Source organism: Haliotis rubra, unplaced genomic scaffold (assembly GCF_003918875.1).
Source record: "Haliotis rubra isolate DU_JTF1 unplaced genomic scaffold, ASM391887v1 Scf1649, whole genome shotgun sequence".
NCBI lineage: Eukaryota > Metazoa > Mollusca > Gastropoda > Lepetellida > Haliotidae > Haliotis > Haliotis rubra.
Genome location: NW_025765613.1, coordinates 36,993 through 109,081, shown reverse-complemented (window position 1 = coordinate 109,081; position 72,089 = coordinate 36,993). Strand labels below are relative to the sequence as shown.

Genomic DNA, 72,089 nt, shown 5'->3' with positions numbered 1-72,089 from the left:
GCAATCTGGTGAGATGTAACAGACAAACGACCTAGTTACCTTCTCATGCATTGCATGATCATAATCACGGACCCATGGTGCCTCAAGGTTACAGTTGCCGGGTACAGACCACAACTGTTTCCAGAACCTTTCATTGGCATCCATGGGAGGCCGTTTGTCATGTTCACCATCACCTTTTGTTTTCAGTTGCCTGTAGAAGTGTTTTTTCATTATTTCTAAAAAGTTTATTTTGTTTGATGAATTTATTTTTCTTTTCCCATTTTTTCTTTCTTTCAGTCCAAACCTTTATTTTTGCCTTAAGGGAATCGACAATTTGGAGAAGTATCTTTTCTTTTGTTGTCTTGTATTGTAATTTTAATTTTCTCCAAATTGCCTTTTGCCGTTTTGACATTGGACTCCCTGATGATCTTAACTTCAGGCACAGTTCTATCCAGGAAACGTATTTTCTAGTTTCAGTTAGTTTTACTTGAAACCGGTTTTTCTTTGGTGTATTGTTCTTAGTGTTAGATGTTTTTTTTCTTTGGAAACTATGTGAATTTCCTCCAAGGTTCGAGCAGCAGCGTAGACACAACAATTAACTTCATGTAATGAACAGTCCTTTGAAAGTTTCATAGAAATAATATCATTTAATAAATTGATTTCATTTTTGGGAAAAGATTCATTTGTTTGTTTAATTGGCCTCCGATTTTCTAAAGGTATGCCAGATATTTCATCATAAATAGAATGAAACAAAATATACACAGGGTTTTCGGAAAGATCTGCAACTGAAGAAGAGGAAGAGTGAGGGTCCGAAATTTCGGGGCCAATTACCTCTTTGTCGGAGGAGTTTCCATCAGCAAGAGGAAAGAGGTTGACACGGACGTCCATTCGAAGTTTTGGGTCTGCTGCCACTTGAGCATTCTGTTCATGCAAAGGTTCCTGACGGGCACCAGTTGTGGGTTGAACTGGCTCACGGGGCAAGAGATTTTTTAAGCCGCCGGAATTGGTCGCGGAGATTTTGCTCCGTCAGGTAAGCATACATGGGCATGGCATTGTCCCAATGCAGCTTCAGCGACTTGCCATTGATTCGTGGATTTTCAGGCCATCCTGTCGCTCTCGCACACTCAAGTAGTGTGGTTTTAAGGTGGTTTGACCAAGATATTCTTGGTCGGGTTCTGTGCCTTCCCCTGGGGCAAGTCCCATCTCCAGTATGGTTGGTGTCACTACCGGAGGAAGGCTGACTGGGCTGCGGAAGTGAATTTAAACTTTCCTTTTGGCTGTCTGTAACCCAGTGAAAAACCAGCTTCGGGGGGTCAGCCCTAACTGGGTGATGCACGTTTGGTTCAGGGAATATAATTCCCCTATCTAGGCCCACCACGGAGAGGCGTACATCATCAGGCCCTCAATATTATAATGATCAGTATTATAATTGTTAATATTATAATTGTTAATATTACAATGGTCAATATTATTATTATTATTATTATAATTATTATTATTATTATTTTTATTATTATAATGGTTATATGGTCAATATTAATATTATTATTATAATGGTCAATATTATAATGGTAAATATTGTAATGATTAGTATTATCATGATAAATATTATAATGATCAGTATTATAATTGTTAATATTATAATTGTTAATATTACAATGGTCAATATTATTATTATTATTATTATTATTTTTATTATTTTTATTATAATGGTTTTATGGTCAATATTAATATTATTATTATAATGGTCAATATTATAATGGTTAATATTATAATGGTCAATATTATAATGGTCAATATTATAATGGTTAATATTTTAATGGTCAATATTATAATGGTTAATATTATAATGGTCAGTATTATAATGGTTAATATTATAATGGTTAATATTATAATGGTCAATATTATAATGGTCAATATCATAATGGTTAATATTACAGTGGTTAATATTATAATGGCCAATAATATAATGGTAAATATTATAATGGTAAATATTATAATGGTCAGTATTATAATGGTCAATATTATAATGGTTAATATTATAATGGTTAATAATGTAATGGTCAATATTATAATGATTAATATTATGATGGTCAATATTTAATGGTCAATATCATAATGGTTAATATTATAATGGTCAATATTATAATGGTCAATATTGTAATGATTAGTATTATCATGATTAATATTATAATGGTCAGTATTATAATTGTTAATATTGTAATTGTTAATATTATAATGGTCAATATTATTATTATTATTATTATTATTATTATTATTATTATTATTATGGTGACATGGTCAATATTATTATTATTATTATTATTATAATGGTCAATATTATAATGGTTAATATTATAATGGTCAATATTATAATGGTAAATATTGTAATGATTAGTATTATCATTATAAATATTATAATGATCAGTATTATAATTGTTAATATTATAATTGTTAATATTACAATGGTCAATATTATTATTATTATTATTATAATTATTATTATTATTATTATTATTATTTTTATTTTTATAATGGTTATATGGTCAATATTAATATTATTATTATAATGGTCAATATTATAATGGTTAATATTATGATGGCCAATATTATAATGGTAAATATTGTAATGATTAGTATTATCATGATAAATATTATAATGATCAGTATTATAATTGTCAATATTATAATTGTTAATATTACAATGGTCTATATTATTATTATTATTATTATTATTTTTATTATTTTTATTATTTTTATTATAATGGTTTTATGGTCAATATTAATATTATTATTATAATGGTCAATATTATAATGGTTAATATTATAATGGTCAATATTATAATGGTCAATATTATAATGGTTAATATTTTAATGGTCAATATTATAATGGTTAATATTATAATGGTCAGTATTATAATGGTTAATATTATAATGGTTAATATTATAATGGTCAATATTATAATGGTCAATATTATAATGGTTAATATTATAGTGGTTAATATTATAATGGCCAATAATATAGTGGTAAATATTATAATGGTAAATATTATAATGGTCAGTATTATAATGGTCAATATTATAATGGTTAATATTATAATGGTTAATATTATGTAATGGTCAATATTATAATGATTAATATTATGATGGTCAATATTTAATGGTCAATATCATAATGGTTAATATTATAATGGTTAATATTATAATGGTCAATATTATAATGGTCAATATTGTAATGATTAGTATTATCATGATTAATATTATAATGGTCAGTATTATAATTGTTAATATTGTAATTGTTAATATTATAATGGTCAATATTATAATGGTCAATATTATTATTATTATTATTATTATTATTATTATTATTATTATTATTATTGTGACATGGTCAATATTATTATTATTATTATTATAATGGTCAATATTATAATGGTTAATATTATAATGGTCAATATTATAATGGTCAATATTATAATGGTCAATATTATAATGGTTAATATTTTCATGGTTAATATTTTAACGGTCAATATTATAATGGTCAATATTATAATGGTTAATATTATAATGGTCAATATTATAATTGTTAATATTATAATGGTTAATATTATAATGGTTATTCTAAGATGCCTAGCGGTTAGAACAATCGAAAAAAAAATACATAATCAGACAATAAAGGTTTAGTTTTTTGATGACGTAACCATTGAATGACGTTATCCCGTCACTGCGCCATTCTAGTGTGCCCCCTCGTAATCGAACCATTTTACATTACGTCACAATGTAAGCGACGTCACGATGCATGTCAGTTGTCATCGCCTCGTACGGCCTCCTACAGTAAACTACACCGTTGCATCCAGTTTCTTGGTTTGCTGTTGCTTCACGCAGCTAACATCACTGGTGGAAACATTACGTTTATGTTTTACGACGGTTAAAATGTGTCATTTCGACTCACAAGTTTTCAGCGACAAGGTAACGTTCGTAATGTGTACATTCCCACAATGCAATTGTGGAATGTCGCTTGACTACTCAACTTCCTCTGGATGTACTGATCTAAACTTACGCTGGTTGTAGAAATGCAATGTACATATTGCCCCATATGGTTTATGTTAATGACAGATGTAATTAAAATAATTCAAAGAAGATATTTAATCCGAACGTAAACCGTCATCAAACTGTTATCATTTGTTTTTTTCTGGTAACGTTCGTCTTAACGTAGGGGGCAGACACATCAATAGAACAGCGCGCCAGTTAGCCCTGTGCGAGGATTCTTAATTTAGGTCACCGACACCGTCGTTTGTTTTCTGCCTTAAATTAATCGTAATTATCTTTAGAAAGTATTAAATTTGGCATCTTAGAAAAGAAATACAGTTCGCCCTACCACCATGTATAGTGTAATAAAACACACTTTCGCCCTGAACTATTATAACGTTAAAGCACTCGGACGCAAGCGTCCTCGTGCTTTAACTATAATAGTTCAGGGCAAAAGTGTGTTTTATTACACTATACATGGTGGTAGAGCGAAGTGTACTTCTTAAATATTATAATGGTTAATATTATAATGGTCAATATTTTAATGGTCAATATTATAATGGTCAATATTATAGTGGTTAATATTATCATGGTTAATATTATAATGGTTAATATTTGAATGGTCAATATTATAATAGTCAATATTATAATGGTTAATATTATAATGGTTAATATTATAATGGTTAATATTATAATGGTTAATATTTTAATGGTCAATGTTATAATGGTCAATATTATAATGGTTAATATTATAATGGTCAATATTATAATGGTTAATATTATAATGGTCAATATTATAATGGTTAATATTATCATGGTTAATCCGAAGACCAAAGCTTACCAACGGAACGCGCGTTTCTCGGGAACAGACGGCAGATCCTTCTCATCGTTTCAGGGACATTGTCACAGATGCCCCTGGGATGGGGGGTCCGGTCCTGGAGGAAACAGGTGCGTGTAGTTCCAGCATATACTGGGCGTGCACCAAACATCAGACCAAGCAGCAGGCAGATGGACCACAGATGGACACGGAGCATCATAGCTGCAGAAATATAAACCATTGATTGGGATTATTGTTGTCATAAGCGGATCAAAACCATTTTTGTGTACAATATCTTGACACATCGATGAATAACTCATCACATTTTCAAGGCATTACGTGAATGTTTGCTGTCCATTCAGACTCTTGACTTCAGTATCTAGAGTGACCACCACTAGCGGCCATAACTGCAGCACAGCGTCTATGCATGGAGTCCACCAAAAGATTGATGAAGGCCATTGGCACCTGGAACCACACCGAGAAAGGCCTGGCGCAATAAATCGGCTGTGTTCGGCCTTGGTATGACATTATTCAGTCTCCTCTGAATGCTGGCGTGCTGTTTCGGATGCCTGCATGAAGGGATTCTGTACATGCTGTCGCACAACATGGCGGTCTTGTCGTCTTGTGGTCACCCTTGGTCTGCCAGTACGGGGCGATCATTTGTGCTGTTGGTGACCCGGAAACGTTGCTGCAGCCTGTAGATGGTCCGAACGTTGACCTGGATGTGATTGGCAAAGGCTTGTGCAGTGTGGCAAGCTTCAAGTCTTCCTAGCGCCTGGCTCCTCTGAGCTGTCGTGAGTCGCGGCATCCTGCTGACGTTGTAATATGAATGTTTCAACCAGGTTTGGGGGTGCATTTTATAGGGCTGGTCCTTGTGAACAGCACGTGCAGCATGAGTTGCATGAAAAACATGGAGAACACCGTACCATCTCCGAGATAATGTTGCGTTTTTGAGACCATTTCCTGGGTTCAATTCTGAGTTTGGGAAGGAATGTCTTTGCTCAGGTAACGTTGGAGATGTTGTCAAAAATATACAATCAAAACATAAAATGTATTTACAGTTATCCGTTTCTGGGAAGGAAAATTCCAAACTGACGTTTCTTTTGTTGCTTAGTATATGTGTGAAAACGATAAAACAATCAGACTATGCATAAGGACCGACGTCATTCGACAAAAATAATCTCGAATACTTAAATCGGTTAAGGAAGAAAGTGATCGTTTAAGATATCTTGAAAAATGTACATTTTGATAACAAAAAGTACATGACCAAAAGAACTGTGTTTCGTGAATAATTGTTAATAGAGCTAGATAGAGGCAAACACGGTGAGAGATTCAAATACACACATGGCACTTGTTTAAATAACTCCTCACAAGCGCCCATTTGAGTATTTCCACTGACGATCTATTTGTCCTTCCATATTTATTTTAGTTTAATATCAATTATGATATCTACTAAGATGATGACCAAACATTATTCTAGGTTCATATTCGATACAATGTGAGTGTTAATAACCATGTACAAGGCCAGACACGAGGAAGGATGCAGTTCATTGTACAAGGTCAGATACAAGGTCGGATACAAGCAATGCACAGGGCAAAATACAAGCAATGAACTAGGTCAGATACAGACAATGTACAAGGCCAGATACAAGAAATGTACAAGGCCAGATACAAGCAATGTACAAGGCCCCACTCAAGCAATGTACAAGGTAGGATGCAGGTATTCAGGGGCGGATACAGATTTTTGAGAAAGGGGAAGGGGAGAGGGAGACACTCTTAAGAAACGGGGGGTGCACACTTCATTTTCACGGGGGGTGCACTCTTCATTTTCACGTGAGTTTCACTAGTAATGTAATGTACTTTCAGGACAAAAGGTGGAGGGTGTGTGTGTGCAATGTACAAGGCCACATATAGTCCAGACACACGACCAAACACAAGGCCAGATTCAGTGGGTGGTACCGTGTGATCGAATCACCAAGGCAATTACTGTCAAAAGCATCATGGCGGATCATCGACGAAATCCTACAACAGCAATAGTTGACATGCAATAGCAATAGTTGACATGCAATAAGAATAATTGACATGCAATAGCAATAGTTGACATGCAACAGCAATAGTAGACATGCAATAGTAATAGTTGCCATGCAATAGCAATAGTTGCCATGCAATAACAATAGTTGACATACAATAGCAATAGTTGACATGCAATAGCAATAGTTACCATGCAATAACAATAGTTGACATGCAATAAGAATAGTTGACATGCAATAGCAATAATTGACATGCAACAGCAATAGTTGACATGCAATAGTAATAGTTGACATGCAATAGCAATAGTTGCCATGCAATAACAATAGTTGACATACAATAGCAATAGTTGCCATGCAATAGCAATAGTTACCATGCAATAACAATAGTTGACATGCAATAACAATAGTTGACATGCAATAGCAATAGTTGACATGCAAAAGTCAAGCAATAGCAATAGTTGACATGCAATAGCAACAGTTGTCATGCAATAGTAATAGTAACCATGCAATAACAATAGTTGCCATGCAATAGCAATAGCTGACATGCAATAGTCAAGCAATAGCAATAGTTGACATGCAATAGCAATAGTTACCATGCAATAACAATAGTTCACATGCAATAACAATAGCTGACATGCAATAGCAATAGTTGACATGCAATAGTCAAGCAATAGCAATAGTTGACATGCAATAGCAATAGTTGACATGCAATAGCAATAGTTGATATGCAATAGCAATAGTTGCCATGCAATAGTCAAGCAATAGCAATAGTTGACATGCAATAGCAATAGTTGATATGCAATAGCAATAGTTGACATGCAATAGTCAAGCAATAGCAACAGTTTCCATGCAATAGCAATAGTTGATATGCAATAGCAATATTTGACATGCAATAGTCAAGCAATAGGAACAGTTGAGATGCAATAGCAATAGTTGACATGCAATAGCAATAGTTGACATGCAATAGTCAAGCAATAGCAATAGTTGACATGCAATAGCAATAGTTGATATGCAATAGCAATAGTTGACATGCAATAGCAGTAGTTGCCATGCAATAGCAATGGTTGCCATGCAATAGCAATGGTTGCCATGCAATAGCAATAGGTTCCATGCAATAGCAATAGTTGACATGGAATAGCAATAGTTACCATGCAGTAACAATAGTTGCCATGCAATAGCAATAGTTACCATGCAATAACAATAGTTGACATACAATAGCAATAGTTGACATACAATAGCAATAGTTGCCATGCAATAGATATAGTTGCCATGCAATAGCAATAGTTGACATGCTATTGACCCCTTGTACATCCAACGGAAAATGTGTGTCAGCCTCGGAGGCGTGTCAACATATTGTAATAATGTTCATATGTGTTAAACCATTGCAACATTTAAACAATTATGGCAGTAACATCGCCGTAGTGGTTTAACTACTTCATAGTTGACCAGGCAATACTGAAGCCATAACGTTTCAACTGTTTCATCGCTGGAACATCTTAGGCGTACTTTATGAATGGTGGTGTTAATTATCGCAGTACGAGAATTACTTGGCCACTATTTATACTTGAATACGTGACACGTGTTTATGGATATCAACTTCTTTTTCATCTTTATACGACGTTTCAGGGTTAATTCTTGCTCAGGTGAATGAGACATCATGACACCAGTGATCAACAGCGTGACCATCAATCTACGCAATTGCATCGCCATCGCAGAGGATGCTGTCATCATTTTAAACCTCGCATAAAGAATAAAAAGAAGTTGATGTCCATACAAACGTGTCATATATTCATGTTCGGCCAATTTCTACATGCCTTTCAAGAACTTTAATATTCAAACTGATGGTTGAACTCACATCGAGGTGTAAGAACAGTTTGAGTATCTCAAAACAACGACTGGCACTGTTTTCAACGTTCTTACTTGACACCGCGTGATGATTTCGGGTAATAATTGTCCCCAAGAAAACTGCTTGAACTTAGTGTCAACTAACCTAATGATGTTGGGATGCAGACATTGCCCCCGTTACACGAAAGGCGTTCAGCCTTCCAATCACTTGTCTGTCTGGTCCACATTCGTGTATTTTGTTTCTTCGTTATTTAACGCTGCACTCAGCAATATTCCAGCTATATGGCGGTGGTTTGTAAATAATCGAGTCTGGACCAGACAATCCAGTGATCAACAGCATGAGCATCGATCTATGCAATTGGAATACGATGACATGTGTCGACCAAGTCAGCAAGCCTGACCACCCGATCCCGTTAGTCGCCTCTTACGACAAGCATGGGTTACTAAAGACCAATTCTAACCCTGATCTTCACGGGTCACATTCGAGTATTTACGTCAGTGTGTCGAATATACGGTTGTCTCGAAGTAAAAGCTTGGTACTTACCTTTTTCTAAGTCTTTGGGGGTTATGTCGAACTTCGGGTAACTCGAAGTATTTACGTAGGTTCGTTATTCTTCGAAACAAAAGTGTTCGTAGTTGGAAAAATGATCACTACGGCGTTAAACAACATGCATTCACTCACTGGCACTTGCCTGGCACTTACCTGGCGATTTCTTGGGATTGCCTGTGTGAATTGTTACTTGTATAAGGAGAATGCTTTTATATGTTTCTTGTGACAAGCTTCCTCAATGAAGAAGCCTTACTTCAACTCCCGATGATAATTATACAAGGAAACAATAGGACATTCTAAAGGACTTTCAGTGGGAGTGACGGGAACGCACCCAACAACATGAAGACGGATTATCTTGTTTTGAAACGATGTTTATTTAAAGAGATGAAAACCTCTAGAATAAACGTTATTGCATGAATGAAGCGCTAATGTATGGCTTCTCGTGTTTGTTTTGCGAAATAATACATGGAAAATATGGCATGTTTCGTGTGTGTAATATCACCATTATTTTGGCGGCAGAATGACGACAATTAGAGGACTTGAGAGGACGAAGGGCGGAAATAAACACCCCATCTGCCATACTTTCAATTTAATATCGTCATTTGGAAACAAACATGTATGATGTGTTTATCTCAGGGTGACTAGTTTGATCATTGTACTTACTGTCATAGTCTGAAGAACCATACAACACTATTGCCACACCACTGTACAATAGTCTCTTGAAACGCAAATGTAATGGTAAAACACTATTGATATACCACTGTACACTTGTCTCAGCGCGAACGTAATAGTAAAACACTATTGCCATACCACTTTACAATAGTCTCTTGAAACGCAAAGGTAATGGTAAAACACTATTGCCATACCATTTTTTATAATAGTCTCAACGCTATAGTAAAATACAATTGTCATACCATTTTACAATAGTCACAATTCAAATATAATTGTAAAACACTATTGTCAAACCACTGTACACTAGTCTCAACGTAACAGTAAGACACTATTGCCATACCAGTTTACAATAGTCTCCGCATATCGTAATAGTAAAACACTATTGTCATACCACTGTACACTAGTCTCAACGTAATAGTAAAACACTATTGTCATACCACTGTACCCTAGTCTCAACGTAATAGTAAAACACTATTGCCATACCAGTTTACAATAGTCTCCGCATATCGTAATAGTAAAACACTATTGTCATACCAATACACATTCCTTTCCGCGCTTGAGTAATAATACAATACTATTGTCGTCCACTGAACACTAATTTCTGTGCAAGTGTAAATGAAAAATATTTTAATATAAACCAAACATGGTACAACCGTAGCAAAGTCGCTTGTAAATAATATCAGGCTGAGCAAACAATGCATTTGTCTGTTACATGAGAACCATCAATGTGCTCGGCATAGGACGACATCAGCCACATGACACGCTGGGAGAAGGCGTCTCTCTCATTAGTTGAGACAGTTTCCACAGGGTGTATATAACACCGAAAAGTAGATGAATGAATCATGAAGATTAATGGTGAGTGAGTGAGTTTAGTTGTACGCCGCACTCAGCAATATTCCAGCTACTGTATATGGCGGCAGTTTGTAAATAATCGAGTCTGGACTAAACAATCCAGTGATCAACAGCATGAGCATCGATCTACGCCATTTGGATACGATGACATGTGTCAACTAAGTCAGCCAGCCTGACCACACGGTCCCTTTAGTCACCTCTTACGACAAGCATGAGTTACTGAAGATCAACTCTAACCTGGATCTTCACGGGTCAGATTAGTGATGACAAATTGAGTGCAGCTTTGTGGAAGCGAAAATCCAAAGGTCAGGCAGATCTCAGTTATTTACAATTTTCACGAAACCTATGAGCACAGATGAAATTATGTATGATGAAATGTCGTATAGCTGAGTTGAGTTGGGCTTTACGTCACATCTCAACTCATTCGCCTGATGAAGGAACAAAAATTAGCTCTGAAACGTTGTATAAATACTAAAAAGTAGTTGTTATCCACAAAAGAGAGAATTAAAGGAAGTTGTTATCTATAAAACGTGTGGTGTATTCATGTTCGTCCAACTTCCAAATGCCCTTCAAGAACCAAAATTCACAGGCAATATAAAACAAAAACAGTGAACATTGCAGTGAAGACAGATGGTAATATTCACATCACAGCAACAGTGGTCATCTGTCCACAATAGGGCAAGGCTGAGTATCCTGGGTAAGAGTGATCACCACACAATAGCTGGTCAACTTGTAACTTGAGATGTTATGTGAGATGAGAGGAAACAGTGACTCTAGTTATGTACTCCGTGGACCATTCTCCAACTCCCTGGGTCTGAATATTGAGTAAACGCCCTTAGGTTGTAGTAACCTGTAATAAATTCCAGAACGCTGTCTACATATACCACAATTCTAAATATAACACACCACTGCCCTACTGACTATCAACATGTACAGTTCTTATTTGAAAACGATATAAAAACCTGTATCGAAACGTCGTGCTCTAGAATAAGAGAAGTTGTCATCCATATATATACTTGTTCTATCAACCATAAAATGTGTTGTTTTAAGCGGTCTATCTTTTGGGAGGTCTGTCTTATTGACGCTGAAACTGGTGGCGCGAGATGTGGAATGACAGAGGTTTAGTTAATGGAAATAAGATGCGGACCTATAGAATGTTTAAATCTAGCCCAATTGCTGAAATTTATCTTTATCAGGTATCAAATCGTCAGCACCGAAGTATGTGAGCGAAGTTAAGATGTGGAACGCTACCCTTGGAAGTAGAGCTCGGCAGATTCCACCGCCCACCTTCCCCGTTGCAAGATCGTATATGTAAAATGTGTAATTCAAATGTTGTAGAAAACGAAATTCATTTTCTTGGAGAATGCTGTCTATATAATGATATCCGTTCAAGGCTTTGAAAGCAAGCTACAGATTTGGACAGTGTCTTTCCTTTACTTAGCCCCACCGATAAAATAATATACCTTCTGAAAAATAATAAGCTTTGTAAATCGTTAGCCGCTACTGTAAGTAAAATGTCGTATATCATTATACCTTGTGAATGAACAAAACTTTTGGTATCATTTCAATCTAATTTTATCATATCATATTTTAAGTTTGTGTTTAAGTGCATATGTACGGTAGAAGGAGTATGTAGGTGAGGATCGTTATGATGAAGCGGAACTCTGTGTGTGTGTGTGTGTGTGTGTGTGTGTGTGTGTACTTCGCTTAGAGGGTGTTTCTTTTTGAGGGTATAGAAGTATGGTATATGCTATTTATTATGTTAAGCTATTTATTATGTATGTGTATCTGAATGTTTTTTAAACTGAATTATTGTGTCTCATAAGCCTGATGGCTGGATGCTGACATTTTTATCATTGCATGTGTATGGTCACATAAATAAAATAATTTTCTTCTTCTTCTTCTTCTGGGAAGATACCGTTCTGGAGTTTGGAGTTGCTGTGAATATACACGCGCTTGCACGGTCACCGCCTGCTTGTTCAAAGCTGCTGATCAAATTGCGGTCAGATCATATGAACCACTTCGCCAAGTCTGACCACCCATCAAGTCGACATGAGGACCTGCTGAGGTTGCTGGGAGTCTGGGATCACCACAGGGGCCAGTTCCCATGTGGTCAGTTGACTGAGTTCAAAATACACCACTCCTATCCCCACTTCCAGTCACTGCACAGATAGTAAATAGACATATATTTACTCATCAAACACCACATTCTACTTATATTCATAGCATCGTTTGCAAACCTTTTGCCTAAAATGTGGATTGTGTAGTTTCAATGTGAGCCTTGGATTTGTTACTTTATCCTGAAAGTTGCACCGGTTGAGCTGCGCGACATCGTTTCAATATATACCCCCACTGAACATGAAACTCCAGGTGAGGTGAGTTGAGGTGAAATTGGGTTTTACGTCGTGCTTGAGAATATGTCGCTCATATGACGACGTGCATGCGTGTGTATGTGTAGGTGCGGCTGCTTGTACTAGCCCAGACTTGAGCTGGTTTGATAGTGCTCGCCCACTGAGATACCATGCCGCAGTGAAGCAGGAATACCCCACTCAGACACATTATACTGACTCCGAGCCGACCAGTCCTTGTTGTACCCATTAATGCCGAGCGCCAGGCAGGGACCAACAAGTACCATATTTTAACGTCTTTTGGTATGACGCGGTTGGGGATCGAACCCGGGACCTTCCGCTCTCCGGGCGGACGTGAAACTCCAGGAAACGAGAAGGCAACAGTTAGGCGGTGACAGTCAGAGACGGTCGTGTATCATGTGGTCGACGCTTGAAAAGAAGACAAAACATGTGAGCAAGGCTCACCCCGACCATGACTCTCAACTTCAGCTGTATAACAATAATGAATATTCTTGACAAATATACAAGACCTTTTTAGGTCGGGGGTATAATAAGTCTGATGTTCACAACTGTTGAATTCATGTTGCGTGGTGTGGGTCGCTGCTCATGCTAGTAGGGTCTGGTTTGTCCATCTTTCTACGAAATGCCCCAAACGACAGTTGCACAACAAATTCATGGGAACAACATTTAAGGATTCAGTGAAGCTTTCAGGGTGAGTGAGTGAGTTTAGTTTTACGTCGCAATCAGCAATATTCCAGCTATATGGCGGTCTGTAAATAATCGAGTCTGGACCAGACAATCCATTGATTAACAGCATGAGCATCAATATGCGCAACTGGGATACGATGACATGTGTCAACCAAGTCAGTGAGTCTGATCACCCGATCCCGTAAGTCGCCTCTTACGACAAGCATGATTGCCGAAGACCTTCACGGGTTGAGGACATTTCCCATTCTCACACATCAGTGACCAAAATTGTCCGAGATACTTCTCTGTTTTCCCTGTTACCTGTTTTCCAGGTGAACAGATTTTTGCATGTGTTTGTGATGGGTGCGACAGGTGGTGCAATACTCAACCATTTACGAAGAACAGCTCGTAGCCTGAGAACGAGAGTGTTCAAGATCCTCAAAACCTGTTTCGAGAAAATCGATCTTGAAGCTTAGAACAATATTTTCAAAACTATTCGACCACATGCTTTGTGCACATACATGTGTTATATCAAAAGGACTTGGAAAAAAATCAAAAGTACGTTAGAGCTTTTGAAATAAATAAGAACTTTACGAAAAACGCTTAGAAATAGAACGCTCTGCCAAATAGATTTGTAATTTTGTTCAGAACCAGAGTGTTCTATTTATCAGAAATGCAGTTGAATAATTATTGTACGATTATTGTAGAATTATTTCTCCCGTGCCAGCTTCCATGTCACGTGATCAAGCTGGATTTGCTGATTGGTCCAATAACCACTTAGAATACTCTGGAACTAATAATTTGCGTTATCATATGGAGATAAAACAACTTAAAACCACTTTATGGACGATATATCACGGTGAAATTTTGCATGGAGAATATGTAGTTAAAGTAATGCTCTTGACGTACTTGCAATCGTATCATCGAGTCCGCTTTGGGCAGAGATTTGTCATGAATACGGACAAGATGTTTCCGCTTTATTTCCATTCGCCACGATACTGACAGACCTTTGCTGAGAGCTGATAAGCACAAACTATCTCCGGAGGACGCGAGATTTACCACACAAAACACTTGATAATGAAACACACAACACAAGTATTTTATGAAGAAAATGTTTTATTATGATGTAAGAAAAATACTTACACACATGGAAACATAACAATATATATGTAGAGTTTTCCATATAAAACATGCAGCATCATTCACTCACAGAACATATCAAGATCACACGTCTCCAAGACCAGCACTTGCCGATCTCAATATTATGAACTCAATCATTTCAACAACAGTGTACAACCAAGAGAGAATTACTTCAAAAATCATACCCAGAATTCCTACACTGTACAGTCATCTACAAAGAATGTGATCCTGTGGGCTGACGTAAGGTAAACAGTATTACAAGTGACAACTACAAACTATGCTGGTCACTGAACATACAAGAAAGCATGTTATGACAAGGTATAACATGAAATACAGCAAAATCACTGCAGTAAGTTTGAATTTGGGAAAACAAACAATGGATGCGATGTATAAATGGTAATGTTGTAAAAATAAGATTCTTTTAACTCTTTCGTGAAACCTCTTTGAGTGGCATTTAGAAGTTGGGAAGTTCAATACAGACAAACTTATGGTTAGCAATTTTTTTCGTCAGTGCGATGTTTGATACCGATACAGATTCTTGTACCGTTGTCAAGCAGGTACAAGAATCTGTATCAAAGCGTCCCAGTCACGAAAATATAGAAGTTGTTCGCCACAACGTTTGTCTATATTGTACTTTCATGAAACACATTTTGTGTAAAGTGTCATGCTCACTGGGATAAAACCAACGACCCAACAAGTACGATGGGATTAGGGACGGTGGGTAAGGTTATAGAGGGATCAGGAGAGACGTCGACGTGGTGGATGGCGTGGAGTGTTCACAATCTCAACAACCGGAATGTCCATCTCCATCATTTGCTGTCGTATAGCAGGGATGTAGCGGAGTGCGTCTTTTACCATAAACAAACGTGCAAGTTACAGTAAGTACATCCTATAAAAGGCAGAATTGACATGACAAGTAAATATTATTCATACACTAGACATGAGACAAACCAAAAGTGTTTGGATGCGTCTGTTTAATGGGGCACTGATCTTGAAAAAATCTCCGGGACTGGTTGTTGCTTTTCCACCGCGACTACCCGGATGATATCCCAGAATTCTTGACTGGGTTGCGGTCTTTGCTGCGCCACCGCGAGCGCAATCGGTAGTATAAGTATAATATGTATATCCTTACATTGATCAACAGCAGCACTCAGCAACATTCTGGCTATTAACAGTGGCCAATGGAACAGACAATCCAGTGATTGAATTATCAGCATCAGTCCACAGGGTTGGGAAACAATGACATGGCATCAACCAGGTCCACGAGCCTGACACAGCAGACTGGTTCAGACAGGGACTGACAAAGTGATCCATGTAGACTTGCATGACAGAATAACAACAGAATAGTGAAAAGAAATGGATGTGAAAGAGTAAGACACAGAAATACAGACACTGTTAGGTACATGTCTTTTGATTATTAGCCCTGGTTTGGGACTTGTTATATATGAAAAACATCGATTAAAAAAATCCAAACTCACATTACAAATCCCTACAATAATTGCATAAGAAATTCACAAATATTCAAGTTCCACCAGTCTACACCAACTCAAGTTCCACCAGTCTACACCATGGCGTTATTCCTCCAGCTGGACCATGCATCCTGATGCATACACTAACGAAATAATGTCAATACAGGTAACATAGCTTCAGCGTTTTGCTTATTCTGAAAGCAGCAATATACATGAACTTTTGTGACCTGTTAAAAAAGGATATTCAACAATTATCCAAACCTTCAGTGTTCAGTATATAATCAGCATAGTACCAGGAAACCATGCATCTGTTTAATAGTAATCTGGAAAATCTGATATTAATATTTGGGTCAAAGATCTGACATTTACATTATTTTTAAAGACTAGTTTTGTTTATGCTCACTCCTTAAAAATCAAATTTCAACTGGAGGGTCAGGTTGGCATTAAGGGTATTCACTCATAATTTCCAGAAACATTAGAAGGGCTGGACACAAAAAATGTCAAAATATGGTCCTTATATTTAGTTGACTGTACTATTTCATCCACAGAAAACACTAATTGGGTGTCCATTATATTCTCACCAAAATAGCTTAATAGCTTGCCATTTTGTCATTAACAGAGAGGAAATTGAATGTGAAGTAACCACAGAAATGGTAACAGAATTACCAACTTCCTGAAAATGATATACTACTTCCAGCAAGATTATTCTGATAATGATAACAGAATTACCAACTTCATGAAAATGATATACTACTTCCAGCAAGATTATTCTGATAATGATAACAGAATTACCAACTTCATGAAAGACTTATACTACTTCCAGCAAGATTATTCTGATAATGATAACAGAATTACCAACTTCATGAAAGACTTATACTACTTCCAGCAAGACTATTCTGAAAATGGTAACAAAATTACCAGCTTCCTGAAAATGATATACTACTTCCAGCAAGACCATGCTTAAAAACAACAACAAAAAACAACAAATAAATCCTTAAAGTGAATATTCATTGTCATTAGAATTCTGAAAATGAGGGAAGGTAAACAAAACAACAAAGTTTCTATTTAAATGTTCCAATGATTACAAGAAGCCATGGAGCTGCACACTACACAAATACAAAAACACATGACTTGTAAGTTTTAAGAGTAAAGGAAAACAGACTAGAGTAAATTAGATGTAAAGTGATTAGTAAAGACTGAGAAGAGTAAGTGAGTGAATGGGAAATAATGTTGTCACAACATTTGTGGCAGCATCACTGCAGAGTGTTATTCAATCAGAACCTGATTGGCCAACAAGGCCCCAGAACAGTCAAGAGTGGAATCATTAAATGGTTTACTTAGGAGTAGATAGTCAACGTTGGTATTTTAATCTTCTCAGTCGACTTTCTGACATAGGTTTCGCATTAATGTTCCTAAGCAGCTACACCATTCCTATTCCTAAAGTAGCTCAGATAATCTGCTTAAGACATACTGTTGGTTTAAGTAAGAGCTCTAAAACATACAAGTTTGTTTTTTGGAAGTGAATGACTGACCGAGATGGGTTGTACGCCTCCAATCCATATTACATTACCCTTCATCCATCCAGCAAGTAACGTTTTCTCTGGGTCTAAAACCCCAGGATAAGTGAATTTACCCCAGCATTTCGGGGTAAAACTAACTTTCTTAACATATATTCCAGATTCTCAAAGATATCAAACAGTTGCAAAACCTCTATTTAACGCTAGTTTTTATATGAACTCAATACAAGAACATACATTAATTTACCGTTAATTTATCAAGGCACTAAGTTATATTTTGTATTGACTTAATGTCAATGAGTAGACCCTGAACCCATTCCACTGACAGGTCACAGTTGCTGCAACTCTTTATATTATAATAGTTATGATAGTTGTAGCTTTGTGGAACATGATCTTGGCTATCTTTGAAAAAAACCTTTTCCTATCATTTAATACAAAGTTTCTAAACGACCAAGTTCAACCGTGTTCCCAACCCCCAAATGACTCCATGTTGTGTCCAGATCACGTCCAGTGTTCCCAAGAAACCGACTGTCTATCAGGCCTACACCTATGTTTTTAAAATCAGATCTTTTCTCAGAAAGGATAACTCTCTGCATGGAGATCTCAAACCCCCTTAGGTGGTTATGTCAGGCTTACCCTGAATGAAAAATCACTACCCAATCAAAATGAAGCATGCATAAGCCAACAAAGCGTCAGCAGCCTCATTTGATTCATCCCCGCTTTCCCATCTAGATTCAGAAAAATTTATAAAATGAAATACCCACGCAGAACTTGAAAATTCCTTCAATGTACTCTTTTTAGGTGTAACGGAACCATTGCCCTAAAATACATCAGGGTGTATAAAGTACCGGTACTACCAACAGTGTAAGAGGACAGCTTTTATTATTTACATTAGGAACTGCCCACATGAGTTGTGCTCAATATACAAAAAACAAAACAAAAACACTCATTCTTCATGTGTAAAAGCCTGTATTGAGATTAGAAGGTTTGCCTGACACAACCTGTTGCAGAAGGGTTGTTCGATCTACATCAAGAGTGAGTGAGTGAGTATGGTTTCATGCTGCTTTAAGCAATATTCCAGCAATATCAGTATGGGGGACACAAGAAATGTGCTTCACACATTGTATCCATGTGGAGAATTAAACCTGGGTCTTCAGCGTGACGAGTGAACGAGAGAACATAAAAGCTACCCCGTCACAGCTCCATCTTGACATGTAAATGAGTAATAGATCTAAACATTATATGTTTATTCTGCTATCATAAGAGTCCACTGTTGGTCAGCAACTCTGAATGGTGTTTCACAGTATAGCCATTACATCATCTGCCAGCAAGAAGACGGATGATGACCTTACCTTGTCATCTTCCAAGTTAATATCTATCAGGTGCTGTGGGGTAGCATTGTAGTTCAAGCATTTGCCTGTCATGCCCATGACCCGGGTTCTATTCCCCACAATATTTCTGGTGTTTCCTGCTGTGATATTGCAGGAATATTGCTAACATCCACACTCACTCCAAGTAGTATCCATCCAAAGTGGTCATTTTGACCACCCAACAACACTTAGCTGCTGAGACCAATATGGCATTACGCTGGCCAGAAATTCCACAGAGACTATGATGTAGTGGAATCTCCTGCAATCTTGGACAATCTTCCAATTATCTGCCAGTTCTTATTTCATAATAATCAAATGAAGAAAGATTACAGAAACAAATCACTGATAGACAATCAACCATAACAGAATCACAGAAAATCAGACACACACATAAAAAATACCATTGTTTTCATTGTAATATGAACATCATGGAGTTGCGGGTATTTGATCAAATAAGCATATGTACCAGCCAGAACCTGAATACTGAGTGAGCAGGGTCAACGATGCTTTCACAGTATTCTAGCCAGTTATTCTCAGTTTGGCATGTAAGTGACGAGACGAAGTTCTCCGACATTTATCACTTCTGTGAGACCAACAAACATGCTGCTTTCAAGAGTATTTCATTTATATTACAGCATGTGACTCCATGAGGCAGAAAAATCACAAGAGACGAAGTTCTCCAACATTTATCACTTCTGTGAGAGCTGCAAACATGGGTCTGACAAATCTTGAAACATTATTGGTTCTAATCTGGATTTCAACCCACAGTTTCTTGCTTGCCCAAGGAATGCAACTCTGCCCAGCTAATTGCAGAACATGCATGGGACACCTGTGCCCCTTACAAGATGACAGGTATTGATAAAAATAGATTATGGGGTAAAGCTGATTTTTAACATAATTCTGGGGATAACAGTGTTACCAGCTCTGGCGGACCGACCAACAGGTAGCATAAGCATTTGTATGGAAAATAGTACAAAATGCATCCCAAGCATGTAAATAAATCATGCAGCCAATAGGTCTGATTATTAGTTGTGTGGAAATCAGTACAAGACTGCCTCCCTTCCATGTTTGTGAATACACCGATCAACAATGCGTAGTGCGGACGAGGCCGCATTGTTCATATGCATCATAAACTGATTGTCGGTGTCTTTATCTGTGTGCATCTCCTGCCGTTTAAAGCCCGACCCTTTCGTTCTCTTTATCACCTGACAGGGAAAAAAACAATAAAAATAATAAATAAACACACCAAAGATCTGTAACAGGACATCAGAGATCTATTACAGCAAGGAAGTCATGAAGCTCAGCTCATGGAGAATATGTAGAAAATTGAGATAGATATTAAAGAGAAAATGATCCACGGGTGATAATGGTTCAGTGAATGACAGAATAAGGAGAGAAGACAAGATTATCTAACATGGCTGCAATATATTGTATGTCTCATTAACCCAAACATAAATATTCAAAAATAGATTCATTATTTTTATCAAGAGATTTTTTTTTCATCTTGTATCTTTTCACTTGGCCCGCTGACTCAAAAAATTGCGAGTAAAAAATCAAAAATTTTGAAAGGCTCAAAAACATATAAAAATGCCCACATCTCAAATTCCTTGAAATATTTGGATAAAAAGATGAAATGCAAAGTCAGACAGTTATAATATAATCAACAGTAAACAATCAATGCCCACTTTTACATGTGCAGGTAAAACAAGTTTAAAGACTGTTTCAGACAAGAATATTCACTAAAGCAGAATGAAACACAAAGTTTAACACAAGCTGATTTGTATAAGGTGAATTCTCACAGTGCGACTTGTAGCAACAACTTGTAGCTTACAACACAGTTGCAACGTGAGAAGAACCAAATCGTAACTATTTGAAATCGCATACATCTAGTCGCAGCCGAGTTGTAAGACATGGGACTTGTCCTAATTCCTACCACAAGTCGCAAGCTCTCGACCTATCAAATCACTTAGATCTGTGTCCAGTTGAGGACCCACACCAATTAAGGCTTTCTCTCCTTCTTTTTTACTGACTGCGGTATGTAGACGGACATTAAGGCTAGTGTTTTTCCTACACTTGACAAATCCATGATGTTGAGTAATACGTGAGAATCGCGCGAGATACAAGTTGTATACGACATAAAAAGTACAAAAATAACAAAATCTTTGGTGTTACTACAAGTCGTATGCGACAAGTTGTCACTACAAGTCGCACTGTGAGAATGGACCTGTACCGGAATGATTCCTCTACACAACTAGATACATTGACAGTAATGTCATATACGTAGTCAATAGATTTGTGCTGCGTTACCATCATTATCAGGTATTGTCATCTCACCAACTGTCGTTTCACTAATATTTTTCTAAATTTCTGCATCTTATTTCACAAACAAAATCCAATCAAATTAATGAACCAAAGTTGTTTTTTACTGAACAAATATTCAATATAAAACAGCGGTAATTTGAATTTGAAAACAAATACCCTTTCATCTGTCTACCAAAGGACGCCAAGATACTGTCAAACATTACACAGTACTCACATATGTATATAAATATTCTTCAAAATATAAATCATAAAGAATAAATAATACGAACATAAATCATTTGAAAGGACGAAATATATATGAATATGAGAAGCATGGATGAAATATTTTATGGAAACAATCTCAAAAGACCTGCGTCGTCAGCTACCAATACAAAACAATGATATGCTTGAACTGATATGTACTGCTTCACCAAACTGTTTTGCAAAATATCTTTTGTAGTGCTGGCTTAATGTCTTGGTTTACCAAATGTTATAAAAATGGCCAAAATCAAAATACAATTGAAACCATATTTTCAAATACATACTCACCTGAGACAGAAACAAAAGGTAACTTTACTTCCAGAATGGACCTACTTGTAATGGTTGGAAGTTATACAATATAACTCAACCTGATAAAACAAACGCTTATAATTATTCTTTGTAATTTTGATTTGGCAGATCAACGAACCACATCAGCAGAAAACAATTTTTGCTATTGCAGTATTGTTCAAGTCCAAGTACTACAGATGATATGCATCCTTCTACATGTAGTCAAAGCTATACAACACTATGTGCTGTGCTCAAAATCAGTTGCAAGAAGGCACTATATGCTATCTGTCACACAACTAGTTCAAGCAATTGAGTATCACATAGAGTTTGTAAAGTAAATTTGAGCTAAAAAAATATATGTCAAGCATAAGATACATTTATGTAAACAATGAGATTCATTGAATATATTCATAATTATTATGAAGACATTATAACACTCCGTGTTATAAACAACACAAACCCTTGTCTTGTATCGCCACTCTCAAAATACCTCGCAATCAAACATGACAGCAGATTTCACTCACGCATAAAGAAATATTACACACGTAAAACTGGCTGTAACTGCTATACAAACAGCTGACTACACTGAAGTAAGTAAATGCCGAGGTGTAATTTAAAAGCCCTTTCTGAACTGAATAATTTCAACAATAACTTATATAAAAACTGAAATGCAATGTCGTGTTATAGACATGTAACAACTTTTTCTCAGCACTTAGATTATTTTTAACATTAATACAACACTGAATGTTACAGAAATGATTGAAAGAGAGCCTCTTTTAGAGATTTAGGATGTTAGTCATTAAGTTTCTCAACCCATGTTGCTGTTTTTATATAATTCAAATATAACAATGGTTTATTCATAATGGGACTTTTCTATTTGAATCACGATTTCCTCATAGTCATCTTTCTCTCATTATCTCAAAGAATTATCCTTTGATGGAGTTTAGTCAAAACTGTCTGTTATCTTTAACAAAAGTGATAAACATTTAGTAAATACAAGATGCAGGATGCCAGTCATTTTAGTGTGAAATTTCGTAACAATGTTTCAAATTTTCAGAGTTTTCAAATTTTAATGTGCCAAGAATGGGGCTTCGAATCCAAAGGGGAAAACAATAAATCAGATTTGTGAGTGAACTAATGTTTACTAAATCTCCAAAATATCTACCATGAATACAAGTTTCCTCATCTGTGATGCTGAGCGTGCATCAATTGTTCAGGGGAGATAACTCATCCAGAAGGTAAAATGAGCATGTTTACAGCCTAATATTCCGCTGATGGAGCTATCTTGTGACCACTACTATTTGGTGTGGGGTCACTACTGGTCATTGTTGGACACATGGACAGAATTAACAGCTGGACGGGAAGTATGAGTGCCCATCTTATAACCAATCACAGCTAGAACTCACTTTTTGTTGTACTCTCATACAGTTGGTGCAGCTCTTCGATATGGAATTCAGCCATAACTTACAGACAACACAGATACTGACACAAAACAATATTCACAATTGTAATGAATAAAATACACAATATTTTGAAAACGAACCATAAATTATATCAAATCCTTATCATAATGGAGAGTGTCATTTTGAATAAACATTTGTGCTTGATTTCAACCTGAATACATCCAGCACAGACTGACTGACTGACTGAGTTTGGTTTTATGCCGCTTTTAGCAATATTAAAGCAACATCATGGCGGGGGACACCAGAAATGGGCTTCACACATTGTACCCATGTGGGGATTCGAACCCGGGTCTTCGGCGTGACGAGACAACGCTTTAACCATTAGGCTACCCCACCGCCCCTTCCAGCACAGAACTTTATTGTACAGTTTGTTTTTTTAGCCTAACCAAACAAAACATGAAACTGACGGTAAGTAATTCCTCATATAAGACAATAATGACTCTCCAAACTACAGATATTTTCAGTTTAAAGATGTCTCTAAACCAGCTACAAACTTCACACTGAACAGCATTATGTCCATTTGCGCACTCTAATAGATGAACTAATCAGAAAGGTGAGAATTGAAACACAATCCAGTAAACAGAAGGTGTTCAGTATAATTAATGTTGTTCCGACATTTGTTGATCATGTACAAGTGTACCCTATGATTATACAAAACTGCTTGTCCTCAGATACCAACTCCATACTGAGGCAATTAGAAAATATCAGGGCTTACTGGGATCTCGAACTTGTAATGTTACTCAATTATATGAAATTACTACCGGCATAACTTGCTGTATAGTGTGACAATGCCATCTATGACCCGACAACTCCTAATGTGTGAACCTTCTCCAGCTAAGCAGCTGTTTCATTATTGCTATTTAAAATGACATTGGCTGCAGCAAGGGCCAGATTGTGTCAAAATTACCGCTGATATTGTGTACACAAATTGAAAATATGTAACACTTAATTCTAATGGTACAGGCTGGCACTTCTGGGTGAAATATTCCAGGAATATCTCAGGACACTGGCAACAAGCATCACATGACATGAAGAGCTGTCCACTTACAATAAACCCTATGTTTCTAACACTTATTTGACTTGCCCTGAGAGTTCATAGCTAGTCCTGCTTGAACATGACAAAAACTGTCAACTGTGTCCATTTCCTATCAGTTTTAATCCGCTCCAGTTTTTTTGCGAAACTAAAGACGATAATATTTGGAGTCCTCTTCCCTCAAACTAGAAAGAATCTATCTTGATATAATATCCTTCTGACTTTAGTTTTCAAAACATTGCTGAACTTCAGATCCAACAACCATTATGAACCCCCATGTCTAAATCGTCAAGTATATGATCTGTTATTCATGTTTCCATGAAGTTCGTAACGGAGCATATTTCAACACATTCATACAACTCAAACTGCCAGCACAGCAGCCAATCAGTACAGCACATCTTCCTTGCCAAACGTTCGCACACACTGATCCACAATCGACAGCGCCACGGTAGCGGCGTCGTTCAGTAATATGGCAAACTCGTTCTCATTGTAGCTGCGGACTTGAAGCTCAGGAACAGAAAATCCGGACTTCTTCACCCTGCTAATGACCTAGATCAGAAAGGGAGGAACATGGATGATTAACAGTCAACAATACATAGTCAGGGCAAAACCACTCCCACCAGAATGAAGCCTGTTATCCCTATGAGTTAAGCATCCAACATGGACAGCCCAGCACAGGGGTATTTCCTACAGCTTGTAGTAGGGCTGCGCAATATAACCGGTTTACCGGTATTTACCGGTTCAGATATGAAAACGATACGTATTGCGATACGCTGATCGAAAACCAGTACTTTGACATGCATTCGGAAATCTAAATTGTTCAATTCCTTGTTTTATTTGTGCCAAACATTATTTACATTTTTATTTTGTCATGATTGAAAGTTTTTATTAAAGCCTAATCAAGCATTGTGATTTTGTTGTGTTTTTGCTTTATATATCAAGCATTAATTCGATAATAAGTAGGTTTTTTTGTTAATAAAAAACTTCTTGAAATATATTGCAATACATATCGCAATACATGCTTTCGCATCGCAATATATCGCAACATGAAAATTCCCTGCAATACCCACACCTAACTTGTAGTATCTGGAATAATGTTTGAGAGTTGCAGTCTGCCTGATGTTATTAAAGATATCCTTCGGGTCAAGTGGAATTTTGTGTCTATTCAGTTTTGCTAACGTGTTATCAAGATTTGGGCAGTTTGTGAGAAATAGCCATTATTCTGCAGTGCCATCCATTCCAGTGTTGATAAGTCATTGAGTTTGGTTTTAAACTAATTTGAAAAATAGTCCAGTTATATTGCACAATGTCAGCTTGAAATGTCACGAAAGCCTGACCCTTGACCATTTGAAGAAACCCATTAGGCCAGACCAATTTAATTTCTTGTTTTACGGATTTTTGTCCTCAGAAAACCTAAAGGCAGGAGGGAAAAAATACAAATAAAATCACCAGTCAATGTAATATTCCTTCTAAATACTCAAAGTATGGTACTTTTGGCAATTTATGAAGTGTATATGGGGCAAAAAACAATCTAAAAACAAAATTTCTTGCATGTTTACATGTTTGGCCAATAAAAACATTAGGATTTTATTTTTGAGCGGGGAAAATTCTTTTCTTTTTTTTTTCTTATTCTTGAAAAAATACGATAGGCGGATCCGTAAAACAAGAAATAAAATTGGTCTGACCTTAGCATAGGTATTGTTCTGAAGACATTTTGGATGTTCATATACTGGTTGTGTCACTTGAATACACCCGGAGATGAGTATGAGTGCACATGAAATGTGAAGTTGTTTAAGGGTATATAAGATGGTGGTAAACCATACACAGGCACATTCGTTCTTAGGCATTAGACTTGTAGGAATGATTCGTTTTGATCTTGTAGCGTTAGAGTAGTGTCTTTGGGGCGATACATTGTGTACTTGTATCTAGAATGTTGTAGTGTTAAGAGGTTAGACAATTAGTGGTATTTGGACGTTTCATTCAAAGTTCATTTTCTTCACTTTAACAGAATCACGTTTAGTTGATTATAAATCAACCACAGTTTTCTCGCTTGTAATAATTGTCATGTTTAGTTCCCTGTTTAGGTAAAAGGTAAGTGTTCGAAATTTAGTTGATTAGTTTTCAGTTACCATTTTCAGATCTGCTCTGATCATGTTTATTCCACTGTACAACAGGTATGGTGCAGACAAACCTATAGAGGCAGAGAACTGGGATTCAAACCTGTGATCAAATATTTCTCCAATACCTAAGGGAAGCAACTCTGCTTATCCATGCCACTAAGGTTATTATGAAACCTGAATGATGATGGATGATGATGATTATTAGGACCAGGATGTAACTGCTCATTCTGTACACAGAATCCTACCCTGCGAACCAGGCAGTTCCCATAAACATGGTCACTGCGTGGAGTAAGATAAGCACATATAGCTGGGTACCAGTTTCACAAATGGATATTTTCCTGACACAGTCTTCGTAGATGATAAGGAAAATATCGCAAAGTCAATTTTATTTAATTTGAGGTCATATTAATGGAAATCTTACCCTGACTACAGGGTTAGAAAGCCTCTTGAACGATTTAGGACTGTTATTGCTATGATAAAGCGGTTGGGATGCAGACTACAGACAGTAGCTATTCTACTATTTCACTCTTACAAGGTGTTACTGGGATTTGATACCTGGAAAACTGAACATGCGAAACACCATCAATTCCAAATGAATGACCAGACTACAAGAGTTCAAGCAGAGAAAGAGTACTGAAAAGGTGCTGAAATGTTTTCATTTTACAAATCAGTAAGGGTTAATTGTCTTCATATTTGCAGGTATTATTGAGTGTTTGATACCTGAAACATTTCATTCGCAAAACAACCAATTACATCTAGTCATCAAATAATCAATAGCATATATTTCATAACCATGTTTTCTGGTGTCACTGGGTATAAAAATTTCTGAAAATTTAATAAAAATCCCCACCAATTCCAAATGAGTATCTAGACAGTATATAATCAAAGCATGTTTTTCAAAACCATATTTACATTTGAAGTTTTAACCAACACTTTTGAAGAAACAATGTTTCAGTTTTTCAGACAAGGTACTAGGACTTTAAATAGAAGCTGTGGACAGCTTGACATTCCCCTGGTGGGCCGGCCATGATGGACGCCTTGCAGCAGTGCAATGCCCCCTGATGCTTTACTCTGTCAGAAAATAAACAAACTGAAGAGTTAGACGTTAGTTGTAGGAAGCAAACAAACAGCATGCAAAACAATGTTTGGAAGTACAGAAACGTGCATTTGTGACCCTAGGGTATTAGCAAGTTACTACAGTAGTCAACTTAAAGGTCACATGCAACCCAAAAATCAAACATAATTAAAACACAATTATCACTTCTTCATGACATATTATATGCATTGCTGATTATGAAAAAACAAATAAACAAAATTATAAGCGTATAATCGCAAATCAAAAGTGCAATATTTTGTACTTGGGTTTACCTGCCTCGAAACGAAGCAGCCGGGATACCGAACCCAGTCAGAGCGGGTGGGTGTGCACTCAAGTGTAACGGCTGGTTCATTAGCAGATGCCGCCTGCACGGGTCATTGTGTGTGTATATATAGAAAGTTGGGTTTTTGTAAATACATGCTCATTTTTTGTGTATAACATTTTGCAATCAACAGACATCATAACATGTCATGTGTTCAAGTATCACACCTGCCTGTCTGTGTAATTACATAATGTGACAGAGACCGAACTCGGGCCATAAATCATTGCGTTTTGTTCATGGTGTATAGCCTGATTGGTGTTAAGTTCAAATTGCATGTGGTCAGTGATCGCAGTTGTGTATTGGATATTGTCATTAGCAGACAGGCAGGCAGACACACTGATGTCAATAAAACAAGACATTGAGTTTTGTCTGTGACAGCGACATATCTATATCACAGTTAGAAATCGTGTCAACTCTAAATAATGCTTTTAAGTATCGAACTGAGAAAGTGACTCGAGAAGAAAAGCAGGTGGTGAAATAGACAAATGAAATTATATAAACAGTTTATTTACTGTCATAACATACAAAAAGCTCGCGCCTGTGAGATATCAACAAAACATTATGAAACTAGCTCACACCAAAGACTTCACCGAGTATTCACCAGACAGCCCGCTTCCAAGTTGCTCGAACCTATTTCACTGCGCACGTGCTATGAGCGCAGTCAGCTGTTGAAACCCGTATTCCCCAGAAAAGTCTGGGGAAAATTAGTGAAACGTTTGAACTCCGATTTCGCGCGTTTTTTCATCGCGTTATTTTTCAACTTTGTAAGTTGAATTTGCATTTTTGACGCTTTGTTTCGGTAAGTCCATACTGAAAGGTATCAGAATCTGCAAAGTTGTGTTTTACGTTGCATGTGACCTTTAATAAACACTGTGTCTGTGACATCAATATTCCAAAATACAAGCAACCTTCATCCCAAGGTCTCATGACGTTATTTCTAACTTCCTCTCAAAGATAATAATAATAATGTGTCCATTTATATAGCGCCAAACTCCACACTAGGTATGCTCATAGCGCTAACAATCAAGGCACAGCACATTATTACCCCAGATAACCCAAGCTGCCTGTTAGGCGCGCTAGAAGGTTATAGTCATATGACTTTTTTCCACCGGGTACCCATTTTCCTGCTGGGTGAACAGAGACAATTTTGAACAAACTCACTTGCCTAAGGTGAGACCACATGGGTCACATGTGCTTTGTTGTGGGGCAGGACTCATGTCCTAGAAACTCTCAGAAGTCAAGCTGCCAAACACGGTCACCCATCCAAGGATTCTCCGAGCTCGACGCTGCTTAACTTCACCAATTTGTGACCTGAGCTTTGAGCACAGGACCACGCGCCACCACCAAGATGTACTCATTATTTACAGACCGCCGCCGCCATATAGCTGGAATATTGCTTAGTACTGTGTTACACAACAAACCAACCAACTCAGTACCAACTCACAAATTATTTTGTTTCTAATTAGCCATACCAGTTTATCGTCTTGAGACTGAACCAGAACAAAATATAATAAAAGAAAATATTTGTAAAAAACATGAAAATTTTGTGTTGCTTTTAGAATCCCTTTTCCCCAAAAGTGACATCATGGGATGAATCATGACCTGCTCAAAGCCTGGCCCCAGCAAGCAGCAAAGGTCAGTCACCAATAGGAATTTAAACAGTCTCAATTCATGTACACATATCATGTCTAATTTGACAGATTGGACTTGGACTTGTATATTCCTGATATCAGGTCCAGCAAAGAGGCTGAGACTTTTATCCTTAGCAATTGTAATTGTTATATATAGTGTTCAAAGAACTCAAAGTTTGAGGAAATTCCAGAAATGACCAGAAAGATATACCATGATTTTGAAGATGATGGTGACAATATTTGTTTAACCATCAGGGTCTTCTTCCACAGTGGTGCAAATATACAACTAAATTACGACAAACTCAACCAAAATAAAGATAGTAAGTGTGCAAGCTTTGGAAGTTTTGCATAATGCAGATTTACATAGTAGGAACGTCAATGTTTCATATGCATCACCAAAAATGCAAAAATATTGAAGTCAGTTCTTAAATAAAGCAATAATAAGAATGTGTGTGTCTATATATATATATGTATATATATGTACACACATATTATATATACATTATGTTTTCATTATATATTAATGTTCAGTTCTAGGATCACAAACACATGCTACAAATCATAACCAAGGCAATCAACAACACAGTTAGCATGCAATAGTTAAAGGGAAGTACTGTCAACATGAAAATCTTCTACACAAGTCAGATCATTAACCACGAACATGTGGTCACTTGTTTTGGATATTGTACAATATGTTCTATATTGTACTTGTTTTGGATATTCTACAATATGTTCTATATTGTACTTGTTTTGGATTTTGTACAGTATGTTCTATATTGTACTTGTTTTGGATATTGTACAGTATGTTCTATATTGTACTTGTTTTGGATATTGTACAATATGTTCTATATTGTACTTGTTTTGGATATTGTACAGTATGTTCTATATTGTACTTGTTTTGGATATTGTACAATATGTTCTATATTGTACTTGTTTTGGAGGTTTCTCAGTTCAGATGAATGAACTTTAGTTATTCCTTGACATTTTCATAATTCAAAAGATGAGACATGGAGACATTTTATGTACATCCCTTTAAATATTGTTGATGATTCATTCTGACAATTTCCAAAATCTCTTCTTACAAGTGTATCTTACTTATGTAATAATGAACATGACAAACATGTTCGTGAATAGTGGCAGATTTGCTGACAGTCTGATGGAAGTCGACAGCCCACCAGCCCCAGTGACTGACTGTATGTTTCACAATAACTTTGACTGAAGTTGTTATATGTGACATGTGACACTTGTTTGCTGTTAATAAATTTTACGTTTATTAATAATTTCAATGCCCATTATAAGAAATGTTAAATCTGAAATGTGTGTTTAATTATTATTCTCTGGGTCCTGTGAATATTCAGTGGGTCAAACAGACATCTGAAACTTACAGACCCCAAATGTCTTGTTACCTTGAAACACCATTCGTCAACACTGCAAACATGTCTTATTTCGAAACAGTGGTATAAATGTACAGATGAAGCGAACGTCCTACATCAAAACAGTGTAATAATACACACATAAAAAGATCTCAGTACTTTTTACCTAACTTGTTCACTTGTTTACTCTCAGTGTAAGATACCATGGCCAAGAAAAGAATTGGAAAATGTCAATGAAAATACTTCAGTACAAAAACCCAGGAAATATATTAAAAATCGTGCAACAAAAGAAAGTAGGATTAGCGCTGAAATGAAGTTATCACATTAAATATGTATCACAATAACATGAATGTTAAAACTGATTCACATTGCTGTTACCACGGCTACCAATATATTTGATCACAGGAATATTTACACAGAAGTGTGGTGCAAGACAAGCAGTGTGCTCACAACATGTAGACAAGGTTGTCAAAGACTGGAATACAAGGAGCCATCTTGTGCCTGGATTGAGAAGGCCATCTAAGCGCAGCGCCTGTTTTTTGAAGTACGGGAATCGCAACAGTTATAGAGCTAGATTTCCTTATAGAACTAATCCCTAAAACTCATCAGTGGAAGGCTAATAAAGTACAGGTGATCAAACATGCTCAAAATACTTCCACTGTTGTGATGGTCTGGGTCTCTCTCTATGACTGAAGCAGCTTTACCGGTACTACAAGACTGTGAACATTCAGAATGGGATGGGCTTAGTACAGCGCTGCTTATCTGGTGGAACAGTATACGAGATATTTCACTGTAAGTCAGTGAACCTATCTGGTGGGACAGTATACAGGATATTTCACTGTATGTCAGTGAACCTATCTGGTGGGACAGTATATGAGATATTTCACTGTTTGTCAGTGAACCTATGTGGTGGGACAGTATACGGGATATTTCACTGTATGTCAGTGAACCTATCTGGCAAGACAGTATACGAGATATTTCACTGTATGTCAGTCAACCTATCTGGTGGGACAGTATACGGGATATTTCACTGTAAGTGAACCTATCTGGTGGGACAGTATACAGGATATTTCACTGTATGTCAGTAAACCTATCTGGTGGGACAGTATACAGGATATTTCACTGTATGTCAGTGAACCTATCTGGTGGGACAGTATATGAGATATTTCACTGTTTGTCAGTGAACCTATGTGGTGGGACAGTATACGGGATATTTCACTGTATGTCAGTGAACCTATCTGGCAAGACAGTATACGAGATATTTCACTGTATGTCAGTCAACCTATCTGGTGGGACAGTATACGGGATATTTCACTGTAAGTGAACCTATCTGGTGGGACAGTATACAGGATATTTCACTGTATGTCAGTAAACCTATCTGGTGGGACAGTATATGAGATATTTCACTGTATATCAGTGAACCTATCTGGTGGGACAGTATACGGGATATTTCACTGTATGTCAGTGAACCTATCTGGTGGGACAGTATAAGAGATATTTCACTGTATGTACGGTAAGTGAACCTATCTGGTGGGACAGTATACGAGATGTTCCACTATATGTCAGTGAACCTATCTGCTGGGACAGTATACGAGATATTTCACTGTATATCAGTGAACCTATCCGGTGGGACAGTATACGAGATATTTCACTGTATGTAAGTGAACCTATCTGGTGGGACAGTATACGGGATATTTCACTGTATATCACTGAACCTATCTAGTGGGACAGTATACGAGATATTTCACTGTATGTCAGTAAACCTATCTGGTGGGACATTATATATGAGATATTCCACTGTATATCAGTGAACCTATCTGGTGGGACAGTATACAGGATATTTCACTGTATGTCAGTGAACCTATCTGGCAGGACAGTATACGAGATATTTCACTGTATGGCAGTGAACCTATCTGGCGAGACAGTATTAAAGCAAGACATACCAAACACTCTCAAACATTGACAAGCTACAACACATGGAGCACTCAGTGATAGCAGTCAAATCTGTAGCCTAAACTGCTAGTTGTAGCAACTGTAGCCTAAACTGCTAATTGTAACATCTATAGCCTAGTAGTTGTAGCATCTGTAGCCTAAACTGCTAGTTGTAGCATCTGTAGCCTAAACTGCTAATTGTAGCGTATGTAGTCTAAACTGCTAGTTGTAGCATCTGTAGCCTAGTAGTTGTAGCATCTGTAGCCTAAACTGCTAGTTGTAGCATCTGTAGCCTAAACTGCTAGTTGTAGCATCCGTAGCATAAACTGCTAGTCGTAGCATCCGTAGCATAAACTGCTAGTTGTAGCATCTGTAGCCTAAACTGCTAGTTGTAGCATCTGTAGCCTAAACTGCTAATTGTAGCGTATGTAGTCTAAACTGCTAGTTGTAGCAACTGTAGCCTAAACTGCTAATTGTAGCATCTGTAGCCTAGTAGTTGTAGCATCTGTAGCCTAAACTGCTAGTTGTAGCATCTGTAGCATAAACTGCTAGTTGTAGCATCCGTAGCATAAACTGCTAGTCGTAGCATCCGTAGCATAAACTGCTAGTTGTAGCATCTGTAGCCTAAACTGCTAGTTGTAGCATCTGTAGCCTAAACTGCTAATTGTAGCGTATGTAGTCTAAACTGCTAGTTGTAGCATCTGTAGCCTAGTAGTTGTAGCATCTGTAGCCTAAACTGCTAGTTGTAGCATCTGTAGCCTAAACTGCTAATTGTAGCATCCGTAGTCTAAACTGCTAGTTGCAGCATCTGTAGCCTAAACTGCTAGCTGTAGCATCTGTAGCCTAGTAGTTGTAGCATCTGATGTAGACGACCTCCGTTATCATGTACACAAAGCTGTATTGTATTTCTCAGTTGTGAAAGACATTTACGGGCATTCGGTTAAGTCATGCAGTGTCATGCAGTGTCATGCAGAATGACAACCGTGTCATTAGCTGGAGACTATAAACACTGACAGACTAACAGCATATGGACAACATTCTCCTACATAGACACGCTTACAAAAACCTTTGATTATGTGAACAAAATAAGACACATATGTCCCAGGTGAACTCCAAAAGTCACAACTCGTGACATCATACAGACTTCTGTGTTCATTATGTACGGGCCTACAAGGCTTCAAGCTGGTGAGCTATTCTACAACACGTGAAGAACAAACATTTATATAAAAACATTTTCCCTGGCTACGCGAACAATCCATGCCATCTGATGCAGACTCAATCAATCAATCCATACTGTCAATCAATCAATAAATCAATACTGTCAGACAATCAGTCAATCAATCAATAATGTCAGTCAAACTAGACTGCCAGACTACATTTCCAATCAGTAAGATACACCACTCAAAATAAGTCAACAACAGAATCTTTCATATGACTTAAGACAATCTGTCATGGCCAGACAATCTGTCATGGCAAGACAATCTGTCACGGCAAGACAATCTGTCATGGCAAGACAATCTGTCATGGCAAGACAAACTGACTGTAGTAATGAAAGAAATGGTTGTTTCTTCTGTTGAGTAGTATACATGATCACATGTGAGATGACATCCCTTCTACTATTGCTATACAAGCCAGGAGCAGATCAACAAAGCCTGGAATCAGGCTGCCTCTCAATACTCTCTACTGCCCTCTATGCCATGCAGCCCTACAGCAGCACTGTCCTCAAGCAAAAGACAATAACTAAATCACTGTGTTATGTATACATCGGATATTGTTTGTCTGTTGTCTGATACCACACTCGGCAATGTTCCGGCCATCCTATGTCAGCCTGTGAATATTCAGGTCTGGGTCAGACAATCTAGTGATTGATGTTATGAGCATGGTTCAACGTTATTGAGTTACGATGATGCACTATCAGTCAATCAAGGCCCTAAGTCTGACACGCAGATCAGTTTAGTTGCTTCTTCCAACCATTTACAGTTGTCCATAATGACTTTGGTGACCTTCTCGCCAAACATGTATCGATTGATCTGATTGGGTCTGGACTGCTTTTAACCACTACTGCTCCGGCCTGTTTTGCAATGTGAAACCCTCTACACTAAGCTAGGCCTCAAGCAAGGCACAAGTTCGTCTCCACACCAGATCCATACATGGATAGCAGAAATACTCAAAGGCAAAAGTAACTGTGCACATGTTCATGTTTAGTACACTGTATTCTTTTAGAGGAACAAAATAGAAATTCAAAACTTCAAGCTTAATTTTTTTTATATATTCTATATGTGCTTGCCTGGGCAGATGGTTCCTGATCGCAAGGTTGATGCTATGAATGCCTCACTGTACTAAACAATATTACTGATCTACAGTTTTTTTGTGTTAAATGTAAAATAAGCAGTCTGCAAACTTACTTTTATGTATTTGTTAATAAGAATTGACTTTAATGTGTTTTATGAGGATTTTACTGTATTCACACTCAGTTTTTTACAATTACATACTCACAAATGCAAAAAGTATTTAGTTAGTCTTAAGTGACAAAAAGCTCTCATTACAAAACAACCAAATCATTTCCTTGAACAGACAAGAGTCACTGTTAGTTTTGCCTTTGTAGACGTGGGAGTGACTAGAATGTTGGAGAGGCAGATTGTGGGGGGTGGGGACAACTCACCTCCTGCCCCAGGGAGCAGACAGAGGACGACTGAGGCTGGCCTTGTGGGGAGTGGCAGCGGAAACAGTTGAGTGTCTTGTACACGATGTTGGGGAACTGACAGTGGAAGAAGTAACCTGTTAGATCCGTCAGTGGGTCTTGGAACGCCAGGTCCGCATCAAAGTGGATCAAATGACCTGCACAGAACAGAAAATGAGTGAGTTTGTTGTTATGCCACTTCTAGCAATATTCCGGCAAATATCACTGCGGTGCGCACCCGAAATGGGCTTCACACATTATACCCATGAGGGAATCGTACCAGGGTCTTCGGCGTACAATCGAACGCTTAAACCACTTGGCTACCACACCGCCCCCAGAACAGAAAATGAAACTACAGTAAAACATGGTTATGTAGAACATTAATAAAATATACTTACAGTTATAACAAACTTTTTAAAGTAAGTAAGAAATCACGAGTATTTCATTTACAAAGCTATGCAGTGGAAGGGTCTAGGCCCTCCTCTAGCCAGATCCCAACACCTACCCTTGTAGCCGATGTGGGAGTTGGGGCCCTTGGAGATCTTGGCCAGCCACCACAGGAACACATACTCCAACTGCATCTTCATCAACCTCGTGAACTTCGTGACGCTCGGTACCAGGCTCTTGAGGGGCTTTAAGGTCAGGGCCTCTGGTTTCATCACTTTTGGCATCGGGATGGAGAACAGACCTGCATAACATAAGGGGCAGTTAGCAATATCATCGGGATGGAGAACAGACCTGCATAACATAAGGGGCAGTTAGCAATATCATCGGGATGGAGAACAGACCTGCATAACATAAGGGGCAGTTAGCAATATCATCGGGATGGAGAACAGACCTGCATAACATAAGGGCAGTTAGCAATATCATCATGATGGAGAACAGACCTGCATAACATAAGGGGCAGTTAGCAATATCATCGGGATGGAGAACAGACCTGCATAACATAAGGAGCAGTTAGCAATATCATCAGGATGGAGAACAGACCTGCATAACATAAGGGGCAGTTAGCAATATCATCGGATGGAGAACAGACCTGCATAACATAAGGGGCAGTTAGCAATATCATCGGGACGGAGAACAGACCTGCATAACATAAGGGGCAGTTAGCAATATCATCATGACGGAGAACAGACCTACATAACATAAGGAGCAGTTAGCAATATCATCGTGACAGAGAACAGACCTGCATAACATAAGGGACAGTTAGCAATATCATCGGGATGGAGAACAGACCTGCATAACATAAGGAGCAGTTAGCAATATCATCGGGATGGAGAACAGACCTGCATAACATAAGGAGCAGTTAGCAATATCATCGGGATGGAGAACAGACCTGCATAACATAAGGGGCAGTTAGCAATATCATCGGATGGAGAACAGACCTGCATAACATAAGGAGCAGTTAGCAATATCATCGGACGGAGAAGAGACCTGCATAACATAAGGGCAGTTAGCAATATCATCGGGGATGGAGAAAGAGACCTGCATAACATAAGGGGGCAGTTAGCAATATCATCGGATGGAGAAGAGACCTGCATAACATAAGGGCAGTTAGCAATATCATCGGGATGGAGAACAGACCTGCATAACATAAGGGCAGTTAGCAATACATCGGGATGGAGAACAGTTAGCAGTTAGCAATATCATCATGACGGAGAACAGACCTACATAACATAAGGGGGCAGTTAGCAATATCATCGGGATGGAGAAGAGACCTGCATAACATAAGGAGCAGTTAGCAATATCATCGGGGATGGAGAACAGACCTGCATAACATAAGGGACAGTTAGCAATATCATCGGGATGGAGAACAGACCTGCATAACATAAGGGGCAGTTAGCAATATCATCGGGATGGAGAACAGACCTGCATAACATAAGGAGCAGTTAGCAATATCACCATGACGGAGAACAGACCTGCATAACATAAGGGGCAGTTAGCAATATCATCGGGATGGAGAACAGACCTGCATAACATAAGGAGCAGTTAGCAATATCATCGGGATGGAGAACAGACCTGCATAACATAAGGGCAGTTAGCAATATCATCGGGATGGAGAAGAGACCTACATAACATAAGGGGCAGTTAGCAATATCATCGTGACAGAGAACAGACCTACATAACATAAGGGGCAGTTAGCAATATCATCATGACGGAGAACAGACCTACATAACATAAGGAGCAGTTAGCAATATCATCGTGACAGAGAAGAGACCTACATAACATAAGGGGCAGTTAGCAATATCATCGTGACGGAGAACAGACCTACATAACATAAGGAGCAGTTAGCAATATCATCGTGACGGAGAAGAGACCTACATAACATAAGGGGCAGTTAGCAATATCATCGTGACAGAGAACAGACCTGCATAACATAAGGAGCAGTTAGCAATATCATCGTGACGGAGAAGAGACCTACATAACATAAGGAGCAGTTAGCAATATCATCGTGACGGAGAAGAGACCTACATAACATAAGGGGCAGTTAGCAATATCATCAGGATAGGAGAAGAGACCTACATAACATAAGGAGCAGTTAGCAATATCATCGGGATGGAGAAGAGACCTACATAACATAAGGGGCAGTTAGCAATAGCATCGTGACAGAGAACAGACCTACATAACATAAGGAGCAGTTAGCAATATCATCGGATAGGAGAAGAGACCTACATAAAATAAGGAGCAGTTAGCAATATCATCATGACGGAGAACAGGCCTACATAACATAAGGGACAGTTAGCAATATCATCGTGATGGAGAAGAGACCTACATAATATAAGGGGCAGTTAGCAATAGTGAGTGAGTGAGTTGGGTTTTACGCTGCTTTTAGCATTATTCTAGCAATATCACAGTGGGGGACACCAGAAATGGGCTTCACACACTGTACCCATGTAGGGAATTGAACCTCGGTGTTCAGAGTGACAGGCAAATGATTTAACCACTGGGCTACCCCACTGCCCCCAGTAAACAACAGCATTGTGATGGTCATAATCCTATAGTTACTGCTGTGTAGACCAATAGACATACAGCCTACAGTCATCGACATACACATCTTGCAGCAATGCATCAGCTAAAATGCAATCTGTCATAACAGCTTCCCAGCCAGTAATCCTCCAGTTATGGAGCTGTATCAACACAACTCAAGTTCCGCTGTGTGGTGGACAAACTTCATGGCACCACTTTGTCTGAAAAGGTGGACTCACACAGGTCAGCCTGTCGAATCGATATGCCAAATCTGACCGAGTCAAATCGTGTGAGTGATTAATACAATTCAACAAACGGTACAAATCAGCCAAACCCACGCCCGTGTCATGAAAGTGTGTAGAGCATGTTCTATTTATGCAGCAAGTTGGATGTGGCGCGGCCAATGAAACTTGCATTTTTCAGTCACGTGAAGTTAATGATTACATGCTGCGCAGAAATATGGCTGCATCTATTTTCAAAGAAATCACAACTCAATTTTCACAAGACAAAATGGTGCATTTTGTGGCTCATTATTGAGTTTTTAATGAGATGGTTGTATGCTCTGTGCATTTCAGTCTCACCTTTAACAGTTCCATCTTTCTCCAGGGTGATGGCAAACAAGTCTCGAACTGGGAGTCTGTAGAGAACTTCTGCACGACGCAGCTGACCCACGCGATCTTCATATGCAGGAGGTTGGTCATGAGGGAGGCAGGAGGTGTGTGGTACAGCTGGAACAACAACAGGTACATGAGAACATCGGGCTACCACCAGACACTTAACAACAGGCACATCAGAACATCGACACCACCAGGTACATCAACAGGTACATCAGGCTACCACCAGGCACATAACAACAGGTACATCAGGACATCGGGCTACCACCAGGCACATAACAACAGGTACATCAGGACATCGGCTACCACCAGCACATAACAACAGGTACATCAGGACATCGGCTACCACCAGGCACATAACAACAGGTACATCAGGACATCGGCTACCACCAGGCACATAACAACAGGTACATCAGGACATCGGCTACCTGCCAGGCACATAACAACAGGTAACAACAGGTACATCAGGACATCGGCTACCACCAGGCACATAACAACAGGTACATCAGGACATCAGCTACCACCAGGCACATAACAACAGGTACATCAGACATCGGCTACCACCAGGCACATAACAACAGGTACATCAGGACATCGGGCTACCACCAGGCACATAACAACAGGTACATCAGGACATCGGCTACCACCAGGCACATAACAACAGGTACATCAGGACATCGGGCTACCACCAGGCACATAACAACAGGTACATCAGGACATCGGCTACCACCAGGCACACATAACAACAGGTACATCAGGACATCGGCTACCACCAGGCACATAACAACAGGTACATCAGGACATCGGCTACCACCAGGCACATAACAACAGGTACATCAGGACATCGGCTACCACCAGGCACATAACAACAGGTACATCAGGACATCGGCTACCACCAGGCACATAACAGGTACATCAGGACATCGGCTACCACCAGGCACATAACAACAGGTACATCAGGACAACAGCTACCACCAGGCACATAACAACAGGTACATCAGGACATCGGCTACCACCAGGCACATAACAACAGGTACATCAGGACATCGGCTACCACCAGGCACATAACAACAGGTACATCAGGACATCGGGCTACCACCAGGCACATAACAACAGGTACATCAGGACATCGGCTACCACCAGGCACATAACAACAGGTACATCAGGACATCGGCTACCACCAGGCACATAACAACAGGTACATCAGGACATCGGCTACCACCAGGCACATAACAACAGGTACATCAGGACATCAGGCTACCACCAGGCACATAACAACAGGTACATCAGGACATCGGCTACCACCAGGCACATAACAACAGGTACATCAGGACATCGGCTACCACCAGGCACATAACAACAGGTACATCAGGACATCGGCTACCACCAGGCACATAACAACAGGTACATCAGGACATCGGCTACCACCAGGCACATAACAACAGGTACATCAGGACATCGGCTACCACCAGGCACATAACAACAGGAACATCAGGACATCGGCTACCACCAGGCACATAACAACAGGTACATCAGGACATCGGCTACTGCCAGGCACATAACAACAGGTACATCAGGACATCAGCTACTGCCAGGCACATAACAACAGGTACATCAGGACATCGGCTACTGCCAAGCACATAACAACAGGTACATCAGGACATCGGCTACTGCCAGGCACATAACAACAGGTATATGAGGACATCGGCTACCACCAGGCACATAACAACAGGTACATCAGTACATCGGCTACCACCAGGCACATAACAACAGGTACATCAGGACCACGGCTACCACCAGGCACATAACAACAGGTACATCAGGACATCGGCTACCACCAGGCACATAACAACAGGTACATCAGGACATCGGCTACCACCAGGCACATAACAACAGGTACATCAGGACATTGGCTACCACCAGGCACCTAACAACAGGTACATCAGGACATCGGCTACCACCAGGCACATAACAACAGGTACATCAGGACATCAGCTACTGCCAGGCACATAACAACAGGTACATCAGGACATTGGCTACTGCCAGGCACATAACAACAGGTACATCAGGACATCGGCTACCACCAGGCACCTAACAACAGGTACATCAGGACATCAGCTACTGCCAGGCACATAACAACAGGTACATCAGGACCACGGCTACCACCAGGCACCTAACAACAGGTACATCAGGACATCGGCTACCACCAGGCACCTAACAACAGGTACATCAGGACATCGGCTACCACCAGGCACATAACAACAGGTACATCAGGACATCGGCTACCACCAGGCACATAACAGGTACATCAGGACATCGGCTACCACCAGGCACATAACAACAGGTACATCAGGACAACGGCTACCACCAGGCACATAACAACAGGTACATCAGGACAACGGCTACCACCAGGCACCTAACAACAGGTACATCAGGACATCGGCTACCACCAGGCACATAACAACAGGTACATCAGGACATCGGCTACGACCAGGAACAGAACAACAGGTACATCAGGACATCAGCTACCACCAGGCACATAACAGGTACATCAGGACATCAGCTACCACCAGGCACATAACAACAGGTACATCAGGACCACGGCTACCACCAGGCACATAACAACAGGTACATCAGGACAACGGCTACCACCAGGCACATAACAACAGGTACATCAGGACATCGGCTACCACCAGGCACATATCAACAGGTACATCAGGACATCGGGACGTAGGCTACTGGGCTTAGGACTGGTTAATAAAAAGCAAAAGCAACATTGTTTATCAGTTAAAACCATGTCCCAACAACTCCAACCTTGGCTCTTAGCATCACTTTCAGAAGATGTTAGTGTTACCATATACCATCATATGTTAGTGCTTTTATAACCAGAATATTACTGAGTGAGTCAGTCAGTGCATGCATATGTGGCGTGCGTGACAGCAAGAGAGAGAGGGAGAGAGAGAAAGTGAGTGAGTCTGAATGAGGTCTTGAGGTTAACACTGCCTTGAACAGTATTCAAGTCATTACACTGTGTCAGCTTAAAGTGGTGATAAAGTTTGTGGTCATGCATGTCTCAGACGTTTTCCACTTTGTGAAACACTAGAGCACTTGTCATTATTTGAAGGGTAAATTCCTTACCCCAAGTAATCTGTCGAGTTGATAGACGATGGCATACGAGCTGTGGAATTGTTCTGGGCCTCTCTCAGAAATAAACAGAGCCTTGGACACCGGCATTTGCTCACTACTAGGGATGAACTTGAGCACCGCCTTGCCACCCTTGGGCTGGTTCCCGGTGGCTGGAAGGATGCCAGACACAGACGCCACTGACCCACTCACAACGGCCCTGAACCAGTCAGTCTCTCGGAAGCCTGGAATGAAAAACACTCTTTGTTTGTTTGTTTGTTTGTTTAATGCCACACTCAGCGATATCCTGGTTATATGACGGCAGCCTATAAATAATCAAGTCAGGATCAGACAAACTAGTGGTTGATAGTATGAACAACGATGATGTCATCAGGATGAAATCAAACACGTCAGTGAGATGAACCACCTGATCTCATAGGTGGCTGACCCCTTGAGACCACCCTAGTGAGTGAGTATGGTTTTATGCCACTTCCAGCAATATTACAGCAATATCACTACAGGGGACACCAGAAATGGGCTCCACACATTTATACCCGTATGTGGAATCTAACCTGGGTCTTCGTTATGTCAAACGAACACTTTTACCACTAGGCTAACCGACTGAGGTTTTACAAAATGTTCCTTATGTCGGTACCTACCTTTTAGTCCCAGGTGTGTCATAAGCCTCCTCTCTCGACTCTTGTAAGCCTCCTCATGGCTCATAAAGCTTCGCTTAACACATGTGTCACGTGACATAGGCTGCTGCCCAGCAGGTGGCACTCTGCCATCATTCTGGTCATGTGACTGCTCCTTTTTTTGTTCATCACCATTCTTGTTGTTCTGGTTATTGCTCTGACCGTTATTGTCATTGTTGATAGTGTTGTCCTGTCGATTGTTGTTAGGCTCATCGTTGTTGACCTGTTTTGTTTTCCCCGCACCCTCCCGACGTATGAACAGCGTGGTTCCTGCAGACAGCTGGGGGTTGGAGGCGCTGGAGTTCTTCAGTATTATTGTCATCAGGTCTGAAGCAGAACGATGTCAATGGCTGTGATGTACTTGAGAGAAACAATACAACTGGGAAACATCAGTTTTACTGCTACACATTCTGATCAAGAGACCCCCAAAAGGACTGACTAACTGATTTGCGCTGTTCTCAGCAATATTCCAGCTATATGGCGGCGGTCTGTAAATGATCGTGTCAGGACCAGATATTCCAGTGATCAACATCATGAGCATCAATCTACGCAAATGGGATACGATGACATGTGTCAACCAAGTCAGCAAGTCTGACCACCCGATCCTGTTAGTCGCCTCTTACGACAAGCATGGGTTGCTGAAGACTGTTATTAGCAAACATTTCTGGACTGAAATACCCAGTATATATCACTCAAGCCTCCGAACATGAGACTAATTCCTGGAGCCACAGACTGTCGGACATATATTCGAGTCTGCTGTAAGGAGGCTTTTAATCTTCGTTTTAGTAATAGGTTATAATTTTAGTCTGCTATACAATTCATGTAATTTTCTAGTTTACCCATGTATTTACTTGTAACCTTACTTTCAGTCTCTGGCTGTGAGCTGTAGATGACGATTGATTCACATGCTGGGTTGGCATCACACATGTTCTGTGCATCCTGAATGCTCCGTGCCGTGAGGACACATCCCCACGTCACCCTTGAGTTCTCGCACCGGAAGTCGTATATTCCCTGGTAGTTGGACTGGTCATAGCGGAGGTACTCGCCAGGTGACGCTCGATCCCTCGTCTGTGTCAACAGACAGAACATGAATACAGACGTTACAGACATACACAGAGCTGGCGTAACAGGATTCCCTGGACATGGAGACATTATACCTTATGAAATACACCTCAAGCTGAATCCAAGATTCCAGAACAGAACTTTCTCTCTGTTTGCAGAACATAGTTTTCTTTACGAAACTACTTGTTTAGATATGTACTCAGAAAACATCTGTAAAATGGTGACATGAGGTTAATGCCATGAAATATATCTGTGTATCTTATCTGTAACAATAACTAAAAAAGAGACTTCTAATTATGCAAACTTACAGGTAGAAGCATCCATGGAACAAGAGCTTAATTTCTCTAAGTCTCCATCACTGAGTTCCATCTAATATCTACATGTAGCAGGTCTGAGTCTTGAGCATGAATAATAATACTAATATGTAAAGTTTTGTTTATCTCAAACCATAGCCAAAGAGAAACCATTACAAACTTCCCCCTCATCACTGTATTACCATACCTCCCTGACTATATTACCATACCTACCTGACTATATTACCATACCTCCCTGACTGTATTACCATACCTCCCTGACTGTATTACCATACCTCCCTGACTATATTACCATACCTCCCTGACTGTATTACCATACCTGCCTGCCAATATTACCATACCCCCAGTGACAGTATTACTATTGCTCTCGTCACAATATTACCATCAATAAAGTCACAATATTACCATACCTCCCTGACTGTATTACCATCCCCTTCAGTGACATTATTACCGTTGCTCTTGTCACAGTAATGTCATCACTCCATTGCTCTCACTGTATTACCATTGCTCTCATCACTGTATTACCATCAATAAAGTCACAATATTACCATCCCTCCCTGACTGTATTACCATCTCTCCAGTGACTGTATTAAAACCCCTCTCATTACCCTTTGGAATACTTGATGGAATGCATTTGCAAGATTCAAAAACAAGAGAAACAGCTATTTTTCAATTGTTAAAAAAATTTGGATTAATTATTTAACATTGTTTTCATTAACCATGGCTAGTAGCCTTGAATTAAGTAACACATTTACCATTCCTTTCTATGAAGTAATTAGAGATTAAGAATAAAGTGTCACAAGTCATTAGTCAAGCTACAGTAAGATGCACCATGTTCATACAGCTGCATTAGATGCAACAAGTCCACTCCCAACACTGACGGCGACAACTTATACACCAACACCTTACAACTGCAGCGTGACCAATGAGCGGAGGAACGAGGACTACATCCAGTCAACAAGAGGACAAAGATGCAGCAGCCCAAGGAGCACCACACTCAATAGTGACAGCACCATCTGAACTGTGGAATCATTATGCTACATGTTGTTAATACCAAAATCCACTCTCAGCATCTATTGTGGCCAGCTGATCCTCCATGATTTGTCTGCTTGCTTGTTAGTTACAAAACCACTTAGCAACAATCCAGCTATATGAGTGAGTTAGTGAGTATGGTTTTACGCCGCTTTTAGCAATATTCAAGCAATATCACGGCTGGGGACACCAGAAATGGGTTTCACACATTGTGCCCATGTGGGGATTCGAACCCGGGACTTCGGCGTGACAAGCGGACGCTTTAACCACCAGGCTACCCCACCGCCCCCAGCTATATGAGGGCAGTCTGTAAATGATGGAGTCTGGACCAGATGATCCAGTGATTGACATTATCAGTATTAATCTACTCAGATGGGATATGATCACAATGAAATCAACAAGCCTGACGATCCAATCCACTAAGCTGCCCCTTACAATAAAAACATATGGTCACAAACCTATATTCTTACACATAATCCCCATCGGTAGACCCTAAATGTCCAGATGCAGTCATCTTTCACAATAAACATGAGTTACAGGAGTTGTCTTTTACACACTGAAATAGACAACTCTGTAAATAATGACTGACTCACTGAATTTGGTTTTACGCCGCTTTAAGCAATATTCCAGCAACATCACGGCGGGGGACACCAGAAATGGGCTTCACAAATTGTACCCATGTGGGGATTCGAACCTGGGTCTTCGGCGTGACGAGCCAACGCTTTAACCACTAGGCTACCCCACCGCCCCTCTGTAAATAATGACATGTTAGGACATCAAGACAGATGACTCCATCAACAGCTACTAGGAATACATACTCTATATCACATGACTAGGAGCATTATCACATGATGGTTTGTTGTATCCAGGCTAGTGGTGTTCCGATTAATTGAAATAATCGAAGATTGGTCGCAGTGACCAAACGACCAAGCAATCGATCACATTTTCTCATAATCGATATTAAAAACGTGTTTAATTCTTAGAAAACTCACTTTACTAACTGAAAAGCCATGACTGAATATTTCTCTAAGACTCAAGGAAGTTTTTGTTCATGATATATAAGTCATCACTTTAAAGTAGCAAGTTGCATCATCTTATACATATCAGCAATAACTTGGATAGGAAAATCTGAAAAATGATGCTAACCAATTTTTTTCGATGATTGCTCGTTGGTAATGAAGCAATTATCAATTGTGAAATTTCAACCAATTCCCAACACTAATCCAGGCAGTATACAGATAAGTAACATTGATACAAACAAAGGGATAAATATTCTAATGAGGCCATCTCTCACAATTGATCTCCATATATCAATGCAAAGTGGGCTGGTTTAATGAGATATTGCCTAATGTTCTCTATAACTTTCAATAGCAATTTCTGTGTGGTTATCTCTGTGGATAAAGAGATGGCAACCAATCATTTGGCAGTATATCAAGAATGGGGCGGTTCACTCATACAATGTTTTCACATGTTGTTTCTGAAGCAATTTCATTGGATAAATATAGGTGTAAAACATGGTACTGTTTTTCATTGGTCGATGCAGTATTCCAGCACATCCTGCTTGAGGTTTTTGACATGAAACCTTCTGAGGAATCAAACCTTGATCTTAGGATGATGTGCAAACATTTTAACAATATCCAAGCAATAACATGGTGGAGAACCAGAAATGGCTTCACACGTTGTACCCATGTGGGGAATTGAACCCTGGTCTTCAGCGTGAGAATCGAACACTTTAACCACTTGGCCCTTTAAAATATGAAAATGTGTAACAGTTTGTATAGCACTTTACCCACATAGCATCAAGCATTGCAACAAAGCCACAAAAAGAACACAGCACCATGGCTTACCTTGATGAAATCCCAAACATATCTACACTGCTATTTGGTATCTAGAGGCTCCCAGCCACTTTCTATATTCTCACATGGAGACCTGTTGGAACTGAATCACCTATTGCTATATCTGGCACATGTCTACACAAGAGATAAAGATGTGTAATTACTGATTAGAGTGAGTGAGTATGGTCTTATGCGGTTTTTAGCAATATTCCAGCAATGTTGTGGTGGGGGTCACCAGAAATGGGCTTCACACATTGTACCCATGTGGGGAATCTAACCCGAGTCTTAGGCGTGACGAGCGAACGCTTTAGCCACTAGGCTACCCCACCACCCACAATTGGCACAAGATCCTTTCAAAGTGAACTCAACATTTCCCTTGCCAAATTGACTCCCTCCTACGTCTAGGCAAGTCAGTTTGGCAAATAACATTTCTCAGCAGCTAAGCATTTGTATTGCATTAGAGATAAGACTTCACAAGATTTGGATATCAGATATAACTTTCCCAGCATTGTTTCAAATAATCATACCAGACCAAGCACCATAGGACTCTGGCAGCATAAGGTTGACTAGACGCAAGCTGTGGTATCTATGGCAACAACATATGCATCTGGCAAAAATCATGTCTTGTCATTCCAAACTAATTCCCTGAATTGTGTGTTACCACATTCATGAATTCTCTTTCTAACTTAAATCTGTTTTTATTTGGTTTTACATTCCTACATGGCAGAGAAAAAACATGACCAAAAAAAAAAAATTCATCTTGCCTTCCCTAATATGAGTGAGTGAGTATGCAGGGTTCAATTTAAGAGATGTTAACCTACTTGCACCAGGTGCAACCTAAGATAAAAACATAGTTGCACCAGCCAAATTCCAGTTGCACTGCTTTTATTGCAATATGTAAAGAATGAAATATGCTATTGAATTACTTAGATGTTTTATTCAGCAGTTTACCCACTCAAAAATTGACTTGCACCTGGTGCAAGTTAGAATAATAACTAGGTTTCACTTTATAATATTGGGTTGCACCAGTGCAAGTAACAAAGCACTAAATCGAGCCCTGTTATGGTTTTAGGAATATTCCAGCAATATCAAGGGGACACAAGAAATGGGCTTCACACATGGCACCCATGTGGGGAATGGAACATGGGTCTTTGGCGTGACGAGTGGACACTTTTACCACTAGGCTACCCCACCGCCCCTCCCTAATGTGAGAACTGATTGTGTGAAAATGGTAACTTCATAATGTGCTGATTCCAAAAACATATGTCATGCTATTTTTACTCTCTAACTTTATCAAATAAAGACCAATGAGATACAGCTACACATTACTGTGAACAGAAATATCTAAATCTCTTTCCTTTATATGGTGTTACTGTGCTCTGTTGAAAGCTGACTTGAACTGATAAACATTTTTTGATTTTGAGTCAGGTTAATTCACAATTTTATTTTAAAAAATCAGAAATAACAGTGTAAAGATTCTAAATTCAATAATGTCATCTCTGTGTGACAACTTGCTGATGGCGACGAAATAACCTGTCCAGTACCTACAAGACAAGGTCAAGGACAGTAAGAATACAAGGTCAAGGTAACTATAAAAACAAGGTCATGAGTGTAACAAAGACAACAAGGTGAAGGACAGTATGGAGTGTACAAAAGGCATGAGATGCATGATAGCTATTCATTGTAAAAATAACAAAGTTACAAAGATAGAAAAGTAATATAAGCCAAGTTAATGTTTGTGAGTTTACACAGACTTATGTGTTGGCTAACAGGGCATATCATAAATTTGTTAATGAAATGCTGAAATGGTATCTTTTTTAACACTAATCCACAGACCCACTCTAGGTTCACACTCACTTTCAGTTTAAGTTCTAAAACTGACCATGATACTCTTTGTACTGACTTTTGAGTCCACAGAATGTTATTTTTTAAGAATTAGCTTGAGCACATACAGGGCAATAAAACACAACTCACTTTGTCACCATATCCTAACACAAGCTGTTTCCTCCTCTTAGTCTTAGCTCGCTTCTGTAAAGTCCATCAAGAAACGGTCACCCACCCTTTACCATGACTGCCTTAGTACATGTTTTGAGTGAGAGAGAGGTTTTAGTTTATGCCGCTTTCAGCAATATTCCAGCAATATCACGGCAGGGGACACCAGAAATGGGCTTCACACATTGCACCCATGTGGGGAATCAAACCCGGGTCTTCGGGCATGACAAGTGAGCCTTATTGGACTTATATTACATTTATTAGCACAGACTCTGCAGACAGTTAAAAGTCTTCTGGTATTCCCTACCGAGATTCAATTGGATCTCGCTAGAGTCAAGGGAACTCTCGGTAGCACTGGATCCATTAATTTTCAAGAATGTTACATCTGTCACATCAGTGATATTTTCAAAGCCTTTAGTCCACCTGTGTGTATTCTAGTGTTACATTAGATGACAATCAACCACTGACACTCTGAATGTAGAGAGTGTTTCTTACCAGAATAGAAATGTTGGATACATTTCAAAGATCCAGATATGTGCATCTCCCAAGACTCACAACATAAATCGTGTGCATTCACTCATTTCAGGGTGCATAGGGCACAATAATGTAACACTTGAGAATAACATGTAAAATTGAATGCACAGTAAAACCCACTGTTTTCTTCTGGAAATGAAATGATTACATTTTAACTGCAGACACTGCACTAGAGTCATAAAACCACCAAATTATTGTTTCATATTACAATGTATTTCCACCCCTTCTCTTTCCTAATTTTCAATGAAACGGACCACCCAAGGCTCATCCTTTTCGAAGGCAATAAGTGAAAGCCATTTATGACTGATTAATTAACCCAATACAAACGATTCTTTGTGTAAGAGGAGGAGATTACAGTCCCAACTGACCTTAGCAACGTTGTTGTCGCCATACAGGAACTGATTGTTTCTGCTGGGTCTGTTCAGGTTGGGGTCATCCTCCCGCTGGACAATACGCTCCGGCTGCTCCTGCTTGTAGCGCTCGTGGTGCTGGGCTGGAGGCTCTTGGGGCAGGCCTGCAGGGTGAGTGAGGGAGTTGATTTATCACTGTGTCACAGGTATGGTGTAACATTAGAGTTGAAACTGAGTTGGCGAGTGAGTTGGTGAGTGAGTGAGTGAGTGAGTGAGTGAGTGAGTGAGTGAGTGAGTGAGTGAGTGAGTGAGTGAGTGAGTGAGTGAGTGAGTGAGTGAGTGAGTGAGTGAGTGAGTGAGTGAGTGAGTGAGTGAGTGAGACATTACAGCACTTATCATTATTTGAATGGTAAATTCCTTACCCGAAGTAGTCTGTCGAGTGTGACTGGGTGTGTGGTTGAGTGAGTGGTTAAGTAAGAGAGTGGTTAAGTGAGTGAATGAATGAGTGAGAGAGAGTGCAAATGAGAAATGAGGTGCTGAAGTTAACACTGCCTTGTACAGTATTCCAGTTATTACACACTGTGTCAGCTTAATAATGTGGTGATAAAGCCTCTACGTTCTTTCACAGAGTTGAAAGTTGAAACTGAGTTGGTGTGGTAAAAGGTATGATGCCAATGTCAAGGAAAGTTTCCTGCAGTTCAGCTGGTACTGCTTCTGCACATTTGGTCAGATGTTTTGGGCACAGCCTGATGAAATAGTGAGTGAGTGAGTGAGTTCAGTTTTACGCCGCTTTTAACAATATTCCAGCTATATCACGGCGGGGGACAAAGAAATGGGCTTCACACATTGTACCCATGTATGGAATCGAACCCGGGTCTTCGGCGTGACAAGCGAATGCTTTAACCACTAGGCTACCCCACAGCCCCTGATGAAATAGACCACAAGGACACAGGGCTATGGTATTTACCAACTCAATGAAACCTTGAGCAAGGGTAGGATGTTGAGAAACCAGTAATTACAATCAGGGTTAAACTGGGACTAAATTCAAATATCACAGGATCTCAGCTTGCTTAAGGTTGGCAACTATGTAAATCATGGCACTGAAATCACATGGGTTTGAATCCTGGATAGGACTCAACCCCCAAAAGTACAAAAGTCTGTACTTTCAAGAGAAAGTGTAATCTCAAATATAACATATGTTACATTTGACCACTTTCTAAACGGCATTGTGTATTCATACCCCAGTGATTTGATGACCTGTGCCAGTTACAGGTGAGCTCTTTTAATGAGTGAGTATGGTTTTACGTCGCTTTTAGCAATATTCCAGCAATATCACGGCAGGGGACACCAGAAATGGGCTTCACACATTGTACCCATGTGGGGAATCGAACCCGGGTCTTCGGCGTGACGAGCGAACGCTTTAACCACTAGGCTACCCCACCGCCCCTCTTTCAATGAAGCATTCCACTATATGCATAACAACTTCTTGTTTATTGCACAGAGTGATGTTTAGATGTAGATTCTTGACTCACCAACTTCTAGAGTGCCGGTCAAACAATGAGCTGATCTTTGCACACAGACAGACATGAGATGGGGGCTTACCTGCTTGTTCCTGGATCTGAGTGAGGACAGTGGTGAGTTCATGGGCGGAGATCTGGTTGTTGATGAGTCGGTTGAGGATGTCGTCCACACGCTGGGCCTGGGAGGCAGGTGAGCTACGGAGGATGGGGTCCATCATCAGACTCCCCAGACGATACAAGTTGGAGGCCTTGTTCAGCCCCTGACATCGACCAGAATCACATTTTATACCTGCAACATGATCAGACATGTTACAGAGTAAACAGCACCAGCTATCAGTGGGGTTACATAGGAGTGTTAGTAGTAGAGATCTAAGCGATGCAGATCTCACAATGATGGACCACATTGGAGAAACAACATGGCTATCACACTGACAAAGCTGAAACAAAACAAGGGCACATCACATTTAAACACTGCATGCAACTCATATCCCCAGTGCCACCCATATCCCTCCTAGCAATCGTATCCCCCGTGCCACCCATATCCCTCCTACCAATCGTATCCCCCATGCCACCCATATCCCTTCTACCAATCGCATCCCCCGTGCCACCCATATCCCTCCTAACAATCGTATCCCCCATGCCACCCACATCCCTCCTACCAATCGTATCCCCCATGCCACCCATATCCCTCCCACCAATCGCATCTCCCCTGCCACCCATATCCCTCCTACCAATCATATGCCCTGTGCCACTCATATCCTTCCTACCAATCGTATCCCCCGTGCCACCCGTATCCCTCCTACAAATCACATCCCCCACGTCACTCATATCCCTCCTATCAATCGTATCCCCCGTGCCACCCATATCCCTCCTACCAATCGTATCCCCCGTGCCACCCATATCCCTCCTACCAATCGTATCCACCTACCAATCTTATCCCCGGTGCCACTCATATCCCTCCTACCAATCATATCCCCCGTGCCACCCATATCCCTCCTGCACCAATCAGATCCCCCGAGCCACACATATCCCCCTACTGTCAGATCCCCCATGCCACCCATATATCCCCTGCGCTACTCTATATCCCTCCTACCAATCATATCCCCTGTACCCTCATATCCTCCTACTAATCATATCCCCCTACACTCATATCCCTCCTACCAATCGTGATCCTGTGTGCCACACACCACCAATCAGATCCCCTGTCCACATATCCCTCATATCCCCCTGTCCACCACATATCCCTCCTATGTAATCCTCCCCTGTCCCTCATATCCCTATCCTTGCTAATAGTATCTCATGCCACACATATCCCTCCTACCATCAGATCCCGTACACCCATATCCCTCCTTTCAATAGTATCCCTGTACACCAATATCCCTCCTTTCATTAGTATCCCCATACACACATATCCCTCCTCCTAATCAGATCCCTGTAAGCACCCATATCCCTCCCACCAATCACCCCGTACACGATCCCTCCAACCAATCGTGTCCCCAAGTACACCCATTCCCTCCACTAATCAGATCCCCTGTACACCCACCAGATCCTCCTACTGCATTATCCCCCGTTACCCGTATCCCCTCCTACCAATCGTATCCCCGAAGTACCATTATCCTCCTATCATCGTGTCCCCTGTGTACCTTGATATATCCCCTCTGTACACTCATATCCCTCCTACCAATCATATCCCCCATATGCCCATATCCCTCCTTTCTAATTAGTATCCCTCCACACATATCCTCCTACCAATCATATCCCCCATGCCACCATATCCCTCCTTTCAATAGTATCCCCTTGCCACTCCTTATCCCTACCAATCATATCCCCATGCCACCCATATCCCTCCTTTTCAATAGTATCCCCGTGTACACCCATATCCCCCCCTGGTTACCACACATATCCCTCCTACCACCATATCCCCCTGTGGCGCACCCATATATCCCCCTGTACCACATATCCTCCTACCAATCATATCCCCTGTAAGCACACATATCCCTCCTACCAATCATATCCCCTCATGCCATCATATCCACCAATCATATCCCCTCAGGCTACCCATATCCCTCCTACTAATCGTCCCCATGCCACCCATATCCCTCCCTACCAATCAGATCCCCATGCCACCCATATCCCTCCTACCAATCATATCCCCCATGCCACCCATATCCCTCCTTCCAATAGTATCCGCCGTGCCATCGATAACACCGCTGCCATCCGTATCCCTCCTGCCAGTCATATCCCCATGCCACCCTTTCCCCCTAGTGTCAACTGTATCTCTCCTCTGGTGCCACACAACAAACCCCACATCAACCCATGCTTCACGTATTCCCCATAGCCACCGTATCTCCCATGCCACCCGTTCCCCCTAGTGCCAACTGTATCCCTCCTCTGGTGCCACACAACAAACCCAACATCAACCCATACAACTCATGCTTCACGTATTCCCCATAGCCACCGTATCTCCCATGCCACCCGTTTCCCCTAGTGCCAACTGTATCCCTCATCTGGTGCCACACAACAAACCCAACATCAACCAAAACCACTCATGCTTCACGTATTCCCCATAGCCACCGTATCTCCCATGCCACCCGTTCCCCCTAGTGCCAACTGTATCCCTCCTCTGGTGCCACACAACAAACCCCACATCAACCCATGCCACTCATGCTTCCGCGTTATTCCCCATAGCCACCGTGTCTCCTCATGCCACCCTTTCCCCTTCTAGTGCCAACTGTATCTCTCCTCTGGTTGCACAACAAACCCATCAACCCATGCTTCCACGTGATTCCCCTATAGCCACCAGATTCTCCATGCCACCCGCTTCTCTAGTGCCAACTGTATCTCTCTCTGGTGCCACACAACACCCCACATCAACCCATGCTTCACATGATTCCCTCATAGCCACCATGATCTCTATACCACCCGTTCCCCTAGTGCCAACTGTATCTCCTCCTCTGTGCCACACAACAAACCCAACATCAACCCATACAACTCATGCTTAACGTATTCCCCATAGCCACCGTATCTCCCATGCCACCCGTTCCCCCTAGTGCCAACTGTGTCTCTCCTCTGGTGCCACAATAACACCCCACATCAACCCATGCTTCACATGTGATTCCCGATAGCCACCGTGATCTCCCATGCCACCCTTTTCCCTAGTGTCAAGCTCGTATCTCTCCTCTGGTGCCACTAACAAACCCACATCAACCCATGCTTCCGCACGATTCCCCATAGCCACCGTTATCTCCTATGCCACCCGTTCCCCTAGTGCCAACTGTATCCCTCCTCTGGTGCCACACAACAAACCCCACATCAACCCATACAACTCATGCTTCACGTATTCCCCATAGCCACCACATCTCCCATGCCACCCTTTCCCCCTAGTGCCAACTGTATCTCTCCTCTGGTGCCACACAACACCCCACATCAACCCATACCACTCATGCTTCAAGTATTCCCCATAGCCACCGTATCCCCCATGCCACCCGTTCCCCTAGTGCCAACTGTATCCCTCCTCTGGTGCCACACAACACCCCACATCATCCCATACCACTCATGCTTCAAGTATTCCCCATAGCCACCGTATCCCCCATGCCACCCGTTCCCCCTAGTGCCAACTGTATCCCTCCTCTGGTGCCACACAACAAACCCCACATCAACCCATGCTTCACGTATTCCCCATAGCCACCGCATCTCCAATGGCACCTGTAGACCTCTGTTACCCCCTTCCACCCATATACCACAGGCACATCAGCCTGTCATGAATCAGGAGTGTTTTAATAACATATTTTATTTCCCATCAAGTTGCAATTGATACCCAATCATCACAACTACACATGTTTTTAAATTAATTCACATCAATTTTGAAAATGTTTCCTCTGGTTTGATGAAGACTACCAAAATAGTGATTTGCCATCATCGAGGCAGTCACTGTCAGAGCTGCAGGAGACTACCTACCCAGTGATTTGCCATCATCGAGGCAGTCACTGTCAGAGCTGCAGGAGACTACCTACCCAGTGATTTGCCATCATCGAGGCAGTCACTGTCAGAGCTGCAGGAGACTACCTACCCAGTGATTTGCCATCATCGAGGCAGTCACTATCAGAGCTGCAGGAGACTACCTACCCAGTGATTTTGCATCATCGAGGCAGTCACTGTCAGAGCTGCAGGAGACTACCTACCCAGTGATTTGCCATCATCGGGGCGGTCACTGTCAGAGCTGCAGGAGGGACTACCTACCCAGTGATTTGCCATCATCGAGGCAGTCACTGTCAGAGCTGCAGGGACTACCTACCCAGTGATTTGCCATCATCGGGGGCAGTCACTATCAGAGCTGCAGGAGACTACCTACCCGGTGATTTGCCATCATCGGGGCAGTCACTGTCAGAGCTGCAGGAGACTACCTACCCAGTGATTTGCCATCATCGAGGCAGTCACTATCAGAGCTGCAGGAGACTACCTACCCAGTGATTTGCCATCATCGAGGCAGTCACTGTCAGAGCTGCAGGAGACTACCTACCCAGTGATTTGCCATCATCGAGGCAGTCACTATCAGAGCTGCAGGAGACTACCTACCCAGTGATTTGCCATCATCGAGGCAGTCACTGTCAGAGCTGCAGGACTTCTCGTGAGGCATCATGTCGTCGAGGTCCACAAGCCGAAGTGAGTAGCCATTGTTCACAACAATGAAGTCCTCCATGCTGATTTTCCCTAGCGCCACATTGCCGATGGGGCTGGATTCTAGATACTCCAGCAGTTTGGCAAGTTGGAGCGCATACTGCCATAGAAACAAACAGCAGGTTATACTACAAAGCATCACTTATATACTGTCGTCTGTCTTAACAGCTGAAGTGGTGGCGAGTAGAAAATAACAATGTTTCACGATTTGCAGAATATGTTTTAAGATCAATAAAAGCATGATTTAAATTTCACCAGGTCAATTCAGTAGATGAAAATGTTTAACCTTGGAGTGAACCTTAAGTGCTGACTATTTCAGTGTTGTCACAACCCTAGTGTGGAGTACACAAACCTGTGCACTTAACGAACCCACGAATCCGTTGGTAAATGACCAGATGGTGGCCACATAAATATGTGCAAACACCTAGTTACAGGTACAGCAACGGGCAGTAAACTGGACAAAGTACTGTGACTATGTGTCCCAGTCCACCCAACTGTGAATGGGTACCTTATAAGGATGGCAGGGGCGGAAATAACTTTAAAACTGCTAGTGTACTCCGGTACAGTGGCACATGTAAAATCACTTGCCCTGATAATTTTTCCACCATACCAGCTGTTTTCTTGTTGATTTTTTACTTAAAGAACATAATTAACATTGGAAAGTCAACTGGACACCGGTACAGTGTGATATACAACTTTGCTTGCCTGACAGAAAAAGACAATGGACTCGGGCGTTGGGCAATGGGTTATTTCCACCCCTGGGATGGTTGCGCCAAGTGACTGCAAGAGTTGTATGATCCCCAGGGAGTTGAGATTGAAAGTATGATGTGCCGTACCTGAGATTGACGTCCAATGAACGAGGGAAAAAATACCATGCACTAGTTGCCTGGATATGTGTGCTATATAAATATCCTACAATGATAAAGGTAGCATGTTCTGAATCAGTAATGAATGTTTTTTCAGCAAGTTTCCAGCTATAACATGGCAATAGAGTCAAACCAGACAATCCAGTGACTGACAAGATGTACATCGTTATACATCTCTACTGATGAAAAATCTGAACTCTAAATAATGTCATAAAAGCCTCTCTTTTCTCTACTGTATCTGTAGACCTATGGAACTCACCATAACTTTGGTCTGCCATGGCATTGACACAAGGGAATGGTGACTCAATGGTGAGCCTAACTCTGTGACAACAATCAGCCCTTTCTTCCGAATCTCGGGGGAGATCTGGTCTCCACGAACACAGTAGCCTAGCATGTTGACGATGGTGGGGTGTCGCAGCAGAGCCAGGTAGAGGATCTCCCTCATCATCTTGTAATTCCCCATCAGACTACAGTATTCAAAATCATACACCTTCTTCATACACTTGATCTTCGTACTGACGTCAAACGACTGACTCTTCACTGTCACCTCATGCCGACTGTATTCATCAAAGCGACCACGCCTCCACATATGGATTTATCCGACCGGGCCATATTCCCGCCAATATGTAGACTATCGATCTCCTTACAAGACATATTGCTGTCCAAGCCAATATCCAAGAGCAAATCGACTTCAACTCCAATGCAACTTCATCCGGTTTCTCGTGCTGTACCCCAGTTATCAGGGTACAGTTCAGAAATAAAGCTATGAATTTTTTTCTGTAAAATGGGATTAAATTTTAAAGACCCTGACATCAAAGACTGTCTCCTGATCTCTTGTTCCTTGTGCCAGTCATTGGTGGGTTCCTGGTCACCGGCAGGAGCAGGTGCTCTGGCGTTTCCGAGCCTCTGCTTCGCTGCTTGGAATCGTAACCCTTTCCTTTTGTCCAGGGACGGGAATGAGTTGCGCCGGTGAGAATGTGAGGTTTCATGTCCACTGAGAGATCTGTATGTTAAGTACACACCACACAGGCACAGTGTCAATATCACCAGTATGAGGCCAGTCCGACACCGTATTCCAAGACAACGACGACGCATTTTTAAACGAATCTGGCGGGTGGTCCAATGAAATACACTGCTGGACACTGCAAGAAAAATAAGTACACATATTAATAATATATACAGGTGCAACATAGGACCATGACTTCAAGCTGCTAAGGGAGAAGATGTACTAAATATTTGGTACATACAAGAAAAGATAAAAAATTGGATAGAATAGTGGTTGCTTATATCATTTAAGCTCTTGGAACAATTTCTGAAATATTTTTTGACAGACCTAAGGTAATGTTTTTGTATGTACTAATGACCACTGTACTGCTGTCTATAGTTCCTGTCACAAACTCAGGTAAAGTGGAACTCAGAACTACTCCATTGATACTGATTGTAGTTAGACAAAATGGCTAGTGCTTGCTGGGGTTTTTTTTGTTTTAAATTACTGCCTCGTTCGTTTGGTTTTACATCCTGGATAGGACTCAATCCCCAAAAAGAGAGTCTGTACTTTGGTTTTAACACATTACCGTAAATGGCATTTTAGCAATATTCCAGCAACATCACGGGAGCAGACACCATAATACTGCCTCAGAAGTCATTCACAAAATCAACAGTAATCATATTCACCTTAATTGTGTTAAGTGGCTTATGATCAAAGTTGGATGTACATGATAAAAACAAGGTACAAAACATCACAGAATGAGTGAACCACTACCTAATCTGGATCCTTAATCTGGATCCCCCTCCCTAATCTGGAGCCCATGCCTAATCTGGATCCTTAATCTGGAGCCCCGCCTAATCTGGATCCCATCCAATCCCCCTCCCTCTAATCTGGAACCTAAATCTGGATCCTTAATTTGGACCCTTCCCCTACCTAATCTGGAACCCATGCCTAATCTGGATCCTTAATCTGGATCCCCGCCTAATCTGGATCCTTAATATGGATCCCGCCTAATCTGCATCCTTAATCTGGATCCCCTGTCTAATCTGGAACCTTAATCTGGATCCCCTGCCTAATCTGCATCCTTAATCTGTATCCCCTGCCTAATCTGGATCCTTAATCTGGATCCCCTGCCTAATCTGGATCCTTAATCTGGATCCCCTGCCTAATCTGGATCCTTAATCTGGATTCTCTGCCTAATCTGGATCCTTAATCTGGATCCCCCTGCCTAATCTGGATCCCCTGCCTAATCTGGATCCTTAATCTGGATCCCCCGCCTAATCTGGATCCTTAATCTGGATTCTCTGCCTAATCTGGATCCTTAATCTGGATCTCCTGCCTAATCTGGATCCCCTGCCTAATCTGGATCCTTAATCTGGATCCCCTGCCTAATCTGGATCCCTAATCTGGATCCCCTGCCTAACTGGATCCTTAATCTGGATTCTCTGCCTAATCTGGATCCTTAATCTGGATCCCCTGCCTAATCTGGATCCTTGATCTGGATCCCTCCTGCCTAAACTGACTTATCTTTGATCCCAAACACTAATCCGATTCCTTAATCTGGTTCTACATATCTAATCTGGATCCAGCTACCTAATCTGGATCTGAGTCCCTAATCTGGCTTCTCACAGAGGTACAGATAGGCTGTGTATCTGCGTAAATTACGCAAACATTTATGTGAAAACTCAATTCCTTTCAAGTCTGTTTGCATAAGCAAATCATTCTTTCCCACAGAGGTTACTCCTGTCATATCTTCCTACGTGAACCTCTGTTCTAATACGCCATATTTCCCGGTTCTCGTGAAATCCCCTAGCGCAAAAAGATCGCAACACAAATTATCTCCCTTCTTTCTATCCAATCAGAACACCTGTTACATCGACTTAGATTCAACTTGACTAACACAAGCAAATGTGGGGCCACAAATATCCCCCATCTGCCGGGACTTGTGTTGATGTTACACACAAGACGCTTAATGGCTAGCTTGTCCGTTGTCAACGAGGGCTTATGGAGACGCCACTGATCCGCCATAACATAACTGAGTTCTGTCTAGAAGAAACGCTTATGATCGCTACAGGGGGAAGAAGTTTAGTTTTCTCAAGCATACCGGAAATTACCGAGGCCTTGCGAATGATCACTTTTGAAACAACGCTGCTGATTGCACAACTAAATCTGATTGTCTCCAATCACGAAGTCTTGAACGCCACACCATGAAAGGGCCAGATTAGAACAGAGGTTACGTGAGGAAGATATGACAGGAGTAACCTCTGTGGGAAGAGAATTAACAATATTTATCAAGGAGGGTTATACACAGCATAAGAAATAGATAACTTATTTACCTCCTCTCAGTCTTTGTGACATGTAAGTGCTTCAGGTAAAAGTGCCATCGATTGGAAAATATACTGCCACAATGCATTAACTACTAAACTACTACAGATATATGGCTGTACAGAAACAGAATGCCTTTGTAGGCCAGCAATGAATCAGTTTCATGCCTAAATATTTACGAGGCTGGTACAGGAAATTAAAAATTGTATTTTCTGTCTTTCATGGTCTGTCTTAACTATTGCAGCAAATCGTGAATCAAACTGTCAAAATCATATCTGACCGTACTCACTACTTAAATTCGGAATACAACCTTCTCCCTTCAGGCCGCCGCTACAAAGTTCCAATTGTGAAAACTAAGAGAGCCGGTACATCCTTTATTCCAAGTACCATATCTCTCTTAAACAAATGTGAAGATACCTAAATCAAAGAATTTATGTAAATATGTTTTGTATCTCTCTAATGTGTCAGTAGCTCTGCTGATGTAACACAAATTCCTGAAAAGACATTAAAGTATTATTCTATTCTATTCTATTCTATTCTATTGTAATTCTAAATTAATGCAATCATGTCTGAGACAGTGAATAATTAATTGAGTACATTAATTCATACAGCTGCATCGATTCATCATCAGCATGAATAATTTACTGATACACTGATATATATACACCTTGCTGTGCAAGGGACCATTCATAACTTATGGCTGGGGGCAGGTGTGATGATGATTTCATTGGGGGGATCACCCATTTTGTTCTAGGGATGTAGGGGGGTCATCAATTTTGTACACTCATAACGAGGGAGGAGTGTCATTGATTTTGGTACATGACATGCAGGGGGTCTTTACTTTGTACATAAATTTTAGGGGTGATGGGGTAAATAGGGTGGGTCATTTACATTGTACATGCTACTCCATTACAATCATCATCACCCCTCCTAGCCATAAATTATGAACCATCCCAAAGGGGCTTGTTTTGAAAGCATGTTTACAGGATGTCCAAGGTCTGCTGGTAATTAAAATGGAGGTTTGTAGCTAATGTATTCCATTTGCTATCATTGTACAATAACAGGCTAAAACATTTCTGTTTCCCCGGACAAATCATGAAACACCTCTCTGGCTGTACCCTCCATGGCTGGTTCCTACAAGACGATACAGAGACAACCGACCTAAACATCTAGGATGTGATACTCTAGCAAGACTTACCTATATGTTTAGACATTGACTTGTGAGGGGTTGCTTATGTATACAGACCATGCATGTAACCAAAGCAAAGCCGTTACAGGCAGGTTTGTCATTTTACTATTATAGTAACAGGATCTTTGAATGTCACCATGACAGTTTCATGTCATTTAATCTCCCTGTACAGCATCAGGAAATGCATAGTAGGTTAGGAACACAATGAATTGGGCAAGCACAGTTTGATGATTGGAACAATAAATTTTTGTATCATTTTATCCATTTAGCATTTCAGTATAAATATAATCCACAGTTATCATTTGTTTGTACATTTGGTGAAACATAATAGCTGTACATATATAGCTTCTACAGAGTCTTCTCACTAGGGATGTCATGATACATAAGTTTCATGAATCGATACATATCACAATACCCAGGTCACGATTTGATATGTATCACGATACCTATTTTCGTGGCATTATTGCGTAAATTTAGTTACATTTTGAACATTAATATTTCATATTTTGTAATTGTTAATGAAAAGATCAACATTTTTTATTCTCAGAGATTAAAAAGTTCTAATTTCCCATCATTGTGCATGAAGAATAATCATTATAACTCTCATAACATAAAAAAAACATGATACAATTGCAAAATGTAAACGATACATAAACATATTTCAACCGATACTTTCAAAACTAAATATCGATACACTTTTGAATGTATCGATAATTGTATTGTCTTAGAAAAAGTATCGTGGCATCGATGTATCGTGGCATCCCTATTTCTCACCGATGTGCTTGTGGACACTCTGATTGGCACTTACATGAATAAGTGAACCTATCTGAGTCAGTTAATATTATTTGGGTCAGTTTCCAGATAAACTTTTGTTGAGATAAAAACTAAGTATATTTTCTTAACTCTTTGTAACACAGTAACATACAATACAGAGATATTCTTTGCAATATGTGATAGGTAGAATAAACAAGTTGCCCAGTTACCATGGTAATTCAAAAGAACCCACTCAAGAAGATATTAATGTCCTATATAGGGTGGGTATTGCAGAGAATTTTCATATTGCATATATTACATGCAAAAGCGATATTATGATATGTATTGCAATATATTGTAAGAAGGGTTTTTTAACAAAAAACTATGTATAATCGAAAGTTAATGCTTGATTTATAAAAGCAAAACACAATAAAATCACTATGCTTGATTAAGATTTAATAAAATGTTTAATCATGACAAAACAAAATGTAAATAATATTTGGCACAATTAAAAAAAAAGGAAAGGAACAACTTAAAAACGGAAATATCCGAAGATTTCCGGAAAGTGTTATGAAGTTTTCTCCTAATGCATGTCAAAATACCGTTTTCGATCAGCATATCGCAATAACGTGCTGTTTTCATGTCTGAACCGGTTATATTATGCGCAGCACTAGTCCTATACTATCCTATACAATACAACTTTCAACTTCATTCCTTTCTCCTTGGAATTAAAGCCATTTCAAATGTATTTCTGGCCATTTAATAGCTGCAAAATGCTAATGGGCAATGAAGCAATATTTACTCTCACTCACCTCACTCACTCACTCAGATATATTTCAGATCTATCACTGCATGTTAGGCCTAAAACAAAAGGTTGTGGTTCCACTACCCTAATCGGATTTCCTGAATTCTGGTGCCGACCCTAGTTTTTTTGAGAGGTATGAATAAAATAAGCTTTCAGATACTATTGTTTTTGCCTGGCACCAATGGACATCGGTCATTCTGATAGAGAAAGTCGACATGATGGCTGCAAGCTTGATCGAAAAAACAATTATACATTGATAAATGTGTTATTAGTTCATACTTTACTTCTAAAAAGAAAATGTGAAAAAAAAAATTCCTGCCTACCTACCCTAAATTTTAAAGTGGCGTAATCGGAACCACAAAATCTGGGTAAATGTGGAAACTTCAGGATTCTAGCACAAGCATTCTAAGGGCAAACCCTGCACAGAAAATTTCAGCAGCCTAGACCACTCCGCCACCCATGCCACCTGCACCAACTTGAAACCACAGCATGAAATATATCATGATTAGACCAGGCCATTAAATGTAATAAATGTCAAGATTGTAAGAAGAACTCTATTGGAGCATCACTGTCGGATGTCACTGTGAGACAAATACAAAAATATTTCCTTAGCAGGTTGTTAACAAGTACTGCTTATCACTTGATATCTGAGCTCAGTCTCAATATTGATAATACGACATGATCTTTCACACTGATAATAACTAATTCTAAATACAGTCAAATCCCGATGAGTCGAATGCCGGTGTCTCAAATATTATGCATAACTCGAAGTACCTGTCGGTCCCGACCATTCCCTGTTATAGTTGTCATCATTTCATTTCCGGTTACACGAATTCGTCTCATAAATACACACGATGACTCGAGAAGGAAATTTGGTCCCATGACATTCAAACAACAGCAATATTGTATACATAAGCCGAAGTCAGTCAATGAGAAGTTGATTGGTGTAGCAAACTGATCCAATTAACAAACCAGTGCGGCTCACACCTTTCCGCCATTGACAGGTGAGTTCAAAAGGCAGATTAGTGATTTTACAGAAATCACTGTCTGTGCTAATCAGACTGGAACTGATAAGGTGCCCCTATTAGTGATAGGGAAATCATGAGGTAAACAAATGCTTAGGTGGAGGAATTAGGACTGGATCATCTTTTTTTCTACCCTCATAGACATACCTATGTCTCGAATACATCGATAAGTCGAATTTATTACTTGGTCCCCGGCAATTCGACTCATCGGGATTTGACTGTATGTTCTGCTTATGAAACATTACAGAACAGTGTCTTACACTATATTACATAGCATACAACTCTTTACATAACTGAAGTAATAAACAGGTGCACACTAATTCATAAAGTTCATGCATTAATTCATGTATTTCATACATTATTTCACACATTTGCATCGATTCATCATCAACTTAAGGGAGAGAGAAGTCTTATAAAACCACAAAATCTGAATGATTTACTTCTTTCTGCTCAAAAAAGATGGTAGTACCCCATTTTATCAGGATTCAAGAAGATTGGAGTGAGTGAGTGAGTTTGATTTTACGACGCTTTTAGCAATATTCCAGCAATATCACGGCGGGGGATACCAGAAATGGGCTTCACACATTTTACCCATGTGGGGAATCGAACCCGGGCCTTCGGCGTGACGAGCCAACGCTTTACCCACTAGGCTACCCCACCACCCCCAAGAAGATTGGAAGATCCCTTGAGGTCATATGATAATACACAGTCGTTCACACTGACCCAATTGACTCTAAACTTGTCCTCCCTATAAATAATTACAGTACAAAAAACTTCTTACATTACATTACATAACATACAATGTATAATATAACACGTTCCCATTAAGCTACCTGAATGAAAACAGTTTATTTCAATTAAAGTAATTATCTGATATTCATCATAAAAGAACTAATAACAATAACAAGTCCGCAATAAAGGCACAGAGATAAATATACCACACAGTTGCTAAAATATCACATTAAGGAAGATGTAATTGATAAATTGTGTCCAAGCATACTGGCTAGCGAACAGTTATCACCAATACATCAGTATCATACATGCGCAGTTCCGGTCAATTGCAATTTCCGATATTTTTCCCCATGGTATTGTTTGGACAGCAATAAAGGGCAGCAAAAGAAAATTCTTCACGGTAAGTAACATATGAGAAAACTTAAAAGATAAAGTTATGAACCCTATAAATTTTTTTAACTTAGTCGGGGGGATGTCACATGATCTATATCATAGTAAGTTCACAAGGCATTAACTGTTTCATTCCCTATCAATCTACTCTAAAAGAAACACTCATATAGTCACACAATCAATTATTCGAGGTTACTGTATAATATAAATATATATTATTTCATGAATGGCATGTGAAATTTTAAAATGGCGATAACTGTTACAGTTAGTTGTGAGAAAAGATCTATTTGTACTGCCATGATTCCCTTCCCACGCGTTATATATAAACACAGGTGAACAGGCTGGACACTAATGAAGTATCATAATTAATTCTGTTTCACTAATTTAACGAATGGCAGAGAAAGTTTGTAAATACCGCTAATATATAGTTTAGTTTCCAAAATAAAAATTAAATTTACTTTCCCACTGTATTTAACACACAACTGTTACATGTCCACTAAACATTAATCTTTAAATACATTCGATCATTACTTCTATTGAGATTAATACATAACTAATAATGCATTATATGTAATTTGTCATGCTCTTTTTGGCTTGACAGCCCTCAAGATCAGACATAACTTTGATGAGTGTGTGGACAAGGGTCTGCAGACATTCATCAACATCATAACATTAGAAAGTAGACCTTACCTGGCCTTGGCAATTGTGCATTCTAAACAATATTATCTACTTCCTGTCCATCACTTACTTTCACATCAATGAAGCATAGTGTGGGTATATGCCACTCAGTTCACTGGCAACCACATCAACACTAATAGTGTCACTATCCTGGTAATACTGCAGAAACCATCGGCGAGAACGTTGACTACCTGTACTCGCCTTTACTGTGAGTCATATCCAACAGTATCAGACACCTAAGTATATCATTGTTCTCCCGTTCTGAGCTCGCATACTTAATGAGCTAATCGTTATTACCACGCGAGACATTAACCGTATTGGCTCAGACTTACCTACCAATCGAGGCAATTAGGACATGAAAGCAAGAACCTGTTCCGATACGCATCACAGGTCACGCAAATGTTTCAGACTATAGCGAAAGTATTTGTGCTTTTTATTCTACTGATTACTAAATGACACTATGCGCAATAGAGAAGTTTAACGGGTTGACATTACTCACCAAAGGCTGAAGTTATACACAACTTTTAGTCTGCATTCTTGCATTTATTTGTTGTCGGACAAGTGTCAGTGCAGGAGTTGTTTCCCTTTCTGTAACATCGCAATCGAGTATTAAAATAAAAATATATCATTGATTTCGCTCTCGATTGATCTGATATTTTTTACAATTAATTACATACTACATTTGGTAATAAGCCATTTGTTTTTATTTGTTTTCTGTATTTGCTGCTCTACTACAACGTTTGCTGCATTGAAAACCGGAAGTTTTGGAAGCGTGAATGAACGTGAAGACGTAAAATATGAATGCGCCACCCACATTCGAATCATTCCTCTTATTTGAGGGAGAAAAGAAGTAGGTATCTTTCAATAACGGAGAACAGAATGCGGGATACATTACCATCTGTTGGGTCATGGAGATATCATCGCCATTGTAGAGAGAACATTCCCTAATGTGAAATTTGGTGAAATTGTTAAAATGTAACCTCATATGATCGTCACAGTCGCACACTAGTCTACACTTAAAATAAGCATTCTCAAATTATATTTTTAACCACTAGCTTCGCAGAGATCTTTTAATGTGTTTTTATTCCTTCAGAATACAAATCGAGAAAGATACGAAGGTACCAAATGCTGCCCTGTTTACGGTGAACAAGGAGGATCACACCTTAGGCAACACCATTACAGTGTAAGTACACTGGTCGGGAAGGGTGGACTTGACGAGGCAGGAGTTTAGTAGTCACTACTATCTTGTACTATATGGCTTCTGCGGTCACTCACATGCCTCCAATAATGTTGTTAGGGTAAAATAAAACCCAACTCTGTCCTTACCCATTGGGTCTTCTTCCGGTGAATCACCCCTTGGCAAAGTTATGATAGTTCACCAACTCCTGTTTTACTGATTGTGTACATTATGTATAATTTCATTCGGAATTATTTGCTAAAACAGTGAGATCTCATAACCATAAACCCCAACTGACAACTACCTTTAGGTTGTAAAAGGGACGCTAACTCAAAGAACATGACATTGTATAAAGACTGAATCGCTTTATTTTTTTCCCACCTATTGACCAGTATTTTCCTGGGCTAGAATGCACTTTACCGGGCGCAGCCCTCGCTGCTCCCTTTACGATCCTTAGGGTTAGGGTTCAGGGTTAGGCACCCTTTACGATCCTTAGGGTTAGGCACCCTTTACGATCCTTAGGGTTAGGGAACCCCAGCAGCTCTAATTAATCTGAAAAAGTGCGCCGGGTAAAGTGCAGTACTCCCTTTTCCTGTAAAGAAATCTGTAAAGCAAGTAAAAAATGTGATATTGTTTCTTGGCTCTGTGCACTAAGGGTGTATTACAACAGGTTTTAAGTGCCTGTGGGGTGTCCAGTGTAGAAATTATGCAAACCCCACAACTCACTCAGTCACTGACCCAAACCGGCTCTGTAAAATGACTGACAGTCTGTGCAAAGTGGCACTAAACCCACAGTAAGTTATCAGTGTAATAGAAGTGTAGCTATGGTAACACAGACTTGGTTTTGTTGAAGTCAGCTGCTGAAGGACCCCCAGGTGTTGTTTGCTGGATACAAGGTGCCCCACCCCCCTAGAACACAAGTTTGTAGTGAGGATACAGACCACACCCGACTACAGCCCCCAGGAGGCCTTCACCAATGCCATCACAGATCTCATCAGCGAGATCTCACTGTTGGAGGAGAGATTCAAAGTACAGTGCACTTAGTTATACATTGAAACTGTATTATTCAACTTTTAACAGGGACCCTTTCAATTTCCATGGTACAAAATATTCAAAGTACAGTGTGCAAATGCAATTATACATTCAAATTCAACTTAGTATGTAACGCGAGTTCTGATTGCCAGTGATTGGTCAGTGCTATAAATTACCAACCGTATAATGAGCATATACGGTCGCAATTTGAAAACCCATTCACCAAATCCTTTAAATGTATTCCTACACAACTTGGGTAACGCTGTAGTTGAGGAATCAGCGGGTCGCTCATTTCTGATAACTAGAGAGTGATTTCATCATAATTCCGTCCATTTTATCTATAACACTATGATTTATTCATCATTATCAGATTTAGACAGTGTGCACATAATAAACGTGTTGAAGTTTGAAAAGGGAACTACATTTTCTGGCAATGGTGTAAGTTCAAGGAGTGATATGATTAACCTTTGACCTAGAGGAACTTTGACCTGGTTTAAGTAATGAATTACTTTCACGAAAAAAAAAAAGCGTAAAACAAGTTATATTAGAATGGGGATAACTGTACTGTGTTTGACGAATTGGGGACGTATACCGGTGGTTATATAGCCGCAAATTTAGTTATATCGGCGCCGCATAATATAAAACTAATTTTGCGGCTATATAACCACCGGTATACGTCCCCAATTCGTCAAACACAGTACAGTTATCCCCTAACTGAAGCTGTACTACACAAGTTTTGATAGGGATGCTTTTAATTTCCATGGTGGGCAAAAATTATTCTAACATGTTTTATAAACATCATGACAAATCTGAATATCAAAAGTTGAGAATGATATCTTGATTGTCTTCTGGCAGTGTGGATAACAAGTATAGCCAGAATTATTGAGCAACACTGTCTTGAACAGTTTAAACTTTATGTAGTTAGAGTTATTACTTTGGGTTTTACTGTGTACATGATGTATGCTAAAACAGTTTAATCAGTGGGTCCCAAAGACTAAGTCATTTATCATGATTTCTGAAAACCATTTCTATCAGTGTGAAACTAGTTTCAGTCACATGTTGATTGTTGGTGATTAAGGACGTCATGTTACACCTACTTCACAATTCTCTTGCAGGAATCGGTGAAAGAGCGACAGGAAGGAGACATATGAAGAGGAAGAACCAGAACAGAAATATGACTTTTTTAAAGTGAACATTTCTTTTGAACCTCAACTGACTTAGTTATTTGTGGTTTCCTAGTTTATTGTGGTATTGGTAACCATGGTAACAGTCATCAACATTTTACTCCAAAGATTCAGAGCAGCACTTACTGGATGGGCAAGTGAAATGTTAAAGCTTTGTGTAAATGTACATGCGAGAGTTCTGTTCAGAATGTCAGTTACATGCACTTCCCTTGTTACATTCATGATTTAGTTTTGGAAACAGAATCTGGAACCTGAACATAATTCTGAATCAGATGTGGTGGAGTAACCTAGTGGTTCAAGTGTATGGGCCAGGCTCCGATTCCCCACATGGATATAAAATCATGCATTCTTTAATATGTTGAGATCCAGTGATTAGAGATTTCATCTGAGGGTGAACCATGCAATATTCACTAACAAGTGGCTTGAGGTTATTGTGAGAACAGTCGTCATATTTCGTTTCATTGTATACATTTGTAAATAAATCATCTACATCATGATAGTGACTGATAGCCTTTTTTGTTTTCTTGATGTTTGTCCTAAACCAAGAAATCTTTTCTATATGTACTTGTGTATGGTCATTATATAATTTTGATTTGTTATATTTTAAAAACAAGATGGCCAACATGCCTACCTCGCTAACTATAAATAGGTTGGTAGGTGATCTTTTGGCATGACAATATTTTACAAGTTTGTTCTGGACTCGGTTGGTGCAGTCGTTAAAGCTCCTTAAATTTGCTGAGCAGAGATGTGCACCCAGAAACCTGTGAAGATCCCGTTTATATCCTGGTTTCCCTAATTATGTTTCTAGATGTGTCAGCAGCATACCTGTGCTTCTGTGTTTCAGTGAAGTGGTGAATATCTTGCATCCCTTGAGACTTTCCTCCAACAGTATGCTGATATGGCTTGAATTCTGTTCAAAGTGGCAATAAAACCAACTCATTCACTCCTGTATATATGCGAGGATATTCTGTAGTTCGGTGTAAAAGTGCTGTCTTCTTTGTGGAAACATAATGCTGCCTTTTCCGATGCATCCAAGTCAAATGAAATGTACACCATGAATGCTCTCTGTATCAAGTGCTGCCATATAGCTGGAATACTGTGGCGTAAAACTAAACTCACTCACTCTGTATCAAGTTACTATTAATAGTTAATCTTGTTGAAATAAGTATGATTCATCTTTCACTGGAGATCCATAGAGTTTACATCAGGTAAACCCAAGGGGTTTGACTGTTCACCCAAAATGAAGAACGACTTGTTATTGAGTCAGTTCAAAAGTAACTTTCTGAAATGGTTGGGCTTTACCACCTTAATTTTGGAAATTGAGAATGGAAATTATATATTTTGTGATAATTTTCTCTGGATGAGCGAGTTTAATAATATAATCCTATATGGTCTCTGCTATAAGGCGGTGGTCTATAAATAATCAAGTCTGGACCAGGCAACCCTGTGATTAGCAGTATGGGTATCAATCTACGCAATTGGGATACGATGACGTGTCAACGAAGTCAGCGATTGAGATGTAGGTGAAGTGAGGAGAGGTGAAATTGGGTTTCACGTCGTGCTTGAGAATATTTCGCTCATATGACGACGTGCATGCATGAGTGTACGTGTATATGCGGCTGCTTGTACTAGCCAAGACTGAAGCTGGTTTTATAGTGCTAGCCCACTGAGATACCGTGAAGCATGAATACCCCACTCAGACTCCGAGCCGACCAGTCCTTATTGTACCCATTAATGCCGAGCGCCAGGCAGGGACCAACAAGTACCATATTTTAATGTCTTTGGGTATGACCCAGTCCGGGATCGAACCCGCGACTGTCCGCTCTCCAGGCGGACGCTCTAACCACGGAGGCGGTCCTGTTGGTGAAGTGAGGTGAAATGGGGTTTAACGTTGTACTTGAATATTTTGCTCATATGACGATGTGCATGCGTGTGTATGTGTGGCTGCTTGTACAAGCCCAGGCTTGAGCTGGTTTTATTGAGATACCACTCCGACACATTATATTGTCTCTGTTGTACCCATTAATGCCATTCACCAGGCACGGACCAACAAGTACCATATTTTAATGTCTTTTGGTATGACGCAGAAGGGGATCGAACCCGCGGCCTTCCTCTCTGGGTGGACGCTCTTGCCACTTCTCCCCAGAGGCAGTCTGTGACGTAGGAGTGTTATTAGTCCATGTGATGCTACTTGGCTTCTTTCTCACTGGAACCAGGCCTTGTCTGATTTGTTGGTTAAAGCCAGCACCTCAAGTGTTCACAGGAACATATTGAAAAACCGTGTGAAGTATTAATAATGATATGCTTGTGGAACTTAACCCACCAGCATCCCCAAAACATCCTGCCTCAGATGTGCTCATGGTCTGGAGTAGACATTTTTACCTGTCGTGGGAAAGGGAGAATTTGTCAAGATGGAGCCCATGCT

General features: G+C 39.9%; 3 protein-coding genes across 3 annotated transcripts in view; 1 reads left to right on the top strand and 2 right to left on the bottom strand.

The window, feature by feature from the left end:
• The window catches only part of LOC124271957 (molluscan insulin-related peptide 3-like), a 9,941-nt gene extending 4,897 nt beyond the window's left edge, over positions 1-5,044 (bottom strand). Inside the window, exon 1 of the mRNA XM_046707128.1 lies at positions 4,850-5,044. Within this exon, the coding sequence (XP_046563084.1) occupies positions 4,850-5,042 (193 nt within the window). The 5' untranslated portion in view covers positions 5,043-5,044. The remainder of the gene's footprint in view (positions 1-4,849) is intronic.
• Positions 5,045-23,958: 18,914 nt separating this feature from the next.
• LOC124271956 lies at positions 23,959-58,064 on the bottom strand (the record flags this gene model as incomplete). Its single annotated transcript, XM_046707126.1, is given in 13 exon segments — positions 23,959-25,200; positions 35,788-35,963; positions 36,311-36,493; positions 36,873-36,891; positions 39,354-39,500; positions 42,525-42,754; positions 43,169-43,531; positions 44,068-44,272; positions 50,342-50,487; positions 51,926-52,132; positions 56,419-56,620; positions 57,646-57,971; positions 57,974-58,064. Coding segments are annotated over 13 exon segments (2,460 nt in total), but the record flags the coding sequence as incomplete, so codon positions are not given.
• Positions 58,065-67,027: 8,963 nt separating this feature from the next.
• Positions 67,028-70,161, top strand: LOC124271961 (DNA-directed RNA polymerase II subunit RPB11-a-like). The gene is given in 5 exon segments (XM_046707132.1): positions 67,028-67,121; positions 67,365-67,454; positions 68,302-68,353; positions 68,355-68,477; positions 69,596-70,161. Coding segments are annotated over 5 exon segments (354 nt in total). The 5' UTR covers positions 67,028-67,068; the 3' UTR covers positions 69,632-70,161.
• Positions 70,162-72,089: the final 1,928 nt, after the last annotated feature.